Here is a 72,089-nt window from a genome sequence, read left to right on the forward strand (position 1 = left end):
GCTCGAACCTCTTCTGTTTCCAAAACTTTAACAAAGATGGTTTGCAACTTAGCATTTTTAGGATATTTCATTTCCATTTTTGAAAACTTAGAGAGCATCTCCTGATCCTCCTCCCCTCTTTCTCTCTCTCTCTCTCCCTTCCTTCTAGTTAAAACGTCAGAAACTTCATTTTTAGAACTTCAATTTCGAGAAATTTCAAAGCAAGAGTCTACGAGCTTTAACCCTTCATAAAAGTCCCTGAACCTCTCCTCCTCTTAACATTACCAGTGTTCGTGTAAAGTACAATTTTAGAACTATAGTTTCGAACATTTTCCGGGGGAGGAGGACCTTCGTGAATGTTATCTTATGACTGTAGATGGACGGATTCAAGGTAGGGGCGATGGGAGAGATCGCACCTCCCTTGCGAGGCTCTACTGGCATTTTTTCGACTTTCCAAAAGTATTTTTTAGACAGGCTACAAATAATTTAAGGGAGCTTTCAACCGGAAATGTTTCGGAATATCTTAAATTTGAGGTCTTAAAAACGTGATTTTAAACAATCTTTAGTGACGTGTTTGAGGACGAATTGAGGTTCAAGCTCTTTCCTCTGCTAATTTTGCGAAACTGTAGTTCCGGAAATGTAATTTTAAACGGTAATTCGATATGTTGGGGGGAGAGGGTTCGCAAACTGCAAACATTTTTCAAAATTTAACTCTCTCTCTCTCTCTCTCTCTCTCTTGTTACATATACGTTAGAAAAAAAAATTGAATGACTTCAAGAATTTTGAAAGTGTCGAGGCCGAGATGTTTGTTTAACATTAGAGTGGTTAGCTTTTTTTTTATTTAACCAGCTTTTTTTATATTTTTTACGAAGAAAAACTACCAAATACGATTCCGTTTCTCCACTGTGCACTGACTCATGGTATGACGCCTAAGATTACTATGAAGCAGATGTCAAAGGCGCACTTGAGATTACTGAAATGTAAATAAGAGGTGAGGGCTGTCAACAGGAATTTTTTTAGTTGTTGGAGGGCGCCTGCAAGTCACTATTTTGCCGCGGGGCCCGGGTTCAGCTCTCGGTGGCTCTGTCCAGATGCATAATACGAACCCAATCTATTTTTTTTTTTTGCATTAAAAACAACAGTTTCAAGAGTATCATTACAGACGCGCTAACACACTACACTATATTCGATTAAAGCATATCCACATATGACACTCTTTTTTTTCTTAGGAGAAGTAAACAGCTAAGTCCTACGCTCAACTTCCAAGATTGTACTGCCGGGTCCGTTTTTCAAGTGCCAAGCAAATGTGATATTGACCAGTGGAAGAACCCATGAGCCTAATAATCGGTCAGAGCGATCTCTTAAGTCTTGCTGATTAACATGATAGCGCGAAAATATTGTAGCTGGTAATCCAGATACATAATAAAACCCAGTTTATTTTGTTTTTGTTTTTTGCATTAAAAACAACAATTTCAAAAGAATATCATAACTGGCACGCTACTCCATTTTCTTTTAAAGCATATCTATATATGAAACTTTTTTTTTTTTTTTTTAATCTTAGGAGAGGTAAACGGAGAGTCCTACGTTCAACGTCCGAGATTGTACTGAAGGGATACAGTTTTTCAGATACCAAGCAAATGTGATATCGACCAGCGGCAGAACCCATGAGGCAAAATAATCGGTCAGCGCCATCCCTTAAGCCTCACTGCGGTGACTGCATCCTGGGATTTAATCGCAATAATGCACTTTTAATGATTAAGACTTAAGTTACCGCTGCTGATCCATTCCGTTGGGAAAAGGCGTAGATAACGAGAAAAGGGAATCCTGTACTCCATCTTCCAGAGTCAAATAATCGATTTCACCATCCCCGGGCAATTTTGTGGGTAATCGTGAAGAAATCCCCAGAATAGAAATTTAAATGAAGTGTCAAATCTCCAAGGCCTGAGTTTTTATTGACACGATAAGAAAATGTCAGGTCGTCGTTTCTGAACCTCTATTTGTAAATGGCGAGTCACATTTGAATACTTCTGTCACTTTTTATTGAATCTTTCAACTTTGAAACTATACGAAAATAGCATTTTGTTACCTTATTAAATTATATTTCTTGAGTTTTTATTTTGTTTCTTTTTTTTTCTGACAAAACTGCTCTCATAAGTTTTATCAAATTTACCTGCCTCTATTCTGCAAAACATTTGTGTTACCAAGTCCTATGTCATGCTGAGCAAGTTGAGTAACTAATAAACTAAGATAGATTACTCCAATATATATATATATATTGAACGTGCTGAAAATGGATATGAATTCATCGGAAACGAATAGTAGCATTCATCATGGGTACTGCATCCCTCAGAAACCTCTCGTTCTTCTAAATTGACCAACCAAGAATTAATGCGCAATACGGATAAGTGATACCTCGTTACTTCAGTAGATTATCTCTATTCTGAGCACTCATGATGAGATGGGACCGAACAAAAGTGTTCAGATTATGAAGGTGTTCATTATAGAGCGAGTGCTCAGTTTCCCATCTGATGCAGGCACCTGAGCTCTGATGATACAAAATTGCACTAGGAATTTAACTTAGCAGAAATTATCCAAACCAAAGACATACTCAAAATATCTTTAACATGCAACTTAATTATACGACGCAGACGATTTCTTGGATCATAAAAATTCACACAATGGAGCCAGGGTTGAACCTGCAACTTTATATTGAGGAAATCAACGTCTAACCACTACCTTGACGGGAAAAGACATAAAAAATAATTCAAATATCCTTGAGTTAAAATTTTTGATTCATGAGAAACATGTCTGCAGATTCGCTTAAAGAAATCCATAAGTAATGACAACTTAATTTGTATTTACTGTTCTATTGGAAGTAAAATGATTTTAAAATAAGTTAAACTTTCCTTCATTAACTCAAATTTGATTAAATTATAACAAACAATGACTCGAATTAATTTGTTCTGGACAGAACAGGGATCAGGCAACTTGAAATTATCATCATTTACTATTTAAGAACTGTATTATGATTTAAAGTTTCCTTATTAACCGCTCTAAATACAGAAAATTGCAAGTAATACTAATTTTTAAAATTTTGTTTTTGGCAAAGCCATTAGGTAACTTAAAAGTACTAAAATTAATACTATCACTAAACTGTCCTTGATTGCAAAACCTAGGACAAAAAAAAAAAAAAAAAAACTTAAAAGTACTGATCGTTAGAATTTCGCTCTTGACAAAACCATCAGCTAAATTAAAGTTAACAAAAGTTGCAACAATCATTAAACTGTCCGTGATTGCAAAACCTAAGAAAAAAATCAATAAAAAATACTGATTTTTTGAAATTTGCTATTAGCAAAGGCGGCACCAGCTAACTTAAAGTTAACTAAAATTAAAACGATCATTGAACTGTGCTCGTGATTGAAGAACCTAGGACAAAAAACTAAAAAATACTGATCTTTACAAGTTTGCTGTTGTCAAGGCCATCAACTAACTTAAAGTTAACGAAAATTAAAACAATCATCAAACTGTCCTTGATTGCAGAACCTAGGACAAAAAAAAAAAAAAAAAAAAACTATAAGAAATACTGACTCTTCCAGATTTGCTTTACGCAATTCCATCAGCAGTAATAACACACGACCTGCGAGCAACAAAGCCATTCTGTCGTCCAAAATACCAGTTAATGTGCATGCCTGCTAATAGGTACTTTTCCTATTTCGCCATTCCTTTTAGCTGTAGCCTCATAAATGTCAGTCGGCCCTAAATCAGGACTCACTAAATCCCGACCTATGCGAGTCGTCAATGAGCAACAGAACGATCGTGAATTTTACATCTCTTTGGGGATGTATTAGGAGGGATGGCCTGAGGAATGATGTACCAGTGGGATTGCAAATCCCCTTGCCGAGAGGTTCAAAGGGGACGCAATGCCTTTTAAATGTAAGTGAGAGATTATTTAGTGGAGCAGGCAGTTAGCTATGAACACTTGTTCGCATTTCATAGGACACGTTCTGAAATTTGGTTGCTTTGATTGTGCAAAGCTTTTAACCCAACTCGAAATCTAGCTGATCCCTTGCAGGCAGGATCTGTCAATAAATTAATTACGTTAAACTTATTTACAGATGATTTAACTGATTCCCCCCCCCCCATGGATATGTTTTTCTGAGGATTTAGAATTTTTTGCATGTAATGAACTAAAGCTTCCTACAGAATTTAAAGCTAATTCGATGACTTAAAACTTTTGAGATTGGTTGAATTATACTTAATAATAAAAGAAAACCGTGTAATTCTTTGTTAACATCATCAAAAAGCAAACAAATTACAAAATTTGGACCGTTTTCAACAACTTAAACACTAAGCTTAATTTTTTTGCTAAACATTCTGTGGGCTATATAATGAACAGGATTTGGCTGTCTTAAAGCAAAAAGGCCAGAAAAAACGAACAATTTTCTTCGGAATGGCATTAAAAACTTTAAACAGAATTTTGAAATATCTTTTCGTATTAATCAACATTTAAATGTTGTTGAACGATATTAAGAGTTATGTAATTTTACATGGGTAGTTTTTTTTAGAATGTGTTAAAGAAGTATTAACTATTTATCAGTATTTATTTAAATAAAGATAATTGCCGATAAAATCATTAGAAACTATCCCGAATAACTTTCAAAAAAAATGCAGTTAGAGATATAGCATTATTACATGATGAAAAACTCTCCAAAGAAAACTTAATTGTGAAACCCCACACTGTTATAACCAGGGGTTCCAGACGAGGGAAAATATTCCCTCTAAGGTGAAAGCATAGTGCCTGAAGGAGCAATGCAGGCCAGAAAATAGAGCAGAGGAGCCAAAACAGCATGCAATCGCAGAAAGACTCATTGCGCATGCGCTTTTTGCCTTAGACATACATTCAACCACCTAAATATGGCGGACAAATAATGATTGCGTTTGTGTGTCTCTCACATTGAATGAAGTACACTATTGGATTAAAACACAACTTTTCTAGGATTAATTATCCGAAATTACAAGTAAGTACAGCTTTTGATCACTTTGTAACTTTTAGGGCTTTCAAACATAGTTAAGTGTTTAAAAGTGCATTTATTGCTTTTCAGTAACCGTTAGTCTTCTAGTTCCCGTTTACCGTTATTATCGTGAAATTTCCATCATTCAAAACGCTACTAAAAATATCTGTCATTACTTTCTTGAATACTCGATAAGCAGCTTTTATTAATCACCAAAAGAACCTTAATAAAAATGTTTCTTGTGCTTCGTAATTATAACAGAAAGCTAGCGAGAAAAAAAAAATCTCTCTCAGTCTAGCTCTTTTTTTTTTTTTTTTTTTTTTGCTTTCTCATTCAAGTGTTAGAATCATTTCCTGTTAGCGGTTGATGCTCGATAGCGTTAGAAATTCCTTTTGGTTTTTTATTTAACTGGTTGAAAAACTTTATGTGCATTTTATTTTGTTACTCTTGAGTAACGTTTATGAAACGATTTTGTTCTTCCGTAATTATAATATCCCTGAATATTTTTGGCTCATCATGTAAATAATCCATAAGTACAGCTATAATTCATTTTCGGAATACGTCATGTTTTAGTAAATGTATAATTTCTCACATGTTTTAAATAATTACTCGTTTTTAAATTATAACGTATTTGTGACAGATCTTTGATACCAAGTGGAGGGGTAGATATTTATTGTTTTATTAATTTTTAACATTACTTTTTGTTAAAAAAAACCATCAGAACCCTGAATTTTTTCACATGTTTTTTAACGGCCCCAGAGTTATTATTCATATTATTTATTTTATGAATTTTTAAGAAAACGATAAAGATTTCACCGGTCCGCAAAGTTTTTCATTTGCTTTTACCGCTCCCGTGGGTCAAAAGAGGTTGAGAAACACTGAGTTAGAGCACGATCAGATGAATTAAAGCTATGAGCACTTCTTAACTATGTTGAAAGCTCTGAAATATGATCAAATGCTGTAATTACATGTTTTAATCATTCCCAATACCGAGTTCAATGTGAAAATGTCCAAAACGTAGAATATCATAAATCGAAACAGAACTTAAAAAAAGAAAAAAAAAATACACAACTGTATTCAAAAACGCACACAATACGGGGGAGGGGGGAGGAGGATCTATAGTAAGGGTGCCATTTCTCTCTCCGAAGGTTCCTTTTTTTCACTCCGGCTGTCTAGTTTTTAAAAGGTGCCTGTTTTTCACCCTATTTAGAGGTGCGATTTCGGCTCCGTATTGGGTGCCGCTGGTGAACAAGCGTTTCTCCCCTGAAAGGTGCCGAATGCATCCTGTAGTTTTAACAGTGCAGGCGTCTCAAGACTTATAATTTCCAACAGAAATGATACTTTTTTTGCTTCAATAAGGATTTTTAAATACAGTATAACCCTGATTATCAGAAACTATTTTAACCGGAACCTCGTTCAACCAAAGTCGGTTTACTGAAATTTTAATTTATTTATTTATTCACTTTCTTTTCTTTTTTCTTTTAGTAAGCGAACAATATCACTCCAAAATCATCAGAGGTTACTTTTTCCATTACAGACACCAAATTAACCGTACATTGCTAGCACTTGTAAATATCAATGTAGTCAAAAATGACTAAACAAGCATACTTAATACCAATTTTAATTTTAATTATACCTGTGAACGTAACTTGAATAAAGATAAATATAACGGAAAACTTCTTTACTGAAGATCTATGACGCGACTCATATGCACCATACGATGTTTTCAAGACTTTAAAGAAAAGAAAAACTATTTACAACGGGAATGCTCTGGTTTTACCCCCGCCCCCATAATAAGTGAAAAAAATATAAAACTAACCACTAGAAAAAAATGTCTGTTTTTGATGGTTTTTAAAATATTAGGAGAGGGGAGAGATGTCTCTGAGTCTCCTAACCTGCAAGAAATGGTCATGCTTTTGAACTTTTCACTTTTCTAGCCCCACCTAAGAATGTCAATGGTTAATATAATACTTACTTCCCCTACAAATAGTGAGTGCAATACCGGACAAAAAATGCAATACCTATAATTGTTTTTTTTTTTTTTTTTTGAATGTGATACCGGAATACCAGTATTAGAAATTTCTCAAATAAGAAAAAAAATATATTTCTCCCGATATTTCATAATTTTGAGCGAAAAATGCATCAATAATGAACATTTATTGTGAAAAAAATATAAAATGAAGGAAGCGACTACAAAATAAAATATCGATGATAGTAAAAAACACAATGCATCCATTGAATTGTTACAAAGCCTAAAAAAGCAATTGTCCCCCCCCCCCCCGATGTCTGAATCGAGCCCCGATGATGCACATAAACACACGAAAATGCTATTCATCACTCCATCTGATGATGAAAACGTTTTATATTCTTCCGCTACTTTTACTTTTTGATATTCTATTAATTCGCGCTTTTCTCAAGCCAACTTTTTTCATTTATCGATTGATTTTAGTACTGCATCTTCAAAAAAGGATTGCAAATTCAAAATAGCAGTAGTTATCTAATAAGTTAAATAGAAACTCTTTTAGAACTATTGTTTATGTTCCGCTAAAACCAAAGATATGGGCATTTTACTTCAGTAAATACCGGTACAGTGGCCGTTTGTTTAAACAGTTTTGATTCAGTAAAGTGGCTGATTCAATAAAGCAAAAATGTGTAGAGCTATTTTATAATGCTAAATTCTGCGCAATTTCAGAGAACTTTATTAATTTATTAGTCAAGCAAGAAAAAGTATCATTAAAAGAACGCCGTTCACTCAAAATGTTAATTATTTGATCATTTAAAGAATTTTATCGTAAAACAGTATCTAAAAGCAATTTTAACAAATTTTAACTTATCTGCTGCGAAAAGTGTATCTGTTGTTGATTGCTCAAAATAGGTAGCAATTAATTTAGACACTCTATTTTCTAAGTCATAAAATTACTCTTGAGGCAGTGAGAAGCAAAGGGACGAGAGTGGACATTCTCAAGATTTGAGTAAAACGGGTTCAAAAGTCCGGTCCTAGGTAGGCTTTCATTGAAAAGTTTTTCTAAATCATGCTGCATAACTGAACCTACCAGAGCTCCTAGTACAATCTCTTGTTCCAAGACAAAGGAAAGGTTCACCTACCATTTTTACTTGTTATCTTCAAATTTTTAAGTTTGCTACTTACATCCCTTTGATTCTCACTGCTTCATATGGTCCTCCGAATTCGCACCTTGTTGCAACAATGCTAACGCTACCGATGGCGAAGGTTTGAGTGCAAAACCTCCGTCGAAACCAGGTCTCACTAATCTCACTGGTTTTGATTGACTTTTCTCGAGAAAACTAAGACCAAAAAGTGTGCAACACTTTGAATCCTTCTCTTTTCATTATGTACTAAAAAAAAAAAAAAATCATTTTGCTAAACGAACGCAATGAAAAAAAAAAAAAAGACTACGTTGAAGCACCACATGTATGAGGGGAGATGGTTAGTCGCATACGCGTGATTCATTTAGGCGGCGTGTTTTATTCAAATATCCGCAGTTTTTTTAATGTTACAGCTCGGTTTTGTTCTGTGTTTCGGATTTGATTCATCAAGGCGGCTGAATCAGTTCACCACTTATTCAATTAACCGGTGCTCACTGCATTATGAAATTACAAAACAGTTCCAAATACCGATATTCGGTATACCTGTATTGCAATCATTACCTTCAAATAAAAATAAAAATATATAGCTGTCTAAAACTGGAGAAAAGATATTGTCGAGTGTCATTTCCAAGAAGTAGGAGGTGATGGGAGAAAACGGTGGTCATATTTGGATTCGGGGCGTGATTTTGTATAAGAATGGTGTCAGAAGCATTTCGAATGTTTTTTTTTTTTTTTACTGCGCACCAGGCCCGGATTACCCAATAGGCCAACCAAGGCCCTGCGCCCTTTTGGGGCGCAAGATAAAAAAGGGCGCATGTCGCAGAGGGAAAAAAATAATCAGCTTTCGGGGGGGGGGGGGAGGGGATGCGTTACTACATGGAGTAGCAAAATTCATCTAGCAAAGATTGCAACCAGCGCGATAGACATAAAAACAGTAATTGAAGGGGGGCGGGGGGGCGTGGTCCTTGAGTCGAGAAAGGCGCGCACAGGTTCGAGGACGTAAAATAAATAAATACGTTTAAAAAAAAAATAAATAAACCGAAATCACACGCGTTCTTGGGCAAAATGGAAAAAAAGAAAAAAAAACGAAGTCACACAAGTTTGAAAGCACCAAAAGAAAGAAAAAAAAAACAAGAAAAAAAATACCTGAGCCCCACAGGTTTGAGGGTAAAAAAAAAAGAAAAAAAAAAACCCGAAGGCGCGAATGCCCCACCCGCCGGCGCGGCTGGCTAGTTCACCCCTTGGCTTTGCCAAAGTAAAAAACTTTTTGAGGTATGTCACACAGAAAAATTAGTAAAAATCATGACCTAGAAAATGTTTAGTTTTAAAACCCTCTTGTTACTGAAACTATTTTTCTCTTGATTCTTTAAATTGCGACAGTAAGTATGTGTTTTCGCAATTAATAGTTTATTAATTCATATTTATTTATGACTGCCAATCATCAGAGGCACCAGAAGTTATTATTTTCGGGGGGGGGGGAGGAAATGTCATATTACCGAATGAAACTTCAAATCTTACCGAATGACAAAGTACGAGTATGCACATCGCGTACCAACATCCAGCGAAAAGAAAAATCAGAAAACAGAGATCCAAACAAAAATATCCTTATGTTGTCTCCAAATTTTCCGAACAGTCGGATATTTTTTTGCCAAATAAGAAAAGTTTGGATGTAACGGTGACCTCCCGTGACCCCCTATCGGGGCGCCTCTGGCAATCATATCACCTATTTTGCACAACATTTTCACCCTTAACTGCTTTAATTCTCTTTACGTACATGCATTGCATGCAAGTTCCTAATAAATATTTTACTATACACAATTTTACATATTTTTGTTTATAATTATATCGGTTATCGAGGTTTGCTTCCAATATATTATTTTTGTGAATATCTTTAATTAAAATATCATCACGAAGATCACAAAAAAGTAGATGAAAATGCATGGGATGCCCCGAAATATGTTTTAAATAGAAGAAAAATTAAAGTAGAGAAAGAGACACCAGCAGTTCTAAATCTTAAGGTAAAAATGAATGAAACACATAAGTGTATCAAGAAATTCAAGAGCCCTGTTGTTTAAATTTAAATAAAACGGAAAAAATTAGATAAAGATCACCTAAAGATCACCTCAGTCCAAAGCGGGAAATTTTTTTTCTGCGGTCAAAAACGTTTGTTTTTTAAACAGACAAGAATTTGAGGGAAGAATATTGAAAACTACATTATGGAAAAACTGAAGCAGTTAAATATTTTTTGGAAAAGAAAAAGTGGGAGCAGGATGTATTACAACATACTTTTTAAAAATAAGAAAAAGATTGCGAAAGAAGCAAAATAAAGGGAGTGAGGTGTTTTTTGAGCAAGACCCCATCTTTTTACTTCACCAAAGGTAGCTTAAAATTACCTTTTTATAACTTTAATTTTATAAAAACTTCAGAGGAAATTCCATGTGAACCCGCTTTCACTATTATTTTCAAAAATTATCTAAACTTGATTTTCTTTTTTAGAGCATTCTTGCCGATCCCCGCCTCTTCCTAACACTTTGAAGATCATCTAAAATAGCAAAAAATTTCCCGCTGGAAAGTCCCCAAACCCATCCCGTCACCCAGCACTATCAGATGCATTGAAGATAGTACAAATACACATTTACACTTCTTATTTCGAATTTTTTTTAGGGGAAAGATCTCTAACGCCCCACTTTCACGCCACATAACAGATCGTCTAAAATTTCGTTTTTAGAAACTTGTTTGAAAACCCTCCTGGGGCGTGACCCTGACTGCAGCCCTCCTCTCACCTTTTTGAAAATCTTCCAAGATTCGGTGTTAAGAATAATTGCGACGTGGGGGGGGGGGGAGAGGAGTGAGTCCCCGAACTCATCCCTTTCTGTAACATCAAAAATAAGATATAATTACGTATATTGCGTTTTTCAGTTTCGAAAACTGAAATCGGGGCAAGTTCCGAATGCCATTACTTCCTGTTAAATGAACTTAGATGGCCTAAAATTGCATTTCCAACGCGTCAATTTCTGAAAATTTCCCGGCCCACCACCCTCACCCATCCATTTGAACATCATCGAACGAAAACAAAGAAAGAAAACCATCCCTCATTTCGTCGACACACGGGAACGCGAAATCTTCACTTGCTAAGCCTCTGAGAATGGCTGGGGTGAGGAGGGGTTTGGGGCTATGATTTCAGTAGAGTTCGGATATGTGAGGTGGGGGGTGTAATCTGTAAGTTTGGCCTAGGGGCGCAAATAGATGTTAATCTGGCATTGACTGCGCAGTGCTATTAAAAGAAGCTACTGTTTTATAAACGGTAAAACAAAATTCAGAAAGAAAATCAGTATTTTTGTGATGTTATTCATGAAAAAAAGTCGCTTTCAATTCGAGTGTAAAATGTTGAATCATATTCATTTTGCTAGTCGTCATTCACTTGTCAATCAAAACAAAATGCTGCTCTGTCACTAAACTGATGGATGCTGGAAAAGGTTTATTTCGTTCATGGCAAGCGCCATCTATATTCAAGAATGCAAAACATTTCTCACGTTTCATTTGTAATGTAAGCTGAGAGAGAAAGAGAGATTGAGAATGTTCCACCTCTCTTCAATTTTCAAGTGAATCTGAATTCATAAATGACCTAATACAGTGAGCACCGGATAATTGAATCAATGGTTCATTTAATCAGCCGCTTATATGAATCAAATCCTCGGAAACAGAACGAAATCATGCTTTAACATAAGAGAACTGCCGGATATTTGAATCAAACACGCCGCTTAAATGAATCAGGCCTATGTGACAAAATGTTTCCTACAAAACACGTGTGCATCAACGCAGTTTTTTCTTTTTTTTTCTCTTTGCTGTTTTTAGTAAAATTTTTCTTTTTCTTCAAAATATTGAAAAAAGGGGGAGAAAGGGTGCTGTACTCTTTTAGTGAGAGTTTTCTCGGGAAAAATCAAGCAAAACCATTGAGACGGAGATAGACTTATTAGTGTCGACGGGACTTCTACTCTCCAGGCTTAGTCACCGGTTAGCGTTAACATTGGAGCAACGAGGGCAGAACACTGACTACTATACTATAAATAGTTTTATGACATCCAAAAAAAAAAAAAAGTGCTAAGTTAATTACTGCCTATTTTTAGCAATCAACAGTAGGTACATTTTCCGAAGAAGATAAGAAAAATTTTGAATTTTGTAATTGCTTTTCCATAAGGTTTTACGATAAAGTTCTTTAAATAATCAATGAATGAATATTTTGAGTGAACGGCATGCTTTTATTGATACTGTATCTTGTTTCACTAAAACTTGTACAGAGTTCTCATAAAATATACGTAATTCATCATTTAAAAAAATAATTGCTAATTTTTGCTTTATTGAATCAAAACTGTTTAAAAAACAAACATGATTCAAATAAGCGGTGGCTACTACGGTATTGCAGTTTAATTAATGGGTTAGAAAAACAACACCTTATTTTAAAAAGGTAGCTTTTATGCAGAGAAACATATTTAGTTTTTTATGTAGTATATTATCATGTAAGTCAGGGGCGTGTCACCTGGAGCGGCAATTTGTGGTGTCATCCTCCCCTACCCTCGCAAAAAAAGAAAAACAAAGCTCTAAGAACATATAAAGTTTGTACACTTTTAGGAAAGTGTTTTAACTTGCAAGGTATAGCGATAGTTTGAGTTAGTGATTATACATTTAATGACAAATTCAACTTTTGAGCGCAATTTGTACAATTTGTTCATTGTTTTCCAATTCACGCTTTTTTAAAAAGTTTAAAGATTCATTCATATACAGGGGCGGACTGGATTGCCGGCAAATCGGCCCCTCGAACCTGTGCGTCTTCTCTCTTCCTCTGCCTTTTTTTTTTTTTTTTTGCGACCTCGAACCTATGCACCTTTGGCCCCCTCCCCCTCAAGCGTGTATGACTTTTTATTATTATTATTATTTATTTATTATTTGTTAATAATGTTTCTGCTCTTAAACCTGTGCGTCTTCATTTTTTTTTTTTTCTTTTCCTCGAACCTATGTGCCTTTTGAGAGTCAAGGTTGACGCCCTCTTTGTGGACTCAGTTCGCCCCTGTTCGTATCTGCATGTGATTATTATCTGCAAGCTACGAGATTATACTATTTTCCTCCTGCAGCTTTTTATCTTTTATAAAATTACTTTTGTTTTTTTAGCCTTTAAGAAGGGGTACTTCTAGTTAACGAAGGTGTATATTAGCTTGCCGAAGGAAGTTCGGACGAGCTATAAAAAAGACAACCTTTTGGCCGGCGAGACAAAAGAATAGCCGAAGTTGGAGACTACTCTTGTATATTAAATTTTGATGATATTTATCTACCTATTTATGTCACTCGAACTCTTCGAGAACGGCAGCGAGTTGAGGATTAAAGCAGGTATCAAATAGTTTAAAATGTTACGGCGATCTTGGATAGTTCGGTCTCATCTACGTAATTAACAGAGATATTAACTTAAAATGTATCTTCGAGAGCGATTGAGGGTCAAATCAAGAACAAAACGGTTAAGGTTTTCTAGGGAGCCCATTTCGTCCAGTTTCATCTTTAATCGATTTTAATTAGCGGGTACATTAATTATTACGCCAATTGACCTTTTTTTACAAACTTCAGTCACCACAGGCAAAAAGGGGCATAGCACCTGAACTACACTGCCGAAGACGATGTTCTTCGAGAGAATGGCGAACACAAAACTACCGCAGGTGGCAAATCTAGTCTCCTACCACGGCTAGTCCTACGAATATAATCTTATGCAAATTTTCAGTCAAATAAGAACATTCAAAAATAGAAATGATGATAAACTATTTGAGAAAATTAACCAAGCAGGAAAATGAAGGAACACCAAGAAGGAATTCTGCAAATTAACCAAAATTCACAGGAAATGCTTCGCAGGATAAGATATGCAAATGATTAGAATTAGAGACGTCGTGCATGTGTGGACCCAGAAAAACCCTCTGAACTGCGATACAGACTCTGAATATAAAGGGTTGTAAAGGTTCTTCTAAATCAGTGTATGACCTTCTGCCGATGGTAGATGTTTCTCTAGTTCTCAATTTGCCTCGCCCAAAACGCTGAGTATCATACGAACAAGTAACGGAGTTCGAACGCGGTCGCATGATCGGCATACGTGAGTGTGGACGTATGCCGTATAGATAAATCAATGTCCGCACGTAGCAGTTGAGGCGTAAGACCTCAACTGCAATGCGTATTTGAAAAAGATGAACACAGGATAATGAAATTAGCCGAATGGCTGGCTCCGGCCCACGCAACCGAACGACGCCATGGGACGATCAACACCTCGCTCGTCTAACAAATCGGAACAACATTGCAGTACACCTACAGGTGTCAAACTTGCTGCATCTACGGTTCGTCAACGTCTGCTGCGCCAGGCCTGCAAGCGAGGATTCTCCTATACAAGACCCCTCAACCATCGTCGCCTTCGGCATTAATAGAACCGCCAACACGCCCAGTGGCGTGCAGATTGGCAACATTTCGTGTTCTCGGATTTTAATCAGCACTATAATGATGAAAGTGTACGCGTCAGACGTTACACAGGGGAAAGTAACCTCCCACAGTATATTTTGGGGGGGAAGGGCCCCATGGTCCAGTATGTCTTGGCTTGTTACAACGATGGGAACATTTTTTGAACAAAATTAATCTGTTCTCTTATGTTATTATTTGCTATGCTGTTTATTTATTTATTCGTTAAATTGTTATAGATTTTTTTTTTTTTTTTGTACTCAGAAAAGAAAGAGATTATTCCCAAACTCCCCTAAAACCTCTGGCCTCTTTTCTAGCTACGCGCTTTTGTGTCCCGTATACTTTCACATAACCTATTGACATACCTTTGTGCAATTCTACAAGATTGTAAAGAAAGAAATGTAAAACATCATGCAGATTTTTAAAGGGAGATGCCAATTGAATCGATTATTTCAGAAAGGGCATAAGTTCATTCCAGGAATCAATAAAAAGTGATTACTTCATTCAGAAATGAACTAAACTCAACGAAAATTTTTATGACTAATCTAGCCACAAGTAGGATCATTTCCTCACCTGTATAAAGGAATCCTGTATAAAGGAATCCTTGCGCGCAGCCCACGCTGCAGCAGACGTCTCCGAATTGATGAAGCATACAATGAAACATCTGTAGCTGTTGACCACTGTGCTGCCAATTGTCTAGAAGAAGCTGTGCGGTCCGTCAGCGCCATACGCACCAGGTGTCTGTCATCGCGAGCTGACGTCACATTTCGGGGTCCACTCCAGGATTTCCGAGCTGTCCGACCCTCCTCCGTCCACTGCTGCCAAACACGCATAATTGTGCTGCTGTTACGCTGCACACGAGTGGCTACTGCACGATAAGACAATCAATCTTCACGAAGGCCGACGGTTCTGCCCCGTTCAAACTCCGAAATGTACTCAAATTTCGCTTTCTTTCGTCGAAGAGGCATAGTAAAGAATCAGTTAACGTTTACTCTAGCATATAACCACGGATAATCATACACGCCTCGCTACAGCCGTCTATTTATATTCGGTTCGATCCGCCGTTCAGTGGGCGCTGCTCAGCATACGCGTGCGCTACCGGTCTGCAATTCTAATCATTTGCATATCATGCCCTACTTTACATTTCCTGCAATTTTCAGCTCACTAGCGTAAGTCCTTCGTGGTGTTGCAATTTTCACAAACAGGAGTGTATATTGAAATGGTTGTACTTAGAAACATAATGTGTGAGTAATATATTTAAGTATCTCACAGTTTGTTCATACTTTAATGTCAGTGTCATGAAGAACAATTTCTTCAAGAAATTGAAGCTAATTTTCAAGGTTTTTATAAAACTGGGTTATGATTGTTACTTTCATCACTTCTTGTGTAATGAGGAAAAAAAAGGTATATTAAAAAAAGAAGGCTTTTTTTTTCCTTTGGCATCTCCCAAAACATAGATGCCAAAAAAAAACAACGAAAAATAACTGCGCTAGGGGGGGGGGGAGGGGGATCAAACATACCACCATGTAATGAAAGAAAAAGGTTTCAGAGCTTTCATTTCGCAATCAGCATAAGGCGCCGGCAGATCCCTCATAAAAAACATAATTGAATCGATTATAGCAGAAAGGGAATAAGTTACATTTTTTTCAAAATTGAGTTAGCTGTGGTTTTCCCATATTTGTATGTAGAGACACCGACTAGTGTAACAGGGAACTCAAAATGGCGCTGACGGACCGCACAGCTTCTTCTAGTCAATTGGCAGCACAGTGATCAACAGCTACAGGTGTTTCATTGTGTGCTTCATCAATTCGGAGACGTCTGCTGCAGCGTGGGCTGCGCGCGAGGATTCCTTTATACAGGTAAGGAAATGATCCTACTTGTAGCTAGATTAGTCATAAAAATTTTCGTTGAGTTTAGTTCATTTCTGAATGAAATAATCACTTTTTATTGATTCCTTATATTGAACCTTCGTCGCCTGCGGCTACAATGGGCCAATGCGAATAGGAGCTGGCGTGCTGATTGGCAGCAGGTCATCTTTTCTGACGATACCCGCTTCAATTTGTGGCACCATGATGGCCGAATTCGTGTCAGGTGCTATGCCGGTGAAGGTCACAGTGGATGAACACCCGGAGTCACGGTTGCCAGGGGCTGTATTCTAGCAGGATAATGCCTGTCCACATGTCGCCAGGACTGTCAAATCCTACCTTGAATCGCAGCAGGTACAGTTTCTTCCTTGGCCTGCATCTTCTCCGGATATGTCACCGATTGAACATGTGTGGGATTTCGTTGGGCGGCTTCTCGCTCGTGATCCTCGTCCTGTTGCTTCGACAGACGAACTTTGGTTGCGCATACAAACAATATGAAATACTCTTAAGCAAGCAGATATTCAAACTTTTTTTCACTCCATGCCGAGTCGTGTAGCAGCTTTTATTGCGGCTCGTGGTGGTCAGACAAAATACTAATTTCTATCTCTTTTTATTGTTTGTTTGTTTTAAAAATGTAATCATTTATTTGCACCATTACCACTCAACTGTGTATTAAATTTCATTCAACTATGATGCTTCCTTCATGGTGTTGCAATTTTCACAAACAGGAGTGTACTTTCGTCGTTACATCACGTTTGATGAAATAAATTACGAAAGCCCGTTTTATGAAACTTTGAAAATTAGCCTCAATTAATTCTCTTCCAGAGCCATCCAATTTTAAGTTACATTTCCTATTCATTGATAATTTCTGATGACAGTGTGTTTGTGTTTTCAAGCATCTTGATGGAACGTGCTCTTTATGAAAAGAGTAAATAGAACCACTAGATTGGAATTATAAACTTACAGTATGGGCACTGTGCCTGAAACACAAAGGGTTTTGTGTCTTACCAACCATGCTTAAAACTGAGAATCTGTTGTAAAATGGATATTAACGCAACTAGAGAGTTTCTGTTACTTACTGAACCACAAAAGCGACGCTGCTAATGCAAATGTGTTAAAAATTATGTTGTGAATTGCTTTTGTTCATCGTAACTCGTCTGGAAAAGTACCACATATAATGAAGTTGATAGTTACATAAATCATAAAATAAAGATTACGATTTTCCCCTGTAGAATAAATTTCATGACTTTGACACGATTATCAAAGGATGCCCATAATGTCATTAAATGTACTGTAATTTTTATCCAATTAATCACAAATAGTGTTCCACATGACACTGTATTCCAACGTCGCAATGTTTTTTTTTTTTTTTATCAAAATGTTTCATTTTTCAATTCTTAGTATTAGCTCACACTCTGCTTATACATATTTGTAAATCTTGTTCCATTTTTCAGTCGTTAATACAATAATATTCCTTATTCATCCCCTCCAGTTCTAATACATTTTTTCTAAACTTGCAGTGAAACTTGTGTACATTTGATGTTAGTACATATTTTTTCAAATAATCATTCATTAATTCAATTTATTTCTATTTTGCTTTTTAATATTGTGATTCTGTTATATGTATACAGGGTGTTCCGTTTTAACCTGCAAGACCTTTATTTTCGCAACCGTTAGTCCTAGATGCACACTTCAAATTACAAAAATGTTCAAAATCAGATGCAGAGTTAAGATATTGAAAGTTTAATGTGAAAATAAAAATAGGTCAAAAAATACAAATTTTAACTTTTTATACGGGCGCAGGTCTCCTAACTTATGTTCAGGAAAATAATCACCATTGAAAAGGAATTCCAACACAAAAAGTTTAAAATTAGTACGAAATTATTAACCGAGGTATGAAACGCAGCGTTTTGTGACTTACACCACTTTTCGCTCGCTGTCACTAACACCTTTTGGAGGAAAATATAGCTGTTAACAAATGTTTAAAATTATATGTGTACATAGAGTGTGGTTTTTTAAATTGTTCGAGATCTTGTAGTGAGTTTTTGGGTATCACTGCATAATATTTGCATTTATTTTTGAACAACAATGAAAAATATAAATACTTTGTTTTCCTTTCTTTGACGACCTGTCATTCTTCGGAAAGGGCAAAAAGTTCCAATCTCATCTTCTGTATGGTCCCTTAAAACTTTAAACTGGAATACCTCCTTGAGTTTTGGTCGCACAAAAGTCAAGTTTTTTGTGTCAGTAACAGTTTTCAATGGAGATTATTTCTCTAAGTGTTAGTTAGGGGGACCTAGGGCTTGTATAAAAAGTTAAATTTTGTATTTTTTGACTCATTTTTATTTATTTATTTATTTTTTTTTTTCAAACTTTCAATATCTTAACTCTGCATCTGATTTTGAACATTTTTGCAATTGGAAATATAAATCTAGGACTAACGATTGAGAAAATAAATGTCTTGCAGGTTAAAATGGAACACCCTGTATATATATTTATATTCACTATGATTATTTAATAAAAAGTAACTAAAATAAAATGTTTCTTTTTGACCTAAGTAGGAATCGGCTTATGAAAATTACTTTTTAAAGGATTTTTTTTTTTTTTAATTCTTGTTCATACTCTGTTTCTTCTTCAGAATATTTACATCACAAAACCTACAACATGTTTTTATCATCACTATTACTAAAACTCTTTTGCTTTGGAAAGCACGGAGGATTCATCCTTTTTCCTTACTTTTCCACTTCTCTTCTATTTATTTTTTCTTTCGTAATCCAAAAAACAAATGCTTGCTTATTTAATCTATGCCACACAATGAGTAATCTACTCATTCAAAATAAAGATAGTTTACTACAGTTGATCAATAACAAGCATTTCCGTAGCATTGATATAACGTTGTTGGTAGCGTGCGAGACATACTTATGAAGTACTATATACCCATTGAGAAGGAATAGATGAAGAGAGTGCAACCCTACTATCTCGATACGGCAACAGTACCATGTGACCTGGGGAGCAATTTTGAGTTGACGGTAACCGCTGAAGAAGTTTTCATTAGCTGAAGTCATGCATGATAACAACCTTTAACTGTAGAAGGGAAAAATTAGATTTATAGTAATAGTGCAGTATTCTAGCATTGTAAACTGTGGGGAAAAAGCCACACCAGGAGGTCCAGTAACTTTTCCCTAGCATGTACTAATGTTTCTTACTTCTAAATAAGAAAAAATTACATTTATATGCATTCAACGAGTACATATTCCACAGTTGCCTATAATTTTCAAATTTTTGTACTTATTTTACCTATAAAAGTTATAAAACATTGTATGTCTTGAGTGCAAATAACATTTTAGTTCCATAAAACACTTTTTACTTAACTAGTAATTATATTAACGACTCTTAAGCATTTTGTGTACATTTGCTTTGTTGGCGAGTATCATCTCGCCAAGCTCCAGTGAACAGCAGATGCGCAAGAATAAAGATTTGCTATTTTTATGCTTCAATTTAAATACTAGTATGCCTGCTATGAAATCATTTCAAAACATTGATTACAATCCATATGAATCCATAAATATTCAGTCAATAACAGAACACTTTAAACTATTTGTACATGCCCGTCATTTTAGGGAATAAACATCAAAATACCTGAAAAATGCAATTACATTATATTTTAAAATCCGGAAAGAAGTGAGGAGAGGGAATTTGAATGATAGGTCTGTATTTGTATCCGTTATTTATTTATTTATTATTATGCGGTAAAGGAGTTGGAGCCAGAGTTGCTCTGATTTGTAGCCCCGATTTCATAATAAGCGCCGTCACGTCGTCTGAAAAATATTTAATGCCAAAAGAACGATTGCGTGCCAAAACGCGACAACTTCCCAGCCAAACAAGTCACCTGACCTGGGAATGGGAAACATTGGGTCCCAAGCTTATTTCACTGAGACGTTTGCTATGGCTCCCTCCATTAGTATTCCTTCTCAATGGTGATACCATCTACCGGGGGTAATTTTGCCATATTATGGAGTAAATTTTCCCACTTTTGAAATGCTAGTTTGAGTCAGTTATGAAGCTTGAAAACTTTCTTTTTTCGTTTAAATAGGAAAAGAATTGGACTGAATGTTAGTTTTAAACCTGACATTTGTTACCGAGGTTCGGAAATGATACAACATAACATTTGAAAAGTGGGGAAATTCCCCCCCCCCCCCCCCCGTTTATGGCAGTCACCCTTTTTGAAGGTAATTTAAGAGTCAACTGTTGAAATTTCACGCTTTTCATCTTGTAATCTTGACATTAAAAGTAGACTCGGAAGGACTACTTTTTCTTGATTACTTTATAAAGAAAACGCATATGATAACAATGTCATAAGTTACGGTGTGAACGTATAGTAACAGTTTGCATTTTTGAAGTCCAAGAAACATTAGATCATATTTAGCCAGGTTACGAAGGGATAAAGAGCAGGTACGTGCTGTTTTCCCGTAAATTTTTCAAATCAAAATCATAAAACTGAAATTATAAATTACTTTTAGTGATCTTAGGTAGGATAGTTGGATCGGGTCTAAATTTAGGGCTTAGAAACACAATTTTTTTCTCTCTTTGGCCTTGTCAAGGGGGTTATGACCCTCTTTTGGATCGGCGTAAGTGGTTTTATTGAAACACTTGAACTTGCAAGATAGGAAATAGTAGATTATCTTTAATGATGTTATCAGGGATTCCGGGGCTTTTCGCAGAAATATTTTCAGAATTGATGACATAAAAACGAAAGTTCAGACGATTTTTCGTGATATTAGGGGGGGGGGAGAGAAAAGTCGGAGACATCCTGAATTTTCCCAAATTGAAGTACGAAAAACGAAAGCTAAGCTGACTTTTTTATTTGAAAATGGGAGGGGGGGTCTGACCTCTTTACAGAGATCTCTTGTCCCCCCGTACGGCTTGGTATAAATGAAATATTTTCAACAAATATCAACATATGATTTGTTAAAAAAGTTTCAATATCATGAAGGACCTTTCAGCTTCTCTGAAAGCCACTTGGGGAGGAGGGCCCATATGAACATGTGCCCGTTTTTTCCTCTAAGGTGGGCGGACCATGGAAGACCACTGTAACGAATAAGCAGTTTTTATGAGATCAATTACTGAATAAATGAAAGAAACTGATTATTAATTAACACTATTATTAATTTCATTGTGTGTCGTAAAAATTACTTTTTTTTTAATTCTAGGTATAATCACTGCTTATTACACTTGACTTTTGTTAAGCTCTTCCAAATGGTCTTACAAGGAACAGGGCTCCTTACAAGGCCAATATGTTAAATCAGTTTTTCAACAAGAGGTCTAAGGACCTTTAACCTTCAAAATTTTCGTCATTCTGCAAAAAATATATGCTATGCATAATTTACTTCTGAACAATTTGATACCTTATTTATTACCATACGCAAAAAACTTCTCAAGTTATTGTAAAAATGCGTAAACTTTCCCCACAGAGATTCATGTTAACAGCAGCTCTTTTTCTCAGATGCCGATTTCTCGTTTTGCGTGGGTGATATTTCAGAATTTGTTTTTTTATGTTTCTGTAAAACTTTTCATGCATGTATGTCTAGATTATTTTTATGATTTGAACCTCAATTTTAACTTAAACATAAAAGTAAATATTTTTTTTTTAAAAAAATTTGGAAAATTTTGATATTCACTTATAAAATTTCGAAAAATAAATAAATAAATAAAAATAAATTTAAAAAAAATAATAAATTTAGGTTCAGGTCATAAATATAAACCAGACAAACATGCATGAAAAGTTTTACGGAAATATATAAGAAACTTTTCGAGATATCATGCGCGCAAAACTAGAAAAACGAGAAACCGGCACCTGAGAAAAAGAAGCTTAAACAACTGTTGTTAACGTAAATCTCCATGGGGAAAATTTACGCATTTTTACGATATTATATTATAATTTTCTGCAAAAAACGCAACGAATATTTCTTGAACACCATCGTATAATTAAGAATATATTAATGGAAATTATTTAAAATTTACAGTAATGCGTATTATATTGATAATAAATAAGTTGCCAAATGTATTTTAGAATGAAATTATTTACAAAAAAAAAAGCATAACGGCCTTCTTATGGAGTCCATTCTTTGTAAGGCCAAACTAACAGTTACCATCTATGACAAGCTTTTTTTTTATATTTAAAAAATAATAATCACTACTTAATAAATGGTTTCTAACAGTGCATCTGGGAATATTGAATTTTAACGCTGCAGCATTTGTATTAAGTTGATTATTTTGTACTGTTTCCCATGGCGCGTTTTAAACTATCTTCATCTCATGTACTTCTTCTTTTTCTAGGTTTTGATCCTGACATTCGTGAAATCTGAAATTATGCGTAAAAAATTTAATCATCTATACTATTATCGACTTACTCTTATAATCATATTTATAGTAATAACCTTTCAATAAAAGAAATTTAAAGATATATCTGTAAAAAAATAATTTAAAAAGAAATATCTATTCAGTCTGAGTTAAAAAGTTGAACAACCCTTATAAAAAATATTAAAACATAAAACATTTTTTCAACTTTCCCGATACGTATTTATACTAAAAACTAGTATTTATAACTAAAAACTAAGTGTTCATATTTCCATGATTTGTAAATGTTCCTAGCAAGGCCCATGCACCCTAGCAAGGCCAACTGTCAAAGTTTTTATTGGCCTTACATGGAACCACCAGCTTTCATAGGAACACTGCCGATATTTTATCTAAAATCGAAACAAAAGTATTTTTCTTTAGTACGATAGCAAATACTTATATGATAATTTACAATTTAAAAAAATAAGATAATAACAACAATAATAATACAATAATTATACAATTTGACGCCGATGACCGAAGTCTATGAAGCGAGGACCCGCACTAATAAAACAGCTACGCGAGAGACTCCCTGCCGCGTCTGTGTCTTTGAGTTTGATGGAGCTAGTGAGAGTGGAAGGAGTTCTTTATCACATGAATATAACTATGATTTTTTTTATAGTTTTCCTTCAAAGGAGCAAGGTCTTCCATGGTTCACCCACCTATTATTTTCTGGATTTTTTAAAAAAATATTATGTGCAATATTTTACATTTTATATTTATTTCTTCACAAAAATTAGTTTATTTATTTCATAGTTATTTCTAAAAAGTAGTTCACAGAATTATTTCGCCGTGGGGACGCCTCTTAGCTACAAGGTTCGAGGCCTGGTAGCAGAAACAGCACTACGCTATACGACGCCCGTCACAATTTGTTGGGGTAATCTGCAGACTATTTCTCAATTAAAAAGATTTTTTTTTTCTTTTTTTTTTTTTTCGTTTCATGAGAGATCTAGCGAATTTAAAGTCCACAAATACAGTTCAGAATGAAACAGAAAGAATAAGTAAACGTGAAAAAGGAGCCTAAATCTGTGCAGCAGGTCTCAATAACTGAGGGTTCAAAAGCATTTGCTATATAGCAATACCCTGTGCCTCAATAGGGAAGTTTTCGATTTTTCAATTTTTTTTATATGATAGAGTAACATGTATGAACATCATAGGTGAAAAAAAAATTGCGATACAATAAGTAGTTTTTTTAAAAATTAATCTTTAAAGTTCAAGCGCTTGTGACGTCAAATGGCAAAGGAAGTGACGTCATGCGTTCTTCCGCGGCGGGAGAAGCCGAAGGACGTGCAGTTAGCTTCAAAGAGTTCTATTATAGAACTCTTTGGTTGGCTTCGAAGACGAAACGTAAGGCTTACCTCCTCGCGTTTCTGGAACATTAAACGTCTCATCCCTCTCGGAAATATTCGAACACCATCATTGATGTTACTTGAGGAAGATTATTAGATTGTACTATAACGAATCCAGCCTCCATATTGTGTTCAAAAGGATTATTGAATTTCTTAAAAATAAAAATATCAGCGCGCTCAAAATGTCCGTAGCGAAAACAAGGGATCTTCGGCGGAAGGCTGTCCATTAGTGCCCTGTGACGTAAGCTCGTGACGTTTCAGAAGAGCGCACTTTTGCGCGTGAAGTTTTAAAAATTCATTAAAATCAATCATGGTGTTTTAAAATTCGGCGATGGTGAATTTTTTAGTTTTGAAGGTCAATTAACAATATCCAATAGTCAAGATATGAACATTTAATAGGTTACAACTTCCCTATTGTCCATTATATGGGGAAGATTTTGAACTTACTATTTACTAGTGATTTAAATATAATACGTTTTACGACTAATTTAAGACTGGTTTAGTTTATTATTATTTTTTTTAAATCTACGTCACAGACTGTTGCAAAAAAATCTGCTACTATGGTTCCAGGTAACTTTCAGGTTTATCATTTTAGTAATCAAGTTTTAAACTTTGACATAGAGTTGACGATTATCCCCCTTCAATAATTTTTTTAATTCAGTTCCTTGAGCATTGAGCATATTTTTTAAAAATCACAACGCGTATGAATTTCCTTAAATATCACACTCCGAGAATCATACTCCTATGTGTAACAATATCGTGAAAAATATATTTTCATGCATAGATGGTAGGGTAGACCTGGACACGTTTACGCAGTGCCCTTTTTCCAAAACGAGTTATAACTGGAGTGCCAACAGTCATACAAGATTTTGATGCTGCTTCCTATCAAATATCCTAACAAGTTTTTGAGCATCAGTCGAGCTTCGGTTTAGCATGCGGATAGGAAAATCTGTTTTCCACCAAGCTGTAAATTTTGTATTGAACATTTTGAAGCTTATTGTGAATAAATGTTACACAGTTAAGAACAAATTAATATATAAAAAATAGCAGAATTTTATCCTTTTTTGAGAATTGTATTTGTACGTATAGAAAGTTATTAAATTTTGTTACACGTTAAAAATAAATCCCAACTTGCTGACGGGGCACATTTACGCATGTTCTTAGTGTCTTACTACTCTGTCTTACTTCTAAACGGGCCCGGACGCTTTTTTCGCTCTGTAGAGGAAGTGGTGCAAATGTGGAAGTGTGTTGGTAATGTGGAAACATAACCTGTACGGCTTCCGAGGCGTTGCACTTTTGCGGTGAACGTATCAGCTTGTTACTGTGTTTGTTTAGTAAATCCTGTAGGAGCGTTGATAGTCAACTCGTGGTTTATTATCAGTGAAGTTATTGTTTTAAGTTTTTCTTGATTTTTCAAACTTTTGAGGTAAGTCTTTAAAGTTTAATTACATATTCCATTAAGATATTTCTTAGTACTGAGGCAGTTATTGGTTAAGCAAAAAATACTCTACAATATGGTACAATTAAGTGGATTCCTAGCTTGAAAATATAGCGTAATTTTATCTTCATAGGTCAATATGGCTATGCTGGTAATGTGGAAGCGCTACACTGGGGGTAATGTGGAAACGTTTCCACATTTCCCTCACCTAAATTTGTTGTCTATTCTATTTAGTTTAGATTTTAGAGACTATAATTGGTATTTGTAAAAAAATGAAATACAATGTTTGTTTTACTACATTTCCTTTGCGCCTATTTCAGATGCCGAGGAAGATTGTTGGTCCCAAGCCCAAGGTTAAATTGAAGAATTGGGATTGTCTCCGTAAGAGAAAAGAAGATAGGTTTGAGAAAAGCTGTGAAACTTTATAAAGTTCCTCAGACGTCATTACAAAGATTTGTAAATAGTGATAAAACACCTGAAGAGTGTGTTAACCTCAAAATTGGACGAAAGTCTGTTTTACCAGCTCATTTGGAAACTGAGCTGGTTGAATATTTAATAGAAATGGATGACCATTTCTACGGCTTTAGGAGGAATGATATAAAAAGATTGGCCTACAAGTTGGCTGTTCGGAATAATATTCCACACCCGTTTCTAACTGAAACTGCAGGGAGAGCCTGGTTTGACTTGTTTATAAGACGTCGGAAAAAGAGGCTCACTATACACAAACCAATCGGGACCTCATTTTCTAGAGCGAATGGCTTTAATAAGGATATTATTGACAAGTTTTTTAATATGTTAAAAGCTGAGTACGATAAACATCCTAACCCAAGTGATAGGGCATTTAATGTCGATGAAACCGGGTTAAGTGTTGTACAAAGTAAGATACTACATGTTGTTGGACTAAAAGGGAAAAGTCAAGTGGGAGCAATCACGTCAGCAGAACGAGATTCCCTTTTTACTGTAATTTGTTGCATGAGCACAGGAGGAACTTTTGTGCCCATTATGATGATTTTTCCCAGAAAAAATATGGCTGATGCTCTAATGAGAGAAGCACCACCAGGGTCACTCGGCAAATGCCATCCATCTGGATGGATCCAAATGGATTTATTTATAGAATGGTTTAACCACTTTATTTAAAAGACATGCCCGAATGAAGAATCCCCTGTTCTGCTAATTTTCGACGGACACAACACCCACACAAGGAATCTTGACGTAATTGATCTTGCTCGTAAAAATCATGAGACGATCATCAGCATTCCTCCACATACATCCCACAAAACCCAACCGTTGGATAAAACCTTTATGGGACCCTTAAAAAGTTATTATAGTGAATAAGTGCGCCAGTTTTTGCGACACAATGATCGGCCTGTAGGCCCTTACGACATTGTTGAACTTTTTGGCATGGCTTACCTGCAATGCCAAACAGGACTTATTGCTGCAACAGAGTTCAAAGTTACGGGAATATATCCTTGTGACCGCACTGTTTTTGCGGATGTTGATTTCCTACCTTCACAATCTTGTTCGCCAACTGAACCGTGTCAAAGTCGTAGTTTTAAATATTCAGTCGCTTACGTCTATCACCCCTCAGGTCAGTGATCATTCTTTATGCGCGCCCATGCCTGCTGCTCAAAATGTTCGAGATGCTCGAATTCAAGACAAAGGAACCCGACCCAGTGATATTGATCAGGCAGAAACTGGCCCTTCAAATCGACCTGAGCCATGTGTTATACCTTGGGATGTAATGGCTGTACCTGCGGCAAAGCGGAAAACTTCAAACAGAGGAAGAAAACTTTCTTCGGCTGCAGTGATTACAAGTTCTCCCTATAAAACGGAACTTGAAAAAGTTGTAAACAAGTCTAAAAAACTTGAAAAAGTTGTGAACAAATCGAAAAAATTAATTCCGACAGGGAAAGGGAAAAAATAACTACCAAAAAAAAAAAAAACTCTTAATGAAGAGTCAGATGACAGCGATTCAATATCCTCAGGGGAGTCAACGATGGAGATGCCTGTGGGAGAAGTTCCAGCAGAAGAGGATGACGCCATTTGCATTTTTTGCGGGGAGGCTTTTTCGAATGATGTTCAAGGGGAACTTTGGATCAGATGTTTGGTTTGTGAGTCTTGGTGTCATACTTTGTGCGCTGAATGTATAAATGATCATTACATTTGTGACTTTTGCAAGTGAACATTTCATTTTATTTATTGATTTATTTATTTTATTTTTTATTAAAAACGTTAATTCTTAAGCCTTTGAATTAGTTTTGATATGTACAATAAATACACATTTAAGTATGATTTTTTTAAGTTAGTGTTTTTATGCAGAAAGCACATGTTTGAACATTACCAGCACATTTTGAAAATCGGGTTGAAGAAGCAATTTATTATTAACTATTATTAATACAATGTAAACGTAATGTTTTGCATAAAACCAAAAGCGGTTATTGTTATAATCTTTTTTTGAAGTGTTTTCCAGGATTTAGACAAATTTCATTGATAAAAAACTAGATACACCAAAAATTAAAACAGGGTTTCCACATTTGCACCATTTCCTCTACTGTTTCAAACCTTTAGTATTTTCAAGTACTTTAGTTTTGTAAATCACCATTCATTTTTAATTAAGTAACAGATTCGTATCTTATAGCTTACAATCATATAGTGTTGTCTTCATGCCTGTTCAGCTTTAACTTTATACACTATTAATGCATATTCCTTACAAATTTTCTTTATTTTAAAGATGGTAAGACATTACGTTAAAACACTAACAAAACCACGTTAGACGTCAAAATAATGAAAAGGCGATAATCCAAGTATTACTACTAATACGCCCCTCATCGTCACAAATGGACTACCCCAACTGAGACCATTTGAAAAGTAGGATCAAAGCTTAGGAACCAGGAAAGGGGAAAAAAAGAGGATACTCACAATCCTAACTGATACTTTGATTAAAGAAGCCCCCAGAAGAAAGCATTTAGAAGCTACAAAGAAAGAAACATAATGGGCAGAACAAAACAAAAGTGAGAAATTACTTTAAAATGTACAAGTTTCTATTGAAGCAGAAGTAGAAGACATCAAAGAAAAAAGTATGAAACCAACACCTGCGACAGGGAAAAAAATAGTACATTCTGTAAAAAGAAAATTAGTGAACGATTTTGTTTACGAAGTAGAAAATTGTGCTTGCATCTTTTGTTTGAAAGCACACAACCAATCGAAAGGACAAGACAAGGTTCAATGTCTTAGATGTCAAAACGTGATCCCTTGACAAGCATGCGAAAAGAAATACTTTATTGTTGTTAGTGAAATCTAACAGTAATGAAGAAGATGACTAAATAATTTCTGTTTTTAATTAGCATGAAGTCCTATGATTTTAGTTTAGCCTATAAAATGTTCTTTAGTTAATTATTTGTTATTTTCTTATTTTTGAAATGTTTTAAGAGAAATAAAACATTTAAATTTGATTAAATATTTATTTAACTTACTCTATGTTATCATTTTTTCTATGCGTAAACGTGCCCCACTCGATCCGTAAACTTACTCCGTGTTCGGGGCTCGGGGCAAGCTTACGCAATCGACTTGGATTCAAAAACCATTTTTTTTTACGGTTAAGAACACAAGCAAAGCAGCAACTGAATATACAAATTTTGACTTAATTAACTGCTTCATAAAACCACAATGTCTAAAATTTCATAGGTTAAAACATAAAAATTAGAAAAATCATTGAAAAAAATCCGCGTGCCCCAGTCTACCCTATTGTTTTCCAATGCTATTTTCTTGAAATTCCTATTATTTCACCAAAGTGGTAAATGAAGACAAAAACGTACGTTTTGAGAATTATTTTTTCCTCTCAAATTGAATTGATTGCTCACATCCCATGTAAGTTCGAGCGACAAACGTGTCCACCTACTGGGAAAAAAAAAACCCCCAGACTGTGCTTATGTACGTGCAACAATGATTTGTTACGATTTCGGAACTTTCCATGGGCGCCCATATGCAAAGTTGAAAGGGGGGGCTCAAATATTTCCCCCGTGGTTTAGCTGGATATTTTCCATGTGGAAACCGATTTCAGGGCAGATTAGAGTCATTGAGATTCGACATATTTAATAACTTATTCATTAATGGCTGGAGAAGAAATGTTTTTACATTTTTGCAAAGAAAAAACAAAAAGTACTAAATGCAAGAAAGTTCTAATTTCAAAGGGGGGCTCGAGCCCTCCCTTGCCCCCCTATATGGGCTCCCTTGGAACTTTCCGAAACGTTATTTTCTAATTTTTCGTTTCTTTTCCCAAGTTGCAAATTGGAAGTTCTGCAGATCGAACCTGGCGCCATCTAAGGAACACAACGATCGTTAAAAGAATCGTACAGTACAATTTGTTAAAAAGCCTCCCGTCTAAGCTGACAGTGGTGGTTCTTGTTAATTTATGCATTTCGTCTTATTTTTATATTCTTTAACTGAAATAAGTTTTTAATAGCTTTTGCCTCTTCCGCAGAAAATTTTCCAACTCAAACTCAGAGTTACAAGATCTCATTCTACAATTTCTCAATAAAAGACACCGGATTATATATATATATATATATATATATATATATATATATATATATATATATATATATATATATATATATATATATATATATATATATATATATATATATATATATATATATATATATATATATATATAAACACTCTAAATAAAATTGAAGATGCAAAACACAAGAACATACAAATGAAAAAGGTGAACCAGGTACCAACACTTTCTCAAAGGGATGACTGGGTTTCCTAAGTTCACTGAGGGACCCCAATCCTCCTAATATATATATATATACAGATGGGGGACAAAATAATATGAACACCTGTGAAATAAGGAAAAATCTTTATTAATAGGGGGTTGGACCACCCTTTGATTGAAGAACAGATTGAATGCGACGGGGGATAGATGCATACAGGTCATGGACAACATTTAAAGGAATATTAAGCCATTCCTCCTGCAGAATGGTCTCTAATTCCGAAAGTCCGGATGGAGGTGGAAATCGGGAACGAAGTTTGGACTCTAAATATCCCCATAAATATTCAATAATATTTAAGTCCGGAGACTGAGGGGGCCAGGCGAGTTGTTCAACTTCACTGTCATGCTCTTCGAACCATTCTTGGACACATCTGGCAGTGTGTATGGGGCGTTGTCGCCTTGAAAGAGCGGTCGCTCTCCAGGGAACACAGTCTGGACAAACGGATGGACATGATCCTCTAGAATGCTCAGATAGTGATTAGATTTGACACGCCCATGCAGAATAACAAGTGGCCCACGACCACGCCAAGATATCGCACCCCATACCATAATTGAGCCACCCCCATGCTTCACAGTCGGCAAGAGGCATTCAGGATTAAAGGTTTCTGCGGACGTTCGCCAGACATAAACGCGCCCGGTAATCTGAAATAGGGTAAATGAAGATTCATCTGACCATATTACCTGTTGCCACATCTGTGGGGACCAAACTTTGTGGTGTCTGCACCATTGGCGTCGCTTGAAAGCATTAGTTGCTGTCACCAAGGGTTTTCAAGTTGCCACTCTGCCATAAATGTTCGCAGCATGAAGTTCCCTTTTGACAGTTTTTGTTGAAACATGGTCCTGGAGATGGCTGTTCATTTCAGATGTTATTTCGGATAAGGATTGCTTTCGCTTTCGGACTACTATGCGCTTCAAAGCTCTTCTATCCCTATCAGCAAGCTTTGACTTTCGGCCACTGTGGTGCTTTGAAGACGTCGTCTTACCTTCTTTCCTGTATGCTGTCATAACCTCTGACACCGTACCTCTTGCACACCCCAAAAACTTTGCTGTTTCCGTAACCGATGCTCCACTTAAACGCGCCCCAACAATCATTCCTCTTTGGAACTCTGTAAGGTCTGACATCTCAACTTATTACAGAAATTTAGAACCAAGCACGCAACATTTGTGACTACTGTTAAGACACTGATAGGTTCCTCTTCACGCTCACCAGGTGGCAGACTTCTGTTGCAGGTGGCGTGGCTGTACTATAGGTGTGAAATACGGCATACTTTTTCATAGGTGTTCATATTATTTTGTCCCCCATCTGTATATATATATATATATATATATACAGGGTGTCTATAAAAGAACTCCGGGGTTTTAAGACAAAATATTTTAATAAAGTAAAAAACGTACATACATGTTTTATACATGATTAGAAAGCTTACATTTTCAAGATTTTTTAACAACTTAGTAAAGTTCAATGTGAGCTCCGTTAGTGGCACGGCACACGTCGAAACGGTATTCTACCTCTTCCCATGTCCTGGCGAGCATGTCTGGGGGAACGGACGCCACGCAATTCACTATTCGTTCCCTGAGATGGCGAACATTTCGAATTTTCTCCGCATACACAAGATTCTTGATATGCCCCCAGAAGAAAAAGTCCAACGGAGTCATATCAGGGCTCCTTGGTGGCCATGGAATAGGTCCTTCCCTTCCAATCCACCTGTTTCCCAAACGAGCGTCCAGTGACTCACGCACACGCAAACTGAAGTGTGGCGGCGCCCCATCTTGTTCGAAGTAAACTAAACCTTTCTCCGCCTCAATGTCATCCAACTGAGGATAAATATACTCCTCTAACATGTCACAATAGACATCACCATTGATATTCCTTTCGGCAAAAATGAAGGGACCTATGACTCTGTCATGCATAAGAGCACACCAAACATTCACTTTGGGCGTGTCACGTTCGTACTCAATAAACTCATGGGGCGGCTCTGAACCCCAAATTCTGCAATTATGCCTGTTTACAGTTCCGTTCACATGAAAAGTAGCTTCATCACTAAAAACCACACTTTTTAAAAAATCATTATCTTCATCAATTTTATCCAGCATGGAAACAGAAAAGTCGAATTTCTTAACCTTGTCTGCCGGTTTCATATGGTGTAAAAGTTGAATCTTGTAGGCAGTTAAACGAAGTCTTTTATGAATGACCTTATGGACTGTTGATCTTGGTAACCCCAACTCCAGACTGCGTCTTGTTACCGATTTATTAGGGCTTCGAGTGCATGGAGCTCGGATTCTGTCCACATTCTCTTGAGACACACGCGGCCTACCCGGCGACTTTTGCTTCAAAACACTTCCTGTTTCCTTGAACGCACTTAACCACTGACGAATTGTTTTGTCTGTAGGCGGGTCAACACCATAGCTACGTCGAAAGTTTCTTTGTACAGTAACAACAGAATTAGTTTCTATGAGCCAAATAACACATTGAGCCTTTTGGTGAGGCGTCGCCATAGCGCGGCAGTCCAGACGACACTGACTGCCTGCCGTAGCCGCTACGTCATTTCAAGGTCAACGCTCCGCAGCGCTGCCAACTGTTGAGAGAAACATTCCCAATTGGTATGAGTAAAACTCTTTGAGCTGCTTGTTTCAAAGGAATTGATCAAATTTCGCTATCTTTTATAGTTTAAAAAATATTAATTTTTTTAACCCCGGAGTTCTTTTATAGACACCCTGTATATATATATATATATATATATATATATATATATATATATATATATATATATATATATATATATATATATATATATATATTAGGGCTCGACCGATGGCATTTTTTGGTCGATGGGCCGATGCCGATTGCTAGCCGATTGTTTTCCTCCAAATGGCCGATTGCCGATGGCCGATGCCGTTGGCGAAAAAAAAATCAAACAGAAATAAATTGATAAGATTGTCAGGGATTTAAAGGATCATTGATTTATTTCACTTTACTTCCTTTCTACGAATAAGGAATTGTAATCACAAAAAAAAAAAAAAAATCACATTTCGACCTAAATTTCTATTTTACGATCACCCAATTTATACTTCACATGTTTTTTCGGCACATCTGTACATACATATGTACCAAAGAACGTATAGATAACCAAAATATCCATATTGAACGCCTCCTCAGTTAATTATCGCAAATTCTATTGTGATGTCTTGATGCGCGTAAACTTGCGTCACTCAAAAACGTTATGAACTAGTGAATTGAAAACTCATACGTACGTAGTATGATCTAAAATTTCGAGGACAAGTTGTATAAAAAGAAGTACTCCTCGAAGGCCTCTTGCGCTGCTGCTTTAACTTCATCATGGGGATGAAGGCGACTTTCATGTTGAGGATGCACGGTTCGATTGGTCAATGACAAACAAATAACAAACCGTTTCGTCGAACTTAGCTCGGTGTGACTTCTATATGTTCCCAGCAAAAAAACATTTGCACGGACGCCGTCAGGAGAACATAAAGCTGCATCATAGAAGGTAGCGAAAAATGGCTTCCAGGAGTGATTCCAAAAGTTATGTGGACACTGACAGAAGTACATAGTCCCTCAAGGTGACCTTTTGAAGGTGGATGTGCTTCGGTAATGTGAACTATTCTGGGTAAGGTTTTATACAGCTTGTGCCCGAACTTTTGGATCACACTACGTACAGTCTGTGTATGGTGTAGTTATGCTTCTCCGTTTTTGACTGCTGTATGATGAAAGAGAAAGAACAACAGCAAAAAAAAAAAAAAAAAAAAAGAAAGAAAGAAAAAAAAGGAAGAAAAACAAAGAGACTTTAATAACCAATTGATTCTTTTTAAATTGAACATATATTTAAGATTTCAGTAATATTGTAATAATGTATGGATTTAGGTACACTAAACATAGTTTTAAAAAAAAATTAAATTATGCTGTTTAATCATTCAAATAAATAAATAAATAAATAAATAAAATAAGAATAAAACTATGAAACCGTCAACAAATTACGCAATTAAAGTGGAAAGATTGCACGTAGGCATTTTTTAGTCATCAAATTAAACAAAAAAGGTAACAGATAAATAACAATATTAAATCAAAATAAGAATATTTTATACTTATTTAAAATTTATGAATAGAAAAGTTTGCATTTTTCATTAAAGCTATAACAGTGACATAAATTTTGCTGAAAAAAGAAATAGCCATGAAAAGAGCGAGGTTCTTAAAACGCAGCTACAATAAACAAACTCAATATTTACACCAGGTTAATAACTGAATACATATATTACTTGATCTGATGTTTACACACATAATATTGAACAATTTGATTGTTTAATCTTTTATGAAGCTTTACAAACAAATTCAAATTAATTTTTTCAATTTAATAGTAATTTTCTGGAATTTAAAATATTGCATAGTAGAAAATCCTTGAAACCTTTCTATAACATATTATTAAAAGTATGATGAAAACGAAAATAACTTATTCATTGATTTTATATAAATACATAAAAATAGTTACTTACAACAGAAAAAAATCGATCGCTATTAATGATGCAAAAAAGATGGCGCATTACGAAATATATGTGAAACAAGTATGAGAAATATGCAAAATGACATTTCTTGACCAAAATAAATAATTGCTAAATATTTAAGAAATGCCTGAAACGACGAGGTAGGGTTAGGGGGGTCACCCTCTGATTTTGGAGTAACTCACACTTCGGCCCCAACCTCGGCCTCATTTTTTTAGTACAGAACCGCTACCACCAACGCCTCGGAAGAGTTTCTGAAACTACTTAAGCACTTCCGAAAAAAATTTTCAAAAGTCCCTTTGATTTCCGAATTATGTCACCATTCAAAACGTCTTTAATCAATTTCTTACATTAATGCTCTAAATTCTTTCTAAACAATAAGTAAAGTTTGAAAAAAAAAAAATCTCCAATTTTATGAATGGTGTTAGCTTTAAACAACTCAGAAGTACAACTAGAGTTCAATTTCAGAAATTGAGGGAGTGGGAGGAGGCGCAAGTAAGGGTTGCAAATTGAAAAAAAAGTCGTAAAAATAGAGTTGAAAAAAATCGTAAACATTGAGTAGAAAAATCCTTTCAAAACTTGTACCCGAGTTTGTTTTGACGTGCAGTGGCGGATTTAAAATATAACAAATGTTGCAATTGCGCGAGAGGCCCCATAACCATAGGGGCACCGTAGGAGATACAAAAATGCTTATGATAAATGTTTTACAACTTCTGTGATAGAGAAATAGGGCCCTAAAATGTATTTCGACGGGCCCCAAACTTGTAACTCCACCGAAGCGATACAGAAAAGACTTCATTACTATGATTCATATTAGAAATATCGAAAAATTAAAAATTACCGTCGATTCAACGGGAATCTAATAAAGTGACACAAAAAGCTTTTTTCGCCATCTCATATTTGTTCCCATAGTCCCCAATTCGGCAATATATCACCAAATGATCGTCAGTCTGAGACGCTATATTAGTTTTGCATTGAAATAAGTAATTAATAGCCACAAAAAAAAAGGTAAACAGGCTTTTCAGAACACCCGATAGAAAACAAAAAGGGAAGTGCACAACTGGAACGGACGCACACCCCACATGCGAAAATTTATCCTTCTACAGCTTACCATTTTTCAGTTATGACTTATGAGAGATACATACGTACATCCAGTTGCTAGAATCAACGCAATAATTAACTTGTTTGGTACCTGAATGCAGTATTAAAAACTCTTTCAGGGGTGACTAAAATAGAGATTCATACTGAAATTTAAGTAAACAATTTTATATGAAAACAATAGCTCAATTTACTTTGTATTAAATGTATTAAAAAGTAAAACAGCAAAGGTCCTTTTTTTTCAAAAACATCGGCCAATTCCATCGGCTTTTCGATGTTTTTAAAGGCCGATGGTCCAATATTTCCCGCAAGTTAGCATCGGCCGCCGATGCCGATGGCTAAATTGTTGAACCATCGGCGCCGATGTATCGGCCAGGCCGATGCATCGGTCGAGTCCTAATATATATATATATATATATATATATATATATATATATATATATATATATATATATATATATATATATATATATATATATATACAGGGGCGGACTGGCCAGGTCGGCTAGTCGGGGATCCCCGACTGGGCCAACTGCTTAGGGGGGCCAACTTAAAAGTTGACCCTTTTTTGTCAAACAAATTTCCCCCCAAAAAATTGCTTAAGTTCGTATCTTTCAAATTCAAGTCGAAATTGTGTATAAACTAAAACGAAAAAAAGTGCCGAACCTTTTTTATTTTTATCTCGGGCCACACATCATATTAAGAAGGATATCGCGGGCCAGAACAAATAAAAAATGCATTAGTTTTTTTTCAAAATAGAATGGAAAAACAAGGAAAATGAAAGATAATCACAAACAAAAACTTTCCTCCGTTATTACTTCTTGCTTATTTTATTGATACGAACTTTGGATCTGTTTTTTAGAAACCATTACATGACTACTTGACTTTAAATTTTGCAACTATCATTCATAAGGCCGAATGAAGATGATCAGTAGGTTTGAAATGTTTCAGAATATATTTTGCATTTCAAAACATTTAACACAACAACGAGTCACATAGATAAGCTTCGCGGGCCCCATGTGGTCCGCAGGTTGGGCACCATCTGCTATACATGATATTTCAATTGTAGACCAGCAATCATTGTGCATCCGTTCGATGGTGAAATGAATTTAAGGCTTTTAAAAAGGTTGTTAGCAAAGAAGACAACAATAGAAGCACTTGGGATGCAGGAACAACTTTTAATAGAAATCGAAAATTTGCTCTCCGCAGCCTCGAAAATCGTTGACTGCCCATTTAGAATTGGGGCAACAAATATGAAAGAACAATATCCTGAACTGCTGGCCGGCTGACACAATTAGAAAAAGGCAACCGTAACATTCACTAAAGCTAGTTGTGACAGATTCAACTAAATGCTGTACGTTGGATGGCTGTAAGTAATCTTTGATTTAAAATCTTTAATGCCAAAAACGCTTTAGGGACATCCTGACGCTTCTACATCCTCAAAGATAGCTTAAATAAGGCCTTCGATCTCAAAAAAGCACCCTTGAACCCTTTAGTACTCTAAAAGATTTGAAACTGACTTTAATTCGGAAATATTTTATGATTAAAGGTTTGAAAATTCCAAACCTCTCGCACCCCCTATGTCTCCTGCCGTTTCCAAACGAGCCTAAAATCGCGTTTTCAGAACGTCAAATTCGAAAAAGTTTGGAATCGACTGTCTACAATTGAGGGCTTTGAACAAAAACCTTGTAAGTCCAAATTTTTAATTTCTATCTTTTTTTTAAATTCATTTTTGCGTGTGAACAATACAGATGTTCGATTGGTGCACCAACGGGACACAAATGTAAGATCAGACTTCTGCTTTGTAGTTAATAACGTGGGAAAGATAACAGAGTTTCTATTAGACACTAATGTTATCTGTTGGTCTTACCAAAGATGAATGAGTCTGGACTTGTCTGGTTCTTGCATCAAGGGCCTCAGTTGTGTTTTTCACTTAAATATCGAAAAATTTCGAGACAGTCTTCGAACCTTCGCCGTTCTTTAAAGTCACTAAAGATAGCGTAAAATTTCACTTTTATAAATTTCCGTGGGAGAGCCCCGTAACCTTTTTATCTGCACTATAGGCTAAAATTGATTTCAATTATAGAAAAAAATGCCCAGAGGAAACTATACTTTTCCCTAGACCAAAAAGGAGCAGTGCGCTTTCAGATAAAAGGGCACTATTTGATAGAAGTCAATAAAAAAATATGCTTTTTTTTTTTACTTTTTGGTACACTAGCTACATACGAAGTCCAAGTGTTTTCGATAGTAATTATTTTTAAAATACCGTAAACCGGGGTTACTTTGATACAAGTTTCGCATATTTTGTATGGTAGCACCCTCATTTTTCAAGAAATTTCAACAATTCTTGAACCAAACGATAGTTTAACATCTCAGCTTTAAATTGCAATTTAAAATTCTTCGATATATTGAATAGGGAGAGAGGGGGGTAATTTTATTTTTTTATTAATGTTACCCCATCATCCGGGGTTACTTTGTAACAACGTGTTTTCTCCATCTAAAACGACTGTTTCGGTGGTTTGTAATAAAGTTACCCCATCCAAAAGATAGCCTGAGTTTTTTTTTTAATAACAAAATTCAATTTTTCCTTTTTTTGGGGGGTTTAAAAAGCTGGTTTCAAATGAAAAATGTTTCTTAAGTCACGTAGAGTGGTTCCTACCACTCCAAGCATGCTCATTTAGCAGGAATCAGGTTTGAATCAAACTAAAAAGAGAGAAATTCATAGGAAACTTCTTTTCTTATAAAACATCAGTTGAAAAAAGCTTGAAATCACATCAAGCGTGTTTTTTAAATGTAAAACCACAGCCATCGTAATGTTTTTCTTCATTTCGACTTTAAAAAATATCAAAGTAACTTCACTTGATTAGAATAAAATAGAACTTGAACTAGAACTTGAAAAGAATAGATTCAAAAATTATAAACGCTCGAAAAGAAATTAAGAATAAGGCACAGAAATCACAAACTTTTTAAAATAAATGAGGCACATGAGATCTTTCTCATATCGTGAACATTATCCACGGTGCACTCACAGCAGTCTTTGATCTATGGCTTCAAGTCAACTGAAAGCAGTGAATTCTCTCCAATTATGATCCTTGGGATTCGAATCCTGCAGCAGATGCAGCGAGGATTCAGAATTCCCCGCATGTATCAAAGTTACCCCTTCAACTTGTGTTGTTTTATGTTTTAATTCATAGTAAATCATAGAATTGAGTTACAGAAATAAAAAAAAGATAAAATCATCTTAAATAGCTGTGTAATTAGAAAATAACTCACCCAAGTTCAAAAGGTTGCTCAGTTGGTGGCACCAGAAGAGGTTAGGACAACAAACTGAAAACAGCTGATATCACGGATAACACATAAATCAGTGTTGCCAAAATCATTTTACTATTTCAATCAATTGGCGATGTCAGCGCACTCTGAAAAGTGATTCTTGAAACTCTGAGACCACCAGGGGGTCACCAATTGTAAAATTAAGCCCGCCAGAACGGTTCAAAAATAAAAAACAGGTTTTTATAAAGTTACCCCGTCAGTCTAAAGTAACCCCGGTTTACGGTATTGAATATATTTTTGATGTTGAGTTTCAAAAATAATGCTAAAAACATTCAGATATATTCCAGTCAGATTCATGTGGAAAAATGATTGAAACGAGGGCGTGTCGTTTCAAGGACAGGCTTTTGTGAATCTTTCGAAAAAATTTCTGCTTCTGTGAAGTTGTGTTGAAACTTTTAAGAGGCAAGGAGAGTCAAAGATTAGCTTAAAGACGGAAGGACACGTTGACTTGCTAAAAAATTTTGAAGCGCCTTCCTAAAAAATTACTAGGGAAACCTGTCCCCTTTCCTTTTAATGTTCCAAACAGTTTACAGGATTATGTTTTTAAAATTTCAAAAGTTGAAAAATTCCAAAAGAGTCGCCAGATTTCCTATAGTAACTAAATTGGGAATTGTTGGAAATTGGGTCGAGTAAACTTCAGTTTTGAAATAATTCCAAATGAGACGACTGAGCCTCTTTCTCTCTCTAAACGTAACCAAAGATAGTTTTGAGTTTTTTAATAGTTCAGCGTCGAAAAGCTCTCGTAGAGAGCCCCCGATGCTTTCCTGTTCAACTACTTTTAGGTAGCCAAAAATTACCTTTTCAAAACTTCACATATCGGGGAATTTTAGGGAAGAGCCCCCGATATTCTATTGTATACAAAGATAGACAAAAGTGGACTTCAATTTTGGGGGGGGGGGGAATCGTGGGGAAAACCTTTTTTCCCCTCTCCGAACGTTACCGAAAACTGTAAAAGTGCGGTTTTTGACATCAATTTTGAAAATATCACTTGAACTAGAACTCCTCTTTCAGACTCTTTTCTCCTTGAGCCTGTATAGATCAAATAATTTTGAAAATTTTTCCGGGTTTTTCCTGATTCCCCGCCTTTCCTCGTGTCTTTCCTATGTTGTCAATATACAGCCTAAAGATGTGCCTTTTCTTTTAAGAATTGTAACCATTAGTATCCTTCTTTCAAGGCATATGAAAAATTTGTCAGTGTTAGCTTTGTTTTACGATTCGCATTTTTTTTTTTCGAACTTTGAAACTTGATTTAATAAAGGAAAATGGGAACTAACGGTATTTTAATGCCTTTGCTCGACCTCGGAAGAATCGAGATCTGGCACTGTTTAATTTTACTTTTTTAATTTACAGAGGTGGGCCGAAATATTCTTTTGCCGACTGGGCCAAAGTCAGCCAGACCGCCCCTGTATATAATATATATATATATATATATATATATATATATATATATATATATATATATATATATATATATATATATATATATATATATATATATATATATATATATATATATATATATATATATATATATTAGGGTGGTCCTTATTTTTGAAGTTGCAGATATTTTACGCGACGCCCCCTCAATTTGTTCCATTATACAAATAATTGATCGTTGTAAAATTTTAAGTCAATTCATGAATATTAACACGTGCCCCTAGGGCCCCCTTTTTGGAGTTTCGGAGAAAAAATTGCGGATTTTCTCACTTTTAAGTAAAAGTATTCTTACCTTTCATATTTAAAGTTATTTTGAACTTCAATCGATGTTGCTACTTCCAGATCAAACCATTCTCTCATTTTCATTCTGTAAAATTTTACATGTTGCAGAGGGTACATGTACACCAATAGCCTTGTGTCGGGCTTGCCGCTATTCTACGCTCGTTTCAAACCAAGAGGCAGGGGAACATTTCTTTACACCAAGATGGACACAAGGGATTCTAAAGGTCATTAATGAATGGCCTATACCACTAATGACTTATCTTTGACAACAACGAATTGCTTCCTCCAGGCTTTGGGGGTGTTGATTTACAAAATTCCCTGTGTATGTAATAGGTGTGGCAAATAGAGTCGCAAGGTTTCAATGCTATAAATATAAGTAATTGCAATTATATTTTAATTCGCTGTTCTTTAGTTATCAACATACCTAATGCTTATGCAATTTTCAATTTTTAAAATATAAATTTCAAAAAATCCTCGATTACTCCTAACATAAAAATATACTGCATTTTCCATAGCTAAAATATAAATTAAAAAAAAAATATCCAGATCAGAACAATGTAGAAATCTATACTTTAAATTAATTTTCTTCTATTTCAGTACATAGCCCTTTATTATCATCAAATTCTTGCGATTCACAAGATTTAGAAACCGAAGAAACCGAAATAGGTATCTATCCTAACCTGTTGAACTTTGTTTTCTACAGCTGGTCCACCACAATGCAAAAAAGCTTGACAACTATTGATATCTGCTCGCTTTTCATCACTGTTATACAAATGCCATATTAGGGATAAAGTTGTTGTTCTTTTAATTACAGCCTATGTAGATGCAGTAAATTTATATCCAAATAACCTAGTGATCAATCGTACATTCCTTAAGAGAACAAAAGAAAATCTTCGAGAGGTAAAATTAATTTTCATGAATTTAAATTTAGATTTTGTCGTTATTCACTGAGATACAAAGCTACAGCCAGATGTAACTGGAAAAAGAACGTCGACAGGATTACCGTGATAGCTTCAGGTCCTAATATTGAACAGTTACTCGGAATTCCATAGATATTTCTTCAGTTGTATATGATATCTTAGGTGATAGCTCTTTATTGCTAACTGTTCTAGCTGTAGTGTTAGATACAACAACTTGCTATACCAACCGTATAAATTGTGCATGCAGTGTTTTTAGAGCAAAAACTGAACAGTGATATATTACATTTGGATTGCCCATCATCATGCACTTGAAATCGTACTGCAGAGAAGAAGAAAAGAAGTTTTTGCCTTTCTTAGTTCTAGATCAGATATTCAATATTTTAAGCGCTTCAAAATTTTGTGTAAAGATCTCCATCATTCAGAACTTATAACATTTCAATCAAGTACACACCACTAAAATTCTAAAAGACGAAGTGGATGACATATTATTGTTCGTAAAAAGCGGAATTGAGAAAGGTTACAGAGAATTCTCATAACTTGTAATAATATTTCCTGGTGAATTTCCTCCTACAGGGATATGTTTTCGGCAAACTGGAGGTAATTCCTGAGCCACATGGGTGGCAAAAAGGAATTTTTGTTTGAAAATGTTTATGTTTAGGAAACAATTTAAATTGACCTTACATGAAAAGAAAGCACTTCAATGCTGTTTTACAAAGCTGTTTTATAATTAAATGCTGTATGAAGGTATGAAGGTATGTTTTTTCGCAGCAACGCAATCGAGGCTCCTTTGTATTATATAATATATCTGAAAAACTAGCTTTGTCCGTATTGGATGAAGGAACTAACTTAGAAGATAGGAAAAGACTAGTCCAAAAAATGCTTTTGATAAGGAAGACGTGTCTGATGACTGTTTAACAAATTTCAGATAACATTAGACGATTTGGAATACTTTCTTAGTAAATATCTTTTTCTTTATAGAATCAATTACGAGTAAATAAAACTGTTTTTAATAAGCTACAAATACTAAAAGATTTTTTCCTATTTGATCCTGATTTACGACAAAATGAAGGAAGCTATTTAAAGGGAAGAGAGATTGTTAAAATACTGAAAATTGTGAATGATACAACTGAAAGAGGAGCACAATATTAATCGAAGAATTTCACAACCAGTTTACCAAATATGAGTCACAAAAACAATTTAATTCACAGACCGTCCAAGACTATCGGGAAAAAATACACACTATCGAGATACATTGAGAAAAGAGTACGATTAAGGAAAACTTCTAAAAAATTATTTCATTCTTATTCAACGTAAAATCTTTAGATGATATAAAGCAATTAAAAAGATTAATTTTAGTGCTACCTCACTGTAAAAGTATTTTGCAAACCTAGGAGAAACGATATACTGGGTTTGAAGTAAAAACTCGAAGATTTGTGAGAAAATTATCAAAAGTGTTAAAGTTCAAAGGCCTAGGGGCCAGGGTTGGCCGGTTTGGACCCAATTGGGTTGGACCCAATGGGTTTTTTTGAAAAAACCCATTTAAAAAAACCCATTATTTAGCCCACTTTTGGGTTTTTTTAAAATTTTTTGAGAAGTTTTTTAAAAATGTAATTAATTTAAATACTTTTACAATTTAAACTTCTATTTTATTTGTTCTTCATCACAGACAATGGACATAAAAAATGAATTTTGAACTTTAATAGTATTTCTTAACTCTTAACGGCATTAAAAATACTTCAAAGATTTAAAAAATATATATTTAACTTTTATCTTTAACTGGTCAATAAATAACTCAGATTATCTTGACTAAGTCATGTCACGTCTGGTTTTCTCAATATTTGTAGATTGTACAGAGGAAACTACTCTAGCGAAAAGGCTTTCATGTGAATTATTTTCTGCAACCCGACACGTCACAAATTTCGAATTAACAAGTTATATTTTTTTTAGAAATTAACAGGTTTTACAAATGGTCGGACAGAAAACAGAATAGGATGTACAGTATTTTCATTATCTTACAAAAAAAGTTTAATATTTCTTAATCTGTACACAGAAATAGAAAAACAGGCAACATAAAATTCAAAGAAATGTCTTGATTAAGCTGGAATTCAGTAAATAGAGATTTAAACTACTTGAGGTTCTACAGTAGTTTTGCATAAAAAAAATGAAATACAATAAAGTAAAATGCAAAAAAAAAAAATAGTAATTAAAAACAAACAATAGATTTTATCACTCAAGAAGTATTTTTGCCTTAACTGTTGGTGATCATGGAAACTAAAAAATCTGAAACTTCACCATTCTTGGGTTTCGTCGTCTTTCATACTCTTCTTCAGAAAACGCTGAATTTTAACTAGTTTTCAAGCTTTTTTTACCCCAAGACAATTCTTGTGCTTTGTTCATATACTTACGCTACAATATGCTACAAGTACCCTACATTTTCCCTAAAAAAAGACAAAAAAAACCCCACATTTCTTTTAAAAAACCCAGCTTTAGTTGGGTTTTTTTTGGGGTTTTATTTAAAAAAACCCAAAAAACCCTGGGTCCATGGGCTTTTTTAAAAAAACCCGGGTTTTTGCCAACCCTGCTAGGGGCACGTGTTATTATTGACCGATCGAGTTCAAATTTTGCATACGTTACTTTTTATTATAGTGTCACAAAACTAGGGGGCGTCACTTGTTGAATTCCTAAAAAAAAAATTTACTAATAAAAAATTCCTAAAAAAATAAGGACCACCCTAATATATATATATATATATATTATATATATATATATATATATATATATTATATATATATATATATATATATATATATATATATATGTATGTATGTATATTAGGGTGCGTCTTATTTTTGAAGATGTTATTTTTTCATGAGGCACCCTCTCATTTTGTTCCTTTGGATGAAAAAAAATTCACATATCTTAAAAATAAAAATTGATTAAAATTTAGTGGTTGCTACCATTGCTGCAAAATTTGAAATCTAACTTTTTTTTGCATCGATTATTATAATATTTATTTATGTTACCTTTTTGTCAATTGTAATTAGTAATAAACTAGATTGTTACTGACTTTGAAATTAATTCATATTTTATTAAATCATGTTAATTAACTGCAGAATCAACTCTCAACCTCTTAACTAACTGTTGATTAGCAACTCAAAGAAACACAAGTTGTCAGTTAAGAATTCAAAAAGAAAATTAAAAGTGCTCTATTTCAATAATCAAAAACAAAATTATTGGAATCCATCATTAGATTATTTGCTTGACCTTGCTCTTGCTGATGATCCTTTACGCAAGATTTCACTTCCAGGCGAGAAATTATTTCTAACTGAAAGAAAACTAGCAGGACAAGACGAAATTGGTAACAAATAAATCTCTATTTAAAAAGGCAACAGAACTTGCGTGAAAAGGAAAAATTTTGAAAGAAAGAAAATCATGAAGAATCTGAATCAATTGTAGTGATTTTTTTTTATCCTCTGTTGTAACTGTATGTACTTTGATTGATTCTGAAGAACAAGAATTTGCAATAAAGTTTATCCAGATTTGGTCTTTTGTTGTTGAAAAGCATTTTCACTTACAAGAAGGAAACTGTTATTTCAAGTAATTTTATTTGACACACACACACACATCTAAATGTCATATTTCTGAAGAGACACACAAACTCCAAATTGGTCTCTTTCTTAAAGAAACCTAAAAGAACAACCCCTCCAATGAAACACTGTACAGCAGATGTTGTAGAACTAAAATCAAAGGAAAAACATAAAGGATTTCATTACTAACATTCAGATTTTTCACCATAAAGGTGTTTTCATCAAGTTTTTTTTTGAAGATATATTATCAAATAGTTTGGATGATGAATAGCAATCAGAAAAAGGCTTGTATATTTCACATTACTAGAAACAAAGGGGAAAAAATTTCAATATTGGTGAATGGGGGGGGGGAAGACTGAAATTGTGAACCCCAATGATATGAATGGCGTAGTGGAACTTTTTTCAATGAACGTAATTTTAATCGCTGGTAGCAACCTCTAAATTTTGTTCAAATTCTATGAAACTTTTAAGTGGGTGTTTCTTCATCAAAAGGAAGCAATTAAAGGGGTGCCCCATAAGAAATTCAAAAATTTTTCAAAAAGTGCATTATAAGACGCACCCTAATATATATGTAAATATATGTATATGTATATATATATATATATATATATATATGTATATCTGTATATATATATATATATATATATATATATATATATATATATATATATATATATATGTATATATATATATATATATATATATATATATATATATATATATATATATATATATATATATATATATATATATATATATACAGTCGAACCTCTCAATAAGGGACACTAGTGGGACCAACCATTATGTCCCTTAAGTAGAGGTGTCCCTTCTTCGGAGGTATTTTAGTTTATGCATGCAGCATGTTAACTCAGTATAATTTTTTTTATTAATGTAAACTATTAACATTGAAGATTAAATACGTTTCATTTTTCATACACAACTAAATAAAACTCACACTTAATGTTTTTTTAAGTTTTTATTTTATTTTTATTTATTTATTTAATTTTTTTTTTTATAATTAAGTGAAAAATTTGGTAAGTCCAGAGTTTTGCAGCATAAAGCAATTATTTTGAAGTAATTTATTGCATGAATTTGCTTCTTGTCATGTCATTTACAATGCAAGACATTGTGAATTACAATTAGTGTTCACATTTCAATTTTTATATAAAATGCTTGTCAGTTTCTGTGCCCTCTCCTTTGGCCCTGAGCCTACTTGAATAAATATCTATGTGGGCACATCGTTCATGTAACTCTCAGCTAGACGTTTACAACATATATTTGTTTCTTTAGCGTATGTTAATGTTAAAGTCTCTTCAATTAGTTTTTAGAGGAAAAGTAAAACTAGAATTCCAGTAAATTCACTCTTTCTTATGCACCTGTACATAATTTTTTGTAATTTTTTTTCCTGTGACTGTCCCTTAAATAGAGGTGTCCCTTAGGGGAGGTTCTACTGTATATATGTATATATATATATATATATATATATATATATATATATATATATATATATATATATATATATATACGAGGCAAGTACCGTTGTGATATAAAAAAAGAACGAGTACAGATAGAGCTAAGTAATTTAGTGCACAAAATCTACCACCCTTACGCTATTTTTCGACATTGCTCCCGTGATTTTCCAAGCATTTGTCATAGCGTGGTGCAGGTTTTTGTATACCTATTCGTAAAGAGTTACCGCCCGTTTAGTCAACCATGAGGACTCTTACAGGGCTTTGGCTGGGGCGTTTTTGAACATCCTCTGGTCTGCCCTCACCTCGCTCGCAACATCTTTCATTTGTTTCGGCATCTAAAGTCTTTCGTAGGTGGTCTGTGGCACAACAGCAATAATGAGCTCAGAGAACATGTTATCCCATGGCTGACTACACAGGCGGCAATTTTCTATGAATAGGTATACAAAAACCTGTACCACGCTATGACAAATGCTTGGAAAATCACGGGAGCAATGTCAAAAAATAGCGTAAGGATGGTAGATTTTTGTGCAATTAATTTCTTTGCTCTATCTGTACTCGTTCTTTTTTTATATCAAAACGGTACTTACTTTAAAAACATGCCTCGTATATTATTTTAAACGAGGTACAAATGAATTGTTTGGAAAAAAAAGTGCAGAAAATGACAATTAATGATATATTCAGAATCCTAATATTTGGGAGATAGACGTTTTAGCACTACTTTACTAATAATAAAGCTTAAAGTCTGGATCTCTGTCTGGATGCCTAGATGTCTGGATCTCTGTGACGCGCATAGCTCCTAGACCGTTCGGCCGGTTTTTCACGAAATTTGGCACAAAATAAGTTTGTAGCATGGGGGTGTGCACCTCGAAGCGATTTTTCGATAATTCGATTTTGTTATTTTTTTTATTCAAATTTTAAGAACATTTTATCGAGCAAATTATCATAACATGAACGAGTGAATTACCATAACGTGAGCGAGCAAATTACAAAACAAGGGCGAGCAAATTAACGTAGCAAATTGGCGAGAAATTCATCACTTATTATTTGTAAATATACTGACGAACCAAATTACCTTATAATTTTCTTCTACGAGCAAAGCCGTGCGGGTACCACTAGTTATTAATAAAACTGATAACTAAAACGCAAACCCTTAAGTATCACAATAACGAAAAAACGGTCTTGTCTCGCTTTCAAAATAAAAACATCCTTTTTTTGAGTATTTTCCTCATTTTCGAGTTGTTCACACGTAAACAGAATTGTCTGTAATGTGATGTTTATAACCTAAACTCTTTTTTAGAAGCATTTTCTCAAATAGTTTCTAAACTATTAACTGAGAATTTTAGATCTTCAGTCTTTCGTTATTTTAAAAATGTCTCTGATCTTTCGCTCAAAACCTTAGATTTTAATGAGTGTCTTTTATCTTTCATTTTATTTTGCTATTTATTTTGGCACCTTATATTAATAGCTTTTTGCACGCCAGAAAACAATAATTTAAGAAGGTGCTTATCAAGAAAGGAAATTTTATTTTCTATTACGCTTCAAATGAGAATTAAGTAAGCCTTTCCCGAAATATCTATCTGTTTCCCTAATTATGTATTGGACTTTCACGGATGCAACGGACCAGATAAATTCAAGAATACTGTAACGCAATATTTCTCAATCTGCAACAAATGCACTTTAAAAGCATTTTTTTATCATATTATCCTTATCAGTTCGCATTAAATGCTAGATTTCTGTTTTAAATGGATTGGCGAGACAGTTACTGATTAAATTTCTTCAAAAAATTATTTTACCTTAATCTTAGATTTTATTTAATTTAGGTGCACCGCTCTAGTATAATCACTTGATATGTTATGCGTTAAATTATTTTACTTCAGGAATTGGCACGCTAATATAAAGTATATATTAACTAACATATATTAGTTATTATACTTTTTATATACTTAATTAACATAACCTCCTATAGGAACATTTTAACAAGAAAAAACTTTGGATGTAGCTTAAACCTACCTCATTGACAGATTCATTAAAGATTCGTAAATTAAAAATTTTTCTCAAAAATATTCGAACTTCGTTTCATTGATTTTTTGATGTCTTAATTGAGAGTCTCGCTTTTGCAGTACTTAAGCAAAAAGAAAATATAAAAAATGTTTTAATCAAATTCAAGATTAATTGATTCAGTTAAAAACTAATCCTTATGCTCAAAGTCCCGCAATTAGTCCCCCCCCCCTTAATTCTAAGTTTTCTTTGACATTGCAGGCTGTACGACAAATCGCCAATTATGAAACAATAAAGTCAAGATTCAGAAGCTAATTACTGACATTCTTATCCTTCAAAATAACATGTCATTTTACGTCTTTAGTTCTTAGCCTTTACCAAAGATGAAGAAGCTACGGCCATCTTGGGTGTTTTTTATGTGATCTCATTCGGACATTTATGATAACGCGCTGAAAAATTCTTTTTGCTCAAAACCTTTGATCTAACCCTGAAATAACTTTTTAAAATGCAAGTCAATGCTTTGAAGCAACTTATAAGTTTGATATTTTGCATACATTTAAAATTATCTTTTGCTGAGAAAAACTTTGAAGTATATTCAAACTTTTACCAAGTAATTTTATTTACATTATACTAATATAGTAATATTTGTAAAAGCACTATTAAATTGGTAAAGCTTGCCACCAAGTTGCTGCTACAATTTTGCTAGAATTAATCAATTTCGTACTAAAACATCAGGGGTGCTCACCTATGGGGGGGGGGGGAGGGCATGGCGCAGACTGCGCCATTGAAATGTTTATGGGGAGGGGTATTTTAAGAGCTATTTTTCTCTTTTTTTTGGGATAGATTTCGATTTGGGGGTTCTTCGTAGTATTGGGGGGGGGGCGCCCTAGCTCTTAGGGGGGCACACTTAAAAACATTGAACTTTATTTTCAGCAGTGTTGGATAAACTCACCTCCAGAAGTCTTTGTTTAGAGGTTTATGCTTGGGCAACATTTGGAGCATACCCTCTGAGTCATTCTCATACTTGCAGACAACTTTTTGTCATATTATTCGGTTATGTCTCATTTTATTACAAACAGGCCTGGATCTATAAAACTTGGTCAACCTGCAAATATTTAGCATGGTCCTTAACTGTATACTAGATTTCTAGGCCAAGCACCACGGGCCTCTTAGTTCGCATGCCCCCTCCCCCCATTGCGGGGTCTGCGAGTACGTAGATCCAGGCCAGCAGCAGAAGTTTAACTCTTGGAAGTTGTCTCTTTGCTGACATGTGATTGGGATAGCATGTTCATTTCAAATGTTATTCTTAATGTGATGTTTTCTCTCTCTCTCTCTTTTTTTAATAACCTGATTTTGAACTTGTATCAATCCTTAGGTTTATTATTTATTCCTGAATTATTAGTTCCTGAAATAGATTCAGTTTTAAATTTGTTGAATTGATAATGATGTCAAAATTTCCCCGTAAGTTGCTGCTTTAAAGTTTTGAAAATAATAGTTGAAATCTCAGAAGAAAAAAAATCCAAAAATCCACAGTGTTGCAAATACAGTTGTGTGATGGTTACAAAATCTTCTTTCATTATAATTCAGACTGTTAATATTTCGACATTAATAAATTTTCAAAAATAAGAAAGATAAATTCAGTTTTGAAAAAAGTTACACATAATCACTTATGGCAGCATATTTTCTTCCCAAAAAGCGAACTGATCTCTTAATTTTAGAACTTCAAGGACAAATAACATCTCGTTCGATAACGTCTCCCGATGGCCTAAGATTATCAGCGCTGATGTGGGACAAAAATGAGGACGGTTTATTTAAAATGTTTATTCCATGATGCAACTGCACTGAAAACCAGTTTTTTGCTTCGAGAAAAAAAAAAAAAGATAGTTCGGATGCTAATGCGAAAAATAAGAACGAAACATTAAAATAAAAAGCCTACTGTTACAATGTTTATCTACGCTACATCATGATAATGCAGCTCCATAAGAAAGAAAAAAGTCATTTATTTTATTAACGTCTGAAATTATGAACTTAGTCAAGAAAATATACATTAATGCAGACATATATAATACAAGCGCGCAATGGTTGCGTGTTTTTTGGTATTGATAATTGGTTTCAATGTAATTTTAGCGTTGAAAAGGAACTTTGTTTCTTCCCATCACGTTAGAAATTTTCAAGAATCGCTAATTTGAAGAAGAAAAAAAATACTTCAAATAGATTTCAAAGTGATTCTTTCGTATAATTTCTCATCTTTTTACTTATTAAGTAGAATTATATTCAAATGAGTGAGAGGTCTGAGGAAAGAGGAGAAGGTTCACTAAAATCAGGATATAAAAGTTAAACGCCACTGGCACCAAGCTTTTTTGTTTCAGTTGTTAAAGTGCTCTGTTAAGGCGTAATCTTTAAAAAGTTTGAAATTGCTGAGAAGAGCTAATAACTGCCAAATGTTGCGATAGTTGTTCAATTGTTTATAAGTGCCTCATAATATCTCAGATTTCCAAAATAATTAGAGATAAAAAGTAAAAAGTTATTGAAAATTTTTTTTTACAAACTTTAGAGAAACTGGCAATTTTACTTAGACGTATGTAGATGGGCCTTATTTTCAACTACCCGTTAAGCGAAATAAAATACCGGACAATCTGCTTATCACCGCAGTCAGCTGATTTTTTATAAAAAGTTGGGTGTCAAAAATAACGACAGGATGTAAAATCCTGGTTGACAAAATTGACAAAATAAAATGTTATGCATAAAATGCGACGAAGAACCGCTTCAGTGAAGGACTTTTGTGGAAGCAGGACGCTTATTTCGAGCTCTACTTCCACAAAAGTAATCCACATTTTACACGAGATGATTCCTGTTATGGGGTACCACAAATATAACACCAGAAAATTGCTGTTTCTATTTCATAAATCAATGTACTTCAAACAAATGATATTCGTTTTTTGGATTACAAGCTCTGTCTATATGACGCTTTATAAACCTTCGTTTTAGATTTCAAGTTAACTTCAAAAATTTGTCATTAGCCAAAGTGTATTATCATTTTTTAAAGATTTTTTTACGTATTATATTAATTTTAAAAAGTACTCCACAGAGCCAGATCAGGAGGTGCTTGAAGGGGACAGTTTCCACAGGAGGTAGCCCCCCTAGAGGTAACCAAACGGCTAACATATTCATGTGTTTTGTGTTTTATTGATTGAAAATAAAATAACAAAAATATCACCAAAGATAGCCTAAAATTCGGGTTTTAAGAACTCAATTTCAGAAATTTTCCGGGAGATGTTGCTCAAAACTTCCTTTCTACTACAATCAACAAAGATAGTCTAAAATTACATTTTTAAAACTACAATTTTGAAAAATAACCTTGGATGTTTCCTTGAACCCCACAACTTCCCTTTCGGTATGAAGATGACCAATTCACTCGCGTTTTTAAGAGTTCAATTTCGAAAAAGGGCCCTGAACTTCCCCTGTTCTTTACATAACCAAAGAGAGGATAAAAGTATGTTTTTAAAGCTACAAATTTTGAAAATTGGCCAGAAGTTATTTCTTGAAACTTCAATTTCGATAAAATTCCAGCGGAGAACACCAAATCCACCCTTGTTCTTAAAATCATCAAAGATCGTCTGACAGTATCAATCGTCAGTAATTTTGAAAAACTGTCAGGGATGCTTCCTCGAACCCACTCTTTAACCTACTTTTAGACTGCCTACTATCTAAGATGTCTCCTCTCCTTTAAACTTAAATTTAGAAAACTTTCCGAAAGCGTGCCCATAAAATTCTAACATCGCCAAAAGTCGTTTAAAATTATGTTTATTAGAATTATGTCCCCTTATTTCAGCACGAAATCTGCACTTACAACAAGGATCATTTTACAAATATAAAAGCAATAAAACTTGTTGTCTTTGAAGCAGAAGTAATTGCGCAAATCGATTGTAGCGAAGGAATTAGAAATAATTTAAATTGCTTTTATTCACAAAGGTTTATCTGAACAGTTATGAGCCTTTAAAATTGAGATTACATGTAAAGGGCGATAAAATCTGTCTTTGTCCCACCAAAGTAATCGTTAAGATCTTGCCCTGGGATTGCATTTTAGCTAAACTTTTCAGATTCATTTACTTAGGGAGGCGTGAAGTGGGGCGGGGGGGGGGGGGGGGGACAGCATTTAGATTTGTTTGGGGGGGGGGAATGAAACCTCCATTTGAGAAAATCTTATGTACACCACTGTAGAATAAGAGCCTATTTTAGGCATTTCTGACACCAATACCACGTTCAACCCCTGATCAATTGAAAATGAGCCTGCGCAATTTTTCAAGTCTTTTCACTTCCCCATTCTTCCTTTCCTGAAGAAAAAGAAATTTCCTTCATTTCATATAACATATTTTGCTCGGTATTGCGCCTTACCCCACATTGCTTGCTTCTCCATAATGTTTTCTTTCTTCATCTCCAGCCTTAATTTTGCTCGAAATTGAAAAAATACTGAAAAAGTACATACTTAATGTTAATGGGGAAGACATTCTACATACATATTTATAAATGGAAGAATGGGTGTGTCTGTGTATGTTCATTAGTCCCAACAAAAATTCACAGTTTGCAAAGAATCTTTGTCAACTTTGGCACAGAGGTCCTTTGATGATCAGGAATTCAAATAGCGGTGGAATTTTTAAAGAATTCAAAGCAGTTCAAACAGGAATATTTTCTTTTCTTTAAGCCTGACATGGGCATGCGTCACTTGACACAACTTTTAACTTCGATTTAGATCGCGCTACTCCGGCCGACGCAGCTAGTAATTTTATTTTATAAAGTTAAGACACAGTAACGAAGCGCGACGCTTTAAATAAAAAAAAAAACTAGTTTCTCGACATGTCACTAGAGCAAACTTTTCACATTGCGTTGTAACAGTGATGACGCCCTGGTTCTTACGAACGGGATTTGAAAAAGGAAAAAAAGAAAGTTATCAAAACCAATTTTCACTTTCCTGAGTTTTGCATGAATGCCTTTTACAGTTTCACATATGTCTCAACAACAATATTTAAAAGTCAAAATAAGATTGCATAATCGGTCAATGCATCTCAATTTCTTTTTTCTCCGAGCTAAAAACCTATCTTTTTGAAGGAGAAAAAAAAAAGAAGATGAAAATGCAACAACAATCAACAACCTCAGATAATGCACTTTCCCCTAAGTGTCTTATTTTTGAGATTTTTTTTCTTTAATCTTTTCTCAGAATTTTTTATACATCTGTAAATTTCACAGCGAGATTAATTCACCTAACCATTGATGATTTAGTCCAAAAAAAAAATCGGAGGGTGGTTGAATTCACACCAAATCTCTTTTCTCTTTGGTTTTGTAATTGCATTGAAACGAGCCCGACTTTTCGTTTATGAGGAATCATTAGACATTATGCATTTCAGTAATTACTCTATAAATATGGACTTTGCTGCTTAATTTAGTCTTACTTCATTACAAAATAACCACTAAATTAAATACATAAGTTTTACTTTCAATGGCACTTGATTACGCTATCAAAGCTATTTATCTTTTCCTACGTTTTTCGAGACTATTGACCTCTAATCTTATTTTAGCATCCTGAAAAAATAAAGAGCAAACATTCTTATCTGCGAGAACAATTTTTTTTTAGTTCATTTTCCCGCTGTGTCTCAAAAACATCGAGGAAAAACTTAGTTGGGGCTTGTTTCTTAAGTTTTGAGTGTAAAGCGTGGCTTGCTAAAAGACAACCTTCAAATGAAAAACGCATTCTTTGTTTTACAATTACGATTCATGAGAAATTGCGGTAAAATGTGAAGGATGTGCCGTTGTTTATCCTTTATAAAAGAACGTTTAAAAGAGGGAAAAAAAATTTATGCACGCTTAGAAAGTTTTGTTTATTTAAAAGGTTACAACTTAACCTACGTGTAATGTACTTCTAAAATGTTTTCAATGAGATACATAAAGAAAAGAATGAAGGCAGATAAGGAAGTAACATCTTATGAATGTTTGATTTACAGAAAATAATTAAATGAAACTAATCAAAAAAGAAAATGTCAAAGTCGATAGACAATTTTCTTTTTCAATTAAGACTGAATCAATAAGTGCACATAACCATTACTAAAAATGTTTGGAAAAAGAAAACGATGTAAAAATTTTAAAATAAAATACTGCAGTGGAAGTATTAATGCTGCTGGAACACCTACATTTGTGGTTTTCGTAGTTCAATTTTGAAAAATACCCGGAGACGGGCCTTTGAATCCTTTTCCCCCTAATATCACCGAGGATATAGCATTTGTATATAACTGCATTTTTAGAGCCCATTATTTTGCAAGTTATTCGCGGAAGTGCCCTTGAACATCCTTTTACTAGCATCATCAAAGATGGTCTAAGATGGCGGATTTGAAACCACAACTTTAAAAACTTCCTGGTGGAATGCTCTCAAATCCTCCTCTAAACCCTCAACACCAATCTTAAAACTACCCTGAAAAAAAAATCAATTTCAAAACATAGCGGTCCTCACTCTCTAGTTACCTTACAAACAAATTTTTTAACACTTCAGCTTCAAAACGTTTTTAGGTGAAATAATTCCCCAAACGCGTTTCCCAAAGTTCCTCAAAAATGGCCAAAATTAACAATTTTAAAACTGCAATTTCAATTTTTTTCGTGGAGTCCAGCCTCCCCCCCCCCCTCTCCCTTCTTCTCTTTTACATCGGCAAAGACATAGCCCAGTCAATAAAGGTTTCGTGTCGCAACTAATTTAGGGAAAGCTAAATTTTTGAAGGTTGTTAGTACATAAAGTATACACTAAAAAAATAAAGTTCCGACCCCCATCCCTCTTTCTTTCCCCCACCCCTCCGAAACATTGTCAGATCAGTACTATGATTATACGCTTTTCGTGTTGCAACTACTTAAGAGAAAGCTGGGTTTTGGCAGGATGTTAGTACACAATGTATTCTTAAAAAAAGTACAAATTTCCAACCCCCATCACTCTTTTTCCCTCCCCCTCCCCCCACCGAAACACTGCAAAATAGTACTATGATTGTACGCTTTTCGTGTCGCAACTAATTAAGAGAAAGCTGAATTTTGGCAGGATGTTAGTACGTAATGTATTCTTTAAAAAAGTACAAAGTCCCGACCCCCACCACTCTTTCTCCCCCCCCCCTCATCCCCTACGAAACACTGCAGGAATAATGCTATGATTGCACGCTTTTCGTGTCGCAACTAATTAAGGGAAAGCTGAATTTTGGCAAGATGTTAGTACATAAAGTATACACTAAAAAACCACAAAGTCCCGATCCGCACCCCTCTTGCTTTCTTCCCCACCCCCTCCGAAACATTGCAAAAGCTGAACTATGATTATGCCCTTTTCGTGTCGCAACTAATTTGGGCAAAGCGGATGTTTTTCAAGATGTTAGAACAAAAAGTATACACTAAAATAAGACAAAGTCCCAACCCCCACCCCTCTTGCTTTCCCCCCACCCCCTCCGAAACATTGTCAGAGCAGTACTATAATTATACGCTTTCAGGGACGGATTCGGGGGAGGGTCAAAGGGTCAGCTGATCTCCCTGTGACAAGAATTTTATTATGATCATTTTTGAAGTTCAATTTTTTAGATTCAAAAAAATAGTACGTGGAATCAATGTTAACCTTTTTTTTTCAACTTGATTCTCCAAGGTATTTCTTTTCAGCGCATCATAATTCAAAGGAAGGACTGGGTTCGTTTACTGAGCTGTTGTTATTTTTTTAGTTTTTGTTCATGTGTGTGTGCGCGTGCTTTTTCCATCGTGACCAACCTGTCTGCCTAAACAAATGTGACTTTTGATGAGAATTTGAAGGAATATGATCCATGGTGCAGGTTGCGCCATTGAAAGTTTTAGCGGGAGGGGGAGGTGGCAATTTGAAAGGGTTTTTGTCTCAGTTGGGGTGGGGGAGCTCCATAGCATATGAGAGGTGTTACATCACTTTTAAAGGGATGGGCACACCTGCTTACTGATACTTTTTTACGATGGAGGTCTGTTCATTGAAACTTGACCCCCCCCCCTTATAAAAATTTCTGGATCCGCCCCTGTACGATTTTCGTGTCGGAACTACTTAAGAGAAAGCTGATTTTTTTTTTTTTTTCAAAAAGTTAGTGCACAAAGTATACACTAAAAAAACACAAAGTCCCTACCCCTATTGCTTCCTCCCCCCCCCCGTCCCGTCCGAAACATTGCAAGAGCAGTATTATGATTATACGCTTACAGCTCGAAAACCAATGATGATACCGGAGTATTCCTTTTTTTATTTCACTTCTTACAATACTATGAATCAGTGGTGCTCAACCTACGGCTCACGGGTCACATCCGGCCCATGAAACTGATCAGTGTGAACCGTTGTTTTGCGAAGTGTTACAATTCGAGGACTATGTTGCAACTGGTTTCTGAAAAACAGGTTGCATTCAAAATATAAAAAAAGGCATCAAGTTATTATAACTACAATGTTTTTTATAAGGGGTCATCTAACAGTTCGTTGGCTTGATCTGAAATATTGTTACAATGCATTCCAGTACAGTGTTCACACATAGACGTACAATCGAACCCAGTTTTACGATAGCTACAGTTTGTAACACTGTGTTTTACAGTTGCAAGATAAATGGTAATATTTTGTTGTGTTTTTTAATTTATTTATCGACTGTCTGTTGGTAATTGCGTAATTGCATTGGTAACTATAAAAGAAACTAGATAGAATAGTGGAAATGCTTTGATGGAAAATTAATGTTGTTTTTCCCGCCCGTTGTTTGCCGAAAAATGCTATTTTAAGTTTTTACGGCAATAATTGATCGTATTTAATTTATTTTTAACGTATTTAAAAAAAAATTTCAGCAAAAATATATGTGAAAGCTGATTACTATTATTCGATTATCCGAAGAAATTATTCGATTAAGCGGGGATCTCTAACATTACATCTATATGGCGGAGGGAGTCTCTAACATTACATCTATAAATTCGGTTCTTAGAGATTTTACCCGATTAAGTAGGGCTGACAGTAATGCAGGCATCCATGTGCCTCGGAATCGAATTATTTATTAACGACTTTCAGGACTTTACACAATCCTTTTTACGCGAAAATAGTATCCAGCACATAATATCCAGCATCCAGCCCCAGGCATTCATTTGAATTTTGACGTCAAGAATTCAAACTATGGTTGTAATAAAAGCCATTAGTAGAAAAAAGAAACTCCTCCTATCGCAATTCGCGATAGTGAAAACCATAATTTGAATTCAAGATCTCAAAATTTAAACTTTTAAAACTGAAATATTCTTCAGTGTTTTGATTTTATTAAAGGGCATGAAAAATAATTATTGGTTAATAAGTAAACGCATACAAAGATTCCAAAGAATTACATATTTTATTGAACTGTTTTAAAAAATGCTATGAATGTGATGTGACCCCTAGATATTGTGATGTAGTTTCACACAATAAAAATAATTAATTAAATTAAATAATTAATTCTAATTTTGATGTATGAAGAATATACTAGCGATTGAGGAAACTGCTTCTGGAAAAAAATAGTTACCAATTTCGTAATTTGAGATAAGGAAGCATTCTAAAACGAAAGTTAATGCTTCTGCGTGATCATGTGCTCGTGTTGGCATCAAGAGTGAATGTAGTAGTTTAATTAGTGCTGTGTGCTGTTTATTACTAGTTGCATGGGATGGGTGTCTTGTCTTTAAATTTAGGTTGTTTTCCTTGAATTTTCAAAAAATGCTCAAGTGGATATTTTTCTACGACAATTTCAACTTTGAAGTAGAAGAGAAGTTAGAAATGAAGCAACTGCAATAAGGACCATCTTATATTGTTCAGCATTACTAACTGCAGTCCTCTCCATTGTATCTGTATAAATATTATTGAGAAAACTTTATACAGCGAGCCCACCCACTAAATTAAGGTACGAGCCGCCACTGATATGATTCGACATTTGAATATCCGTATAGATGATAAATAAGCACTTTTTTTTTTCAATGTGAAGTTTTTCGACAGATTAAAAGCCAAAACAAATTCTAACAATCTATTCATTCTTACTAGAGTGACGATAATAGCTCAGTCATTCGCTTCAAGCAATAACGCCGACGAAAGAAAGTTAACTTAGACGCGAGATAATAAATAAAAAAATCGAGACGGAGAAGGAATTTCTTTTTCAAACCACTTTTCTTTTTTTTTTCCGTGCTCTTCTGCTTTGTTTATGCTCATCACCGTTAGAATTTTTGTTCACTTGCTGATTGCATCACATTCTTAACAATAAATCTCTTTGTTAAAAATCCACAAGATCTCTGACAATACAAGCAAATAAAACCACATATTCAAAATTAATAGTTGAATTAACTTTTCAAAGATGATCTAATTTAAGCGTTTTGATTATTAAATGTTACTTATCCCGTGCTGATAGCTATTTTCAGGTAAAATTTATGCATGATAGAAATAGCAAATGTACGTAACGGCAAACTGAACAATCAACGTACCTTTGAAACATTTTTTAATGTGTTCGAAAGCCTTAAAAGTTACACTATGATCAAATGCCTGTACTTACGCGATATTTTGAAGAGTAAATCGCAGAAACTTTCGAGTTTTAATCCAATTTCGTACTTTATTCAATGAAAAAGTGCATTTGCCTAGTTACATTCCTTGTCCCCCATTGATTGCGGTTGAACGATGTCAGAGCGCATGCGCAAAACGTGTCACCCTTGTTTTTAGGATTTATTAGCATCATTCACCTTGATCACATTTCCTAGCCTCCATTGCACCCTGAGGCACCATGTTTTCACCCCGCAGGGAGCCAAATAGCTTTCAAAAGGCTCCCGTAGTTTCGACAGTGTATGCACTCAAAATTGGAGCAAGACACATTTTCCGATGGTCCCACATTTTCCGATGGTTGGGTGGTGAACCCAATGCATTATTTTGTTTGATCTATCTTAGAGACAAGGTTATGTGCTAAACCTCATAAAACGTTGGTACCCCTAAAGAAATCTTATGTAAAAACTGGGATAAAATATCAATAAGTGATTTTCAGTAAGTTACCGCCCTATAGCCAGGGCTAAGGCAGAAATACATGCAATACACCGCCAGCTCAGTCATTCCAGCCGAGGACTGCAGTTTCGTACTTATTAGCACTCATCATCCCGGCATAGGAAGTGACTGAGCTGGAGGTGGAAAATCTCTCAAGGGAGCCAAGAGTGCCAAACAAACTGGTAGCTAATATAGAATTAGCACTGATCAGACGAGTGACCGATTGAACCGAACTCAATGAGTTCCTAAGAAGACTCAATGAGTCCTTCACAGGTTTTCCACCCCCAACTCAGTCACTTTCTATGCCGGGCTGATGAATGTTAATAAGTACGAAACTGTAGTCCTCGGCTGGAATGACTGAGCTGGCGTTGTATTTCATGTATCAGTAAGTGAGTTGCGACTTATTGCCGAAAATTTTGTGTTTGTCACCCGTTTAAAACTTAACGTTAAACCCGTATTAGGGAAGGGGGGGCTGGCCCTAAACAGGTAGGTAGCCCAAAGTGCGTAGGCATTCGTATACCGTCGCATGATGTGCAAACGGCGGTGCGCACGTGTATGTTGTGTTTACTCGAATACCCCCAAGTTTCAACCAGTCCCAGCGAAGCAGCGGTAAACTGGCATGGCGTAGCCTGGCATAAAATTTAAAAAATGGTACATTTCTATAAAAAAGAAAATGATGGTTTGTAACTTGTGATTAGTCAAAGATCAGATTTTTTTTTTCATTGTCAATAATATTACGTTATTCTGACACCATCCACCTATAAACTACGATGGTCATTCTGTTTTTTTTTCCTTTAATTTAAGGTTACGGTTATTGAAATAAGAAACGTGCTTTCGGGAAAAGCGAGTCTGCCTGCCTTCTTTATATTTTTTGGCAAATGTACTGACTTAGATTTTTTATTTAAATAGGATAAATATGGCAATTACTTAGTCTATTGATTTCATCAATTGTTTCTTTCTGTTCTATAAACAAATGTGCTGACTTATACTTATTTAATTTAAATTTATAATCTTACACTTTCTTCTTTTTTTATTTTATAATGGAAATTAGCAAGTCAATTGATTCAGTCATTTATTCTTCATATTTGACTGACAAATATACTAAATCACAATTAGTTAAGCTTATCCGCTTTACATGAATGGCTTGCCAGCTTTAGGCTCCCTGGTTGGGCAAAGCGGGTTTTTCAAGTGTTTATAATGTTTGATAATAAATAAATATTGAGTTTGAAATAATGCAAGAATCACTTTTTATTTTAAAGTTTACAATCCCTTCTAGGAAATAAAATTAAAATTGTTACTATAAAAAGCCAAAAACTATCATTTTCGGTCGTTCTTCGTCACCCTACACGCTTTGAGCCACCCTCCCTTAAGGCTAAAGGTAAGGCTAAAGGTACATTGAAAATTTGTAGTACATAATTGTATGAGACGAAATAATGTATTCATATTTATTTTGAAGTTTGGTCGTAAAATTTCCATGATGATTAAAATTATAATGTACCAAGTGTGTTCAAGTTATTTCTTGTCTCCCGTATATATGTATACAGTAGAGCTTCGTTTTACGCGGGTTTATTTTACACGGTTTCGCTTATACGCGTTTAAGATTTGACAGCGTTAAAGAATACCGACATCGATGACACAGAATCAAAAACGTTAACATTGAAAATTTTTAGTCATTCCTTGACAATAGAAATGATCCTTCTGAATTCTTAGTGAAGGAAGATTCTATTATGGAAGATTCTATCATGGAAATGATCATGGATGCGTTAATACTATGCAAAGAACTACAGAGAAAAATTCTTGACTACCAAAAGACTATCATAGCCAACTCCTTTTCATAAACACTAAATTAATTTGTGTTTTCTTCATGCATGTTGTCACATAGAAATCGATATGAGTACACATTAAACTTATTATACGATTAGTCGTTACTGGAATAAAGTAATTTTTTATCTACGGAACCTAACCCCCGTGTGAAACGAGGGTCTACTATATATATATATATATATATATATATATATATACACTTTTTCGCAAAAAAATATATGTTCCCAGAATAAATTGAGCTACACTCACGAAACTTGGCAGACATGTAGTGTATAAGGAGATAAGAAGATGATTGAAAATTCAGAATAAAAGATAATTTTTATTAAGCAGTTACAGCATGCAAAAGGTTACAAATCAGTAAGTAGAAAAGCCACCTCTGGCAGCTATACAAGCCGAAACACGACATGGCATCGAATGAATTAGGTCCCTTATGACCCCCTGCGGAAGATCATGCCATAATCTTCGCAACTGTGTCGTTAATTCCCTTGTGTCCCGGGATGACTGCAGTTGCCTTCTCAGCAAGTCTCAGACATACTCTGTTGGCGAAAGGTCTGGTGACTGGCAGGCCATTGGAGTCCGTCATATCCCTGAAGACAATGTTGAGCGAGTCGCGCAGTATGTAGACGAGCATTATCCTGCTGATAAATGGCACCTGGGCGACTTGATAGCATGGGCAGAACAATCGGCGTTAAAATGCTGTCCACGTATCTGCGAGCTGTCAAAGTGCCTTGGAGAACAACTAGAGGTGATCGTGTGGCCCAAGAAATCGCTCCCCACACCGTCACACCTTGTCAAATAGCTGTATGCCGCTCGACAACAAATGTCGGATCGAAGCGCTGGCCGGTGCACCTCCACACACGTGTACGGTGATTATCAGCACTGAGACTGAATCGGGATTCATCGCTGAAGATCACATGCCTCCAGTCTTTTACGCTCCAAGCTGCCCGAGGTCGGCAAAAATCCAGTCGACACTGCCTGTGATGTGGGGTCAGTGGAAAGTGTCTTAATGGACGTGGGCTCCAAGCCAATTTCGGCCAGTCGTCTCCTAAGGGTTTCCCTTGATACTACCGGATGTCTGGAAGGAGGTAAGTGGCGTTGAATCGATGCTGGCGACGTTGCCGGCGCCGGCGTGGCCACTCTTCTGATTGCGCGATCCTCGCGTTCATTTGTGTTCCTGGGACGCCCTGACCCTCCGCGACGGTAGACGACCCTTCCGTGATCCACTGTTGCCAACACCGAGCAACTACCATATCACTCCGACCGAGGTGGCGGCCGATACTCTCGTTTGACCAACCTGCTTCTCTGAGGCCTATTATACGGCCCTTATCAAATTCCGTCAGCTGTTCGTACTTCCGCTGGTTACGTCTTAAAGGGATCTTAAGTCACAATACAGTCTACCGAAGTCAACAGTTTCGACTGAATAGCCCTACGGCACAAGTACTCATGCTTTTAAACTCTCCCACCTGTGCAACTCACATGCTCATAGAGTGCTTAGCCTTGTTTCATTGGCGCTGAAATTTTAATCATTTGCATATCGGCTACCAAACTGCATTTGTGTCAAGTTTCATGATTGTGGCTCTAATTCTTCTAGGTGCATATATATTTTTTGCGACAGAGTGTATATACTGGATGTTTCGTTTTAACCTGCAAGACATCTATTTTCTCCAGGCCCGGATCTGTAAGTTTTGAGCCCCTCTGCAACAACATCTGAATGGCCTCCTCCACAGAGGCCAGCAACGTTATTTCTTAGTGCTAGCTTCTTTAATCATTTCTTGGGCCGTTGGTACCCTTAAGGACGTGGACCCCCCCCCCCCCTTCCCCTGCACTGCGGAGTCTGCAGGTACGTATATCCTGGCCGGATTTTCGCAACCGTTAGTCCTAGCGGCATACTTCAAACTGCAAAAATGTTCCAAGTTAACCGCAAAATTAAGATGTTGAAAGTTTAAAGTGAAAATAAAAGTGAGTTAAAAAATTCTTAATTTAACTTTTATACGTGCCCAAGATCCCCTAACTTATCGTTGGGGAAATAATCGATATTGAAAAATAATTAAAACACAAAAAGTTTGACATAAGTATACGACCAATATTCAGCGAGATATGAAGCGCATCCCCGTCACTCTCGCCGTCAATAACACCTTTTGGAGGAAAATATAGCGGTAAACTAGAGTTTAAAATCATGTTTGTGCATAGAGTGATTTTTCAAGTTGTTCGAAGTTTTGTAGGGAGTTTTTGCGCATTGCATAACATATGCATTTATTTTAGAATATCAATGAAAAATATAAATACTTTTTTTTTACTTCGACGATCTGTAATTCCTCTGAAAGGGCAATAAGTTCCAATCTCAAGTTTTGTACGGTCCCTTAAAACTTTGAATTCAAATCTCTCCTTGAGTTTTGGTCGCACAGATGTCAAGTTTTTTGTGGTAGTATCAATTTCAATGGAGATTAATACCCTAAATTTAAGTTAGGGGACCTAGGGCCCCAAAGGCCGTGTCCAAGGGGTTAAACCTCTCCCACTGGGGGAAAAATAAATAGCAATATGAAGAAAATGTGCATTTCACTTTACTTAAGTTAACACTTTTCTGTGTCTCCTGATTGATGAGATTTTTTCTCACTACAGTGTAAGAAAATGATTTTGAAAAAACTTAAAAACCCCTACTCCCTTTGTAACATCTTGAATATGGGCCTGAAGGGCCCGTATAAAAAGTTAAATTAGTATTTTTTAACTCATTTTTAATTTTCACTTCAAACTTATGATATATTAACTCTGCATCCGATTTTGAACATTGTTTTCAATTGAAAGTATGCTTTCTAGGACTATTGGTTGCGAAAATAGAGGTCCTGCAGGCTAAACCGGAACACCCTGTATATATATGACTTATGGGTGCATAATCTTTCGAAATACAAAAATAATTAGTTTAGCGAGACTTAAAACTATTTGTATATTTTTCTTTGAGGGGGTCAAAAAATAAGCTCTTAAGGGGGTAGGCACTTACGCCCCTAAATCCGTCCTTATAACTCCGCCCATGCGTAACTTTGAACATAACAACGGACCACATGGATCATGGATCAGTGTCGTCGGTCACATGACCCGCGGACCGTAGGTTGGGCACAGTGGTGGCGCTAGGAAATGCCCGAAGGGATGGCAAGCTTGCCCGACAGGGGGTTATAGGTATATTTTTTAAATTTATAATCCCTCCCCCCCTCCCCCACAGTTCAGTTTTTATAATAAATAAAAATTAATCATTATCACTACTAACAAAACAAATAAAGATTTTGCATTTGTAGCCTATTTTCATATAAAAGTAAACAATATTGTTTGAAACTACTAGATTAAATGATAAAAATGTACCTACTTAAGTTTTATTTTCATAACGACGATAGAGATACACAAAACGAAAATACAGTCGACTCTCGCTACAACGCGATTTGACTTACGCGGTCCTAAAAGATTTCATTTTACATCTATGCGTAATTTAGTACTACAATATAAATTTGTGGAATGTTGATATAACATTTTAAAAAAAATTTGAGAAATGAATGGGGACACGTCAAAAGAGTGACTTTCTGGTTGTTCAAAAATTTCTGTAGGAAAAAATAAATGAGCTACTGTTTTTTAAATAAGAATGGAGTAAAATCGGAATATTTCAAACAATTAAAAAAAAAGGAAAAAAAATCTGCGTCAAACAATCCTTGTGTGGGGACATGGGCGGATCCAGGGAGTGGGCCATGGGAGCCATGGCTCCCTCCGAGAAAATATCAAGAATAATTAAAATTCCATTTTTTGGAGCAAAAATGCAAAAAATTTCCCTCATAATGCATACAAAGTATAACAATAAGGAAAACAATGAGAGGGGGGCCATGCTCACCCTGACAAAGTTTCAAAAATAGTTAAAAACCTTTTTTAAAGCTATTAAAAAAATCCTAATTGTTCCTCGAAGTCTAAAATGAATATAAAAACAATGCCGATGAGTCATAAACCTAAACCCACACTGAGTAAGTTTAAAGTAGATTTTTAAAACCCTCTTTTCTAGCCAGGGCCGATCCTAGCAGGTGTGCAGAGTGTGCACCGCACAAGGGCGGCCAAAGCAAGGGGCGGCCGCAGGCCGCATCATCTAGTTCTTTTAATCAAGCAAAATTCCTCAAGAATTTCTCACAAGATGACATAATAAGTCGAATAAATATCCAGAATTTTAAATGTTCAATTATCAAAGTAGGTGCCAATTTTCCAACAGCATAGCATATTAAGAAAAATAGAATGTTAGACTCACATGCTTCGTTTGGTTGCAAAATTTGTGACAGAACTGGTAACCAGGCATGGATACTGTTATTTAAGTTTCTTTTGGCGATTAAATATCTCGCCAGTTTTATGGCAAACCTAAGTTTAAATTGAAAGAATCTCAGTTCAGATTCAGATTGCTTTAGGATTTTAGATTGATTGAGGTTGAATTTGGGCCGTGGTAGCCCGATCGGTAGAGTGTCGGATTCGGGGCCGGAGGGTCCTGGGTTCGAACCTCGATGGTCGAAGACCCACCGTCGTCATTAAAGGGGACTGGGCGACGTTAAATATGCTCGTGGTCTCAATGTCCTCCAAGTGAAACGATACCTCTGGGTGTGCTAGTACCAGGTAGCTATTAGCTCCTGGACTAGTTCTAAATTCTCATTAACTGTTCGATCCGGTGATGGCGCTGCCATCTATCGGTACATAAAATAATGGAGGCAAGGCACTTAGTATGCAGTCCTCACATAAATACAGTTGTAGTCAGTTGTCACTCTGAATAGGAATAGGATGTTGAATTTACGAAGGGAGCCGCTGGCCCTATAATACCAGCAAGAACCATTCTTATGGTTATAATTCTATTTGTTTTATGTTAATAAATGTTAGTTTTGTTTAATTGATAGTTGCAGTGTTGTTACTTGTCTAAAATTGTGACCAAAGGAACAGACTTACGAACAATTTTAAACCTGCAAAAATTGGAGCTGCTGAGTTCCTTTAGCAGGGTTTTTTTTTTAGCAGGGGAGGAGCAATGACGGAAAATGCTGTCCCCTCCCCCGAAGCATGAAAGAGTGTCTTCTAAAGGCCACTAATGCTCATCCCCAGCCTCCCAAGCTTTTATTGTCCCTTAACAATGAAGACATACATATTTTATGTAAAAAACCAACTATGCTGATAGGATACTCTCGCAAGTATTTCAAACAACAAATTCTATGTTCAGCAGTCGTGGATGCGTGGAGTCTTGAGAGACAATGAAAAATTGCGACTCCCCTGAGAGTCAAACATAATCAACGAAATAAAATTTTTAATTTTCCCCCTTTACAGCAATTTTTTTTAAATCAAAATCACGAATGAACTGCTCGGTTTCATATCAGGTAGGAGGACAGGGCCCTTGCCCCGGGTTACAAATTTTAAGCGTGTCTACAAAACGAAGATCCAAAAGGATGCCTTGACCTTTTTGACAAGACTAAAGAAGGCTTCAAACTGCGTTTTTAGGACTTCAATTTCGGAAAATTTCGCTGGTTGAACCACCGATCTTAACGATCCAATTAAGTCTCTTATTCACTCTTTCTACCTTAATTTAATCAAACATAGCCTAAAAATGATAGGCTCTAAAATCCAAAATGTCTCTTCTGGGGACAGCTCTCTTCCTAACGTCATCAAAAATTGCTTAATGGCATTTTTCGAAATTTTTGCGGTAGAGGGCCCTGAAATCCATTCCCTAACATTACTACCAAAGATGGTCTGAATTAGCGTCTCTAGAGAGGCCCCCAATCGTACCCCCTCTCACTTAACGTATTCAAAAACAAACTAAAATTGCGTTTTTCAATCATCAGTTTCGAAGAACTTTGGGGGGAAATACCGCGGATCCCCCTTTTCTCCAACGTAATCACTATGGCTCAAACTTTCGTTTTTAGATGGTTCCGTGAAGCCACCAAACCCTCCCTGCGTAAAATAGCCTGAAATTGACTTCAGTTTCAAAAAACAGTTCTTGAGGGCACATTGAATTCCCAACCGCTCTTTGTCCCATCGTTATCAAACAATACCTAAAATACGATTTTGGGACTTCCATTTCTAAAAAATTCCGGATGGCTTGCGTAAATTTTCACGGCGCTAGGACATCCGGTATCCTCCATCAATCGGAGACAAGTCTTTAGTTGTATTTTTCAGACATTAATGTCGAAAAATATTCAGAAAGATCCGCTGAAGCTTCTCGATTTCCTTAACGTCACCGAAGATAGTACAAAATTGCGCTTTTTAGAGCCCTAAAAAGCGCAACCTTTCTAGCTAACTACCCTTTCTTCACAAAAATAGCCTAAAATTGATTTTAATTCCGAAAAATATTTCTCTCAGTTCGGAGTATTTTCCCCTATCGTGTCCAAATCTAGCGAAAAATGTGTTTTTGAAACAATAGTGCCGATAAATTACCTGAGGAAAGATGCCAAACCCCCTATCGTAACCAAAGACAGCCTAAATTTGAGTTTTAAACTTCAATTTTGAAAACTTTCGATAAGAGACGACCGAATCTCCCTCCCTCCAACAGCGTCAACAAAGATAACCCAAAATTGCTTGCTTAAAACTTCCGTTTCAGAAAAATTTCTGGAAGAGCGCCGATCCTTTCTAAACTAAGGTTACAAAAAATAGCTGCAATTTAACATCATTTTTTAAAGAATTTTAGGAAAGAACTCCAACATTACTTTCCCCTCAAGTCTCGAAAAATTTCCTAAAATTGCAATTTTTGACGTCAATATTAAAAATTTCTCCATGGACCTTGAATGTTCCCGACTCTTTTGTCCTAGCAACCAAACACAACCAAAGATTAATTACACAGCTATTTTTCATAAGCCAATTTTGAATATTTTCTGGATGCGTCCAGCCCCCCTTCCCCCGTTTCTCCCTCCTCCGTCTTTCCTCTGATGTCACCAAAGACAGACTATAAAATGTGTTTTTACGACTAGTACATTTTTTGTACCTATTACTTTTTTCAAAGAAATAATTGTACCTAAGGAGTTTTTTCTAACTTTTTACATGAATTCATCCTTCTCTTTTGTTTTTTTTTTTTAAATTAGATCTTGATACAGAAATTTGAAGAACGATTTATATAGATTTATGTGGGCGTTATAGTCAAAACATGCAAATTGCTCTTCAGGGGCGGCGCATCAGGTCTTTGCACATGGGCGGCCGACACCCTAGGATCGGTCCTTAAATTGAAAAAAATCGAATCAATTTTTTTTTCGTTCTAAGTGGACCTCCGAAACTCTTCAAGCCCTAACCTTACCAAAGATAGTCTAAACTGCGTTTTAAAGTCTATAAATTCGAAAAATTTCCTGCAATGGGCCTTTTAATCTCTCCCCCCTTAACTTGTAAAAATCGTCCAAAAGAGCCTTTTTTAAGCTTTAATTTCTTACAATTTCCGGGGTGTGCTCCAACGCTACAACCCTCTTCTCCCCTATCATTACCAAAGATAATTAGAATGCATCTTTAAGACTGTAATTGTAAATTAAAAACATTTCTTGGTGTGATGGGCCCTCTTTTGTCATCACGAAAAAATTGCATTAAACTCTTTTGTTTCCTCTAAAATTGCAAAAAAAAAAAAAAAAAAAATCTGCCGGAGAACCCTTAAACCTTTTTTTTTTAACATTATTGGAGATAATGTTTGCGTTTTTAAAGTTTCAATTTCGAAAAATGGGCGGGGGGGGGGATGTAGTCGCACCCGAACCCTTAATATTGCGAACGACAGTTAAAATGGATTTCTAAGATTACAAATCCGAAAAATTTCCTTAGATGAGCCCTCAAATCTCTCCTCTCTCTAACATCATCAAAGATCGTCTAAAAGTGCAATCTTCAAGCTACAATTTCGAAAAATAGACAGGGGAGCGCCACCAAATCTCTTCTCCCCTAACATTACCAAAAATCGTTTTTAAGACTACAAATTCCAAAGTTTTTTGGGCCCCCTTTACTTCGGAATTAATATTATACAGTGAAATTTCGTCATAACAAATACCAATACAATGAAATTTCCGTTTCAACGAGCTATATTTTCAGTCCCTATATATAACTGCCATTACATTATTTGAATTCCATTACAAGGAAATTCCCGCTACAACGAACACAATTTCCGGTCCCTTGAAGTTCATTGTAACGGGATTTCACCGTACTTACGGTTGGTTCATATCGGCTTTCTCCCAAATCAGAAATCTTATACAGTCGCCTCAGAACAAACAGTTCTTATTACAGGATTACCACTTTGAGGCGACGATGTATGCAAACGTTTGTTAAGAAAAGAGGAAAATTATTGGGACAGTTACAGCCTTTATGTTAAACTCGTGTCGCCTAGTGAAAATTCCTTAAAAAATGCTCTGGTTAAAGGTGGGCTACATTAATATTTGTAATATTCAAAAATTTCTAAAGCATCACATGTTTCCAATAATGGCCCCCTCTGAGAATTCTGTCTGGATCCGCCCCTGTGTGGTGACATAATAGTGTTAGGATTTTGAAGAATCACCCATATAGGGTCTGATCAAGCCAAAGTGCAGGTCTTGATAAAAGTTTGGCTCCCATCTCACAAGAAAATCCACACATTTTCAAAATACTAGTTTCCCCAAAGAGGGAATAAATAAATAATTGTACACTATTTTGTTGACGTAAAAATTATGCTGCACAGGTCCACGAGCCAATGGCACCGTGCGTTAATTAGGCTCTGCCATTCGCCTCATTAAGTAGTGGATCGAGTGACTAGCTATCTACGAATCTACGAAGCACAAAGCGAACAGGAGCTGGCTCGAAGTCACATTAATGTGAAACCAATTAGCTGTATTGATCGATCAAAATAAATAAATAAATAAGTAAAGCGTGCTTTTTTAAATAGTTATAAAAACGTAAACGTTTAACAGCTGGCTGATGGAAAAAAATTCTTGCCATAAGTTTTCTGAATAAGCTGTCAGCATCAGTTTTAACAAAGCAAAGTAGAACACATCAGTTTCTCCCTCTCTCCCCTGGGGTGCATTCGGAAACGCGGATCGGTCGCCTCGGTGCAACCTCAAGCGTTCGGAAACGCTTGCGGTGGAACCGCTGACGTCACTTAACCGCGTTCGGAAACACTGCGGTTGTTTTCTGGCGGTCGACTTGGTAGCAACCTGTGGCACCGCTGTCTGGAAGCGGTTAGCGAGATCACAAACGTCACAAAGTCTGTGTTGGCCAATCCGGTCGTGTTTCATGTTTTGATCGTAACACGCGTGACTTGCCTATTATGAAAGTTACGCGTTGATTGGAGTGTCGTTTGCTGCTGAACTAGAACTACCGCGGTTTAACCACGAGCGTTCGGAAACACAGCTGTTCTACCGGAATTCCTAGAGAAATTCCAAATACGTCATAACCACACCGGACTAACCACGCGGTGTAACCGGTGGATCGTTTCCGAACGCAGCCCTGAATTTGCAGCACTTTATGGAAGTGTCTGCTACTCCTCGATTTTTCTAGCAACCTTTGTAGTAACTTGGCGTGGTTTCAGACGTCCTCGATATTTGGCGATCACGTTCGCGTTGTTTATTCTAGTGAGAAACAACTGCGCCTCGTGCTTTTTCGGCATACTTTCCTATATGGATAGTATTTTAAAGATCTAATTATTGTAATTATAGAGGAATGACTATTGAAGTAGGGGCGAAGTTTTCCTCATTTGAAAGCTTACAAGACAAATTACGGAAAAAGAGAATTTTGTGCATTTTGACGAGCAAGATTCTGCTAAATAGACGAGTGATGTTCATATTCGACACGTTAAAAACATGGAAATGTCGAATTGGTGTATTACAAATTAAAATACACCAATGTTTTTGGCGGACGAGAGTGCCAAAAAAAAGGAAAGAAAACAAAAATGAAAGGAAATCTATAAGTAAGTATAAGTTTTGTGTGTTGACCAGTACACCGAACTGACATACAAGAAATATAATCTAATTTTCTTACAAGTTGCTTCCTCTTTAAAAAATAATACTACGTTGCATGTATTAGCTGTTTTATAAGGTTATAAATAAATACACTGCTCAAAATGTGTCGCAATTCATTAATGACTCTAAGTTTGCCGATGATAGGTTTTATGAACCGTATTTAGTCACCAAAGAAGATATCATTGTTTTTGAGACCTCGATTTGGTGTATTTTTAATCAACATTAATGTAGCTTTCTGTTTGATAATACATTTATTGCATTGACTGA

This window comes from Uloborus diversus, chromosome 3 (assembly GCF_026930045.1).
Source record: "Uloborus diversus isolate 005 chromosome 3, Udiv.v.3.1, whole genome shotgun sequence".
NCBI lineage: Eukaryota > Metazoa > Arthropoda > Arachnida > Araneae > Uloboridae > Uloborus > Uloborus diversus.